The sequence below is a fragment of the Pygocentrus nattereri genome, chromosome 6 (assembly GCF_015220715.1).
Source record: "Pygocentrus nattereri isolate fPygNat1 chromosome 6, fPygNat1.pri, whole genome shotgun sequence".
NCBI lineage: Eukaryota > Metazoa > Chordata > Actinopteri > Characiformes > Serrasalmidae > Pygocentrus > Pygocentrus nattereri.
This window is the reverse complement of record NC_051216.1, coordinates 11,996,334-12,057,281: the sequence shown is the minus strand read 5'-3', so window position 1 is coordinate 12,057,281 and position 60,948 is coordinate 11,996,334. Positions and strand designations below refer to the sequence as shown.

The 60,948-nt window shown below is 39.2% G+C and overlaps 2 protein-coding genes across 6 annotated transcripts; one reads left to right on the top strand and one right to left on the bottom strand.

Annotated features, from left to right (window-relative positions):
- The first annotated feature begins 8,842 nt into the window (after positions 1–8,842).
- On the top strand, positions 8,843–28,149 carry mfsd6b (major facilitator superfamily domain containing 6b). 5 transcript variants are annotated; one of them, XM_017713488.2, is made up of 9 exons: positions 8,843–9,147; positions 11,368–12,680; positions 13,147–13,370; positions 19,856–19,953; positions 23,763–23,924; positions 24,261–24,359; positions 25,396–25,670; positions 25,933–25,936; positions 27,163–27,306. In XM_017713488.2, exons 2-9 carry the CDS (start codon positions 11,370–11,372, stop codon positions 27,171–27,173), a joined length of 2,184 nt encoding a protein of 727 aa, XP_017568977.1. In that variant the 5' UTR covers positions 8,843–9,147; positions 11,368–11,369; the 3' UTR covers positions 27,174–27,306. The 5 variants fall into 5 exon arrangements, with proteins under 5 accessions (XP_017568977.1, XP_017568976.1, XP_017568975.1 ...); XM_017713487.2 differs by having other exon boundaries at positions 25,930–25,936; XM_017713486.2 differs by lacking the exon at positions 25,933–25,936 and having other exon boundaries at positions 8,843–9,112; positions 27,163–28,149.
- Positions 28,150–28,191: 42 nt separating this feature from the next.
- nemp2 (nuclear envelope integral membrane protein 2) lies at positions 28,192–40,658 on the bottom strand. The gene is made up of 9 exons (XM_017713489.2): positions 40,460–40,658; positions 38,388–38,494; positions 37,921–38,155; positions 37,083–37,155; positions 35,795–35,888; positions 35,403–35,517; positions 31,404–31,629; positions 30,102–30,290; positions 28,192–29,367 (listed from the first exon to the last, which is right to left on the bottom strand). Exons 1-9 carry the CDS (start codon positions 40,563–40,565, stop codon positions 29,034–29,036), a joined length of 1,479 nt encoding a protein of 492 aa, XP_017568978.1. The 5' UTR covers positions 40,566–40,658; the 3' UTR covers positions 28,192–29,033.
- Between the last annotated feature and the right edge of the window lie 20,290 nt (positions 40,659–60,948).

Below are 60,948 nucleotides of genomic sequence, written 5' to 3'. Positions count from 1 at the left end.
TCATGTGACAACACAGAAACCCTGGATTTGAAATAGGCTCATTTTTAAGCTTACTATACATGTATGGACTGTATAGACTGAGGAGTAAATGGTTTTAAAACTTTTTTTTTTAATAAGTTGAGGAAAAATCAGTTTTCCATGATTTGGGCCCTTTAACTGGAACTCTTTACAGACAAACTTGAATAAACTTCTTACTTTACGATAATTTTAGCTCTAGTCTTACAGTTTTGAGAAGGGAGGGAATATCGGTTGTGAATGGGGGCTCTTAAACTGATTAGAGTCAAATCTGGTGCTTAAGCCATGAGCTATAAATGCAGACTCATATCATAGGTGTGATCAGTATCCTAAAAAACATCAAACCTCCAAACAAAAGTGCATAGCAGCCAACTGAGTACACCTTACAACCTAGGCGTTCCTAATAAAGTGTCTGCTAAATGTGTACATGTCCTAGTGGCCAAAGTGTAATGAAGCACAATATTCAGATGTCATGTTCTCAGAAAGAAATAATAGGCTATTCTCACCCTCTGAGACGTGACTATCTAGCTCCCTTTCTTGGGTTTGCAGTGCATAATTACATATAATCACTTATGCTTAATTACAAATGTCAGTAAGGGGCTTTATAATAACGCTTCCATGCTGTCTAAGCCTAATTAGTCATTTGATGGATACACAGCACTGTACAAGAGTCTTAGACAGCCAAGAAAATTGTTTAAAACTATACATGAACAGTAATTTAGTTTCATTTTGTCTAAATTATACTTAATTATACATTATATATTATACATTATGTACTGTATACTATACTAAAATACAAATGAAGCTAAATACAGTAAAAAGCACCAAGACGTCTCATTTTAAAAAGCTACAGGAACATTAAGGAACAGTTGAAAGATCACAGGTTTGGTTCCTGACCTCTCACTGTGCTCCAGTTATCGCAACTGTGTCAGCAGCACAACTGATCTAATCTAACGATTCATTAGATAAAATAAGTTGGCAACTATAAATACTTGGCAACTTTAAATACTACGATTACACACTGACACACATCAGATCACAATGAATTGCTCATTTGTTTGTTTGTTTTTATTTTAATGTTCATGTTTTTGGGATCAATGAGGCTTTTCCACGACACTGTATCTGGATCGTTCTACTGAACTGGCTCACAGTCAGAGTTTGAAACACATTTCAGACTTTTAACTGACTTGGACTTTAGACTAAAGCCCATTAGCTTGGTGTGACTCTTTACCTTAATTATGTTTACTGTTTTTCAAATGAATGATTGATCATTCCATTTAGTCTCTACCAAAACAGTCATAACTCTACCAAAAATGTACCAAATGGTTCAGTATTAGTGTTTCGGTAGCGACAATTTTAGCGCGTTTTTAAAAACACTGGCCAGTGCATGACTAACAAACACATATATATATATATAGTTGTACATACATAAAGTCCTAATATCTTTATTTAAACACAAAAGAGTACGTAATTGCAGAAAATATATATTTCGGTAGTGAGTATTCTTAATGTTACATACTGATTTTTTTTAAAAAGATGAAAAAAGTTTTTTTTATTTAAAAATTAAACTCTTGATGAATCTAAATCTTTCAACTTCACTTTAAAGAAATAAAAAAAGATCTTTAAAAGAATAAATAAAAATACAAAACAACATTAAAGTATTATTTTCACATAGTAAAGTAAAGGGTTGGGGTTTGGGACAGACACTGTCCAATAGAAAGTGCCTTATAAATACATACATATACATGCATATATATAAATATGTAAGTACACACATTAAATACGCCTACACACATACAAACACACACTTCTGGACACAGTTCTAAGCATCAGTAGACTTCTGTGTGCCTAGTTTATTCTGCATTTATTGTTTATTGTCTATTTATTGTTTATAGTGTTAGGATTTTATTTGTAAACATACTGTCTCCTGCTAGTACATGTGCACTCGTGTATTAAGACAATAAAGTTGAATGGTATTGAACTGAATTGAATGTATGATGATTCAGTGTATATTTAACTTATTATTATCAATGCCTGCAGTGGGTTTAGACATAGCATCACATGATCCTTGTAAACATCTTTTTTAAGACTTGTAAACAAGTTCTTTTTTAATAGGTAGAATTGTCCACATATTCAAACAGTTTAATTGTCAAGCATTGTACCTTCATTGTAACTGTACACAGATGTGCAAAAATAAACAAAATGTTTAGTAGAAATTCTGAGAATCTTTTTTTTCTCTCTGTGGTAACAATTTATGTGGATGATCCACTGTAGATGCTTATCTTGCATTTAAGTTAATATCTATTAATATCTACTTAAACCATTAACCTGGCCTTGACCCTTATTTAAACTCTAACCATCAACTTAACCTAACCTCCACCCTGGTCCCTAACCTAACTCCTGTTGAACATCATCTGATGGAGTTCATCACCAGGTAGCTATCTGATAGAGTTCTCTGTGATGTCACAGAACAAGGACATGTCTCTGTGCACAGGTCAGCAGTGGCTGCAGTGAAAGGTAAAAGGATGAGGGTCTGATAACATACTGGTCTAAAAAAGGTTGTGAACTGCTGATCTCGATGTCTAGTGTTGAGTGTGTGTTGCAATGCAGGGTAAAGCCACTAGAGCCCTGTTTCAACATGATTATATACTCATGTGGACAGGAAAGATGAACACTCCAGCAAACCCCACCTAAAGGTCTCAAAATATCTTTTTCTGTTGTTGAAACAAAACCTTGCATCTCCAAAATGAGAACTTTCCAGGAGAAGGAAAAAAAAAAGACTTTTAATGTAAGTTAATGGGATCAGACTTTTTTCCAAGTCATTTGGGGCCATTTCTTTTGGTCCGTTCAGCATGAAATTTACACACAATTTAAAGGACAGCAGTCATTTTCAAATTATGTCAAAAACTGAAAAACGACAGAAATGGAGATACAAGGTTTTTTCCCGACAGCAACAATTTGGAAGTTTACCAGTGACATCGCTGGTGACATCCCGTGTAAATAAAAACAATGCATGGCCATGCCACACTAATGCATGGGAATGAGATACTAATATGTGGCCACAACTTAGGAAGGCGTGGAAAAGAGAGGTGTTTTAAGCTGTGGTTAAAGCTTAATTATCTAGTTTCCCCGCCTTGCTAAGTCATGGCTACAACTTAATATTCTCGTTCCCATGCCTTACTAAGTCATGGCCAGGACTTAATTATCTTGTTCCCATGCTTTACTAAGTCATGGCCAGGACTTAATTATCTCATTCCCATGCCTTACTAAGTCATGGCCAGCACTTAATTATCTCGTTTCCATGCCTCACTAAGTCATGGCCAGGGCTTAATTATCTTGTTCCCATGCCTTACTAAGTCATGTCCAGGACTTAATTATCTCATTTCCATGCCTTACTAAGTCATCGCTACAATTTAATTATCTCATTTCCATGCCTTACTAAGTCATTGCTACAATTTAATTATCTTGTTCCCATGCCTTACTAAGTCATGGCCAGGACTTAATTATCTCGTTCCCATGCCTTACTAAGTCATTGCTACAATTTAATTATCTCGTTCCCATGCCTTACTAAGTCATTGCTACAATTTAATTATCTCGTTCCCATGCCTTACTAAGTCATTGCTACAATTTAATTATCTCGTTCCCATGCCTTACTAAGTCGTGGACTACAACTTAATTATCTCGTTCCCATGCCTTACTAAGTCATGGCCAGGACTTAATTATCTTGTTCCCATGCCTTACTAAGTCATCGCTACAACTTAATTATCTCGTTCCCATGCCTTACTAAGTCATTGCTACAATTTAATTATCTCGTTCCCATGCCTTACTAAGTACTTATGAAATATGGCGTGGCCGTGCTTTATTTTGTATTAACACTGGACGTAACCAGGGTGGTGCGGTGGTGCAGTGGGTGGTTTCCCCACAGCTGGGCAACCAGGGTTCTTTCTGGGAGGAGTTTGCATGTTCTCCCAGTGTCTGCGTCAGTTTTCTCCCCCAGTCTAAAGACATGCAGTGAGGACAATTTGACAAGCACACTTACACTTACCAGTGAGTGCTGCAACCTTACTGACATAAATCCGGGACAAAGTTGTGGAGCCCTGCTGGTAACACCCTGTTTAAATAAAAAAAAATAATGCAAGATCCTAATGCGTGGCCACAACTTAGTAAGCCTCACATGATTATTATTTATACAGGACGTCAGAATATTCCACATTCACTACATGCATTATATCTTCAAAAGTTTGTAGACACCAGCACATCCAACGTTTCCCCTGATATCAAGGGGATTAATTAGGAGTTTGTCCCCTTTGCTGCAGTAACAGACTTTACTCATACAAGGACTACACACTAATGATGAAAACCGACTCATCAGTGCCATCTACAGGCCACAACTGTCTCTGCAGCAGCCTTTTAAGGTGGACCGGAACATTCGAATAATTTCAGTCTCGTCTTTTTGCGGGGAACTGAGTAGGTGGACATGACGACCTTTGGCTCCAGAGCGGTCCATTCTATTGGTCAATGCTTTTGAATGGAGATTATACAAGCTGTGAGCAAATGAACACCTGTGTCAGCAGCAGGTGACCTTAAAGCACCCAGAGGGCCGGTGTCCAACTCAGCAGTAGCCCTACTCATTTAAAATGATGGTTCTTCATGGGTTCTTTAGTAAGGAAAATGGTTCTATAAAGAACCATGAACACTCAAAAAACCCTTAGCCTGATTAAAAAGTTCTTTGCATTGTGAAAGGGTTCTTCAGATTGATGGAGAATGTGTTGTCGATGGTTCTATATGGAACCCTTTTGAAAATTGTTCACCCCAAGTGTGTGAAGGAGCGCTATCGCAGGTCCTTCCTTCCTGCTGCTGTGAGACTGTTCAACCAGCACTGCTCCCAGTAGACCACACACACACACACACACACACACACACACACACACACACACACACACACAATAGACACACATTATACACACATACAATACACACACATACAATATACACACATACAATAAACACACATACAACATACACACACAATACACACACATACAATACACACACACACACTATACACATACAATATACACACCCATACAATACACACACACACACACACACACACACATACAATATACACACATACAATACACACACACATACTGGTATGGGTGGTTTATGAGGTCATTTCCAAATTCCAGGACTGGAATTTGGAGGACAACCTGAGCACCAAACACATACATGGTAATAATCAGTTTTAGCAGGCCAAACCGGAATAACGAGGACAACCTGAGCTGCACTGCATTGTATAAACACTATTTTATTTCATGGGCAGTGTAAAACTAGAGTAAGTATTCACTTGTGTAATGTATATTAAGTTTTACTATTTTTGAAACATAGTTTACATAATTTGCTGTTACCAGTGATACACAACCTTGCAGTGGCATACATGGATTTATATACCTACTGGCCACTTTGTTAAGTTCACCTCCTTGTTTATACACTCATCATCAAGTTTATCAGCTCCACTTACTGTATAGCTGCACTTTGTAGTTCTACAGTTACAGACTGTAGTCCATCTGTTTCTCTGATACTCTGTTACCCTGTTCTTCAGTGGTCAGGAACCCCATGGACCCTCACAGAGCAGGTACTGTTTGGGTGGTGGATCATTCTCAGCACTGCAGTAACACTGATGTGGTGGCAGTGTGTTAGTGTGTGTTGTGCTGGTCTGAGTGGATCAGACACAGCAGTGCTGCTGGAGATTTTAAACACTGTGTCCACTCTCTGTCCACTCTATTAGACAATCCTACCTTGTCAGTCCACCTTGTAGATGCAAAGTCAGAGATGACAGCTCATCTGCTGCTGCACAGTTTGTGTTGGTCATCTTCTAGTCCTTCATCAGTGGTCACAGGACGCTGTAACAGTCTGTAATTGTAGAAATACAAAGTGCTCCTATAGCTCTTTTCCACCGACATGGTGCTGGGGTCTAAATCTCGAACCGTTCTGCACTTTTGCACTGCAAAAGAAATTGTTCATATATATATATATATATATATATATATATACACATTACATGATTACAATATTACATGCATTAAAATAAAGTGTGCTGCTAGGAGTCACCCTGTAAAGCCTAGTAAATAGTAGTTTAAAGGTCAGTTTAAAGATTTAAAGTGAGTTACAGGCCATCATATCATACATCTTTACATCACATGAACAGGCTCAGTGCTCAATGTTTAGGTCTCAAATGCAAAATCAACATCATACTGATGAAGACATGATGGTAAGAGGACAGGGGTCCAAGGGCCAAATGTGACCCGCGGGCAGCTTTTAAATGGAAGTTTGAATACTTTTTCATCAAGAGCCACAGCAAATGCTGCATATGTCAAAAGACTGTAATGAATTTAATATCAATAGACATGAAACAAAACATGCATGTTACAGTAAATATTCAGGGTAGGCCAGGGAAGGGGTGCAGAGCACAACCCAGATTACAAAATATTCTTCTTCATGTTGTGAGCAATTTCCACCCTAGAGGTCCAAAAAAACATACAGTATAGCTTTAAGTAAGAGAACAATGACAAAAATAGTCATATTTTGAATATTTTACAATCTCTTACGCATTGCCAGACATGGGGCCTATAATTTTGATAGATAGCTATCTGTTAATATCATAAGACTTGTAGTCATTATGTTAAAAATTATACGGTTAATTCAGTTATATTTTATATCACTACTTAACTACATCAAAATTAATGAATGGTATTTTTTAATTGTATTTTAAAATGCAGGATGTTTAACCAGGTAAAGTAATTGAAACAGGCAAGCCTACTGTATTTTGACTGTAATCAATTATTAAGACTGCTTTTAAAATAATTGGAATATGAATTTAATACTCACTTGGACATCAGGTTTCTCTGTTGTGCAGTCAGATTTTTTTACTTATTTCATACAATACACACACATACAATAAACACACATACAACATACACACATACAATATACACACACACAATACACACACATACAATATACACACACACACATACAATATACACACATACAATAAACACACATACAACATACACACACACAATATACACACACACAATACACACACATACAATATACACACACACACATACAATATACACACATACAATAAACACACATACAACATACACACACACAATATACACACATACAATTTTCATTATTTATAATGTTTATAATGTTTATACTGTTTACCGTTTCTATTACTGAGTGCCTTACTTCTATTACTCTGCTTTCCCCGCTGTGGGACCAATAAAGGATTATCTTATCTTATCTTATCTTAAAACTATTAGTCAGAAGCTCCTGGACGCTCAGGTGTTTGAGATGGCAGGACTCGGCCGGCAGGTGTCGCTGTTGTCTCCTTTATTATTAAGAGTCTATCTAAAGATGGAAAACGCAAACAGGAAACAAAGACCTCCAAAAAGCAGCTCAGCTGTCGACGCACATGTCCTTTCTACCCTCTTACCACAGTTTAAATCATGAAATTCACCAGTGGGCTTTGAGTTTATCAACTATTACACTTTATAATCTTAACATTTCAAGTAATTTACAGGTATGTTTTATGAGTAATTATATAAACGTGCGAAGAAAGCAGCATCTCATTCTTGTATTAAAGAAAGAAAACGCTCTCCTGAAATCTAAACACTAAGACCAGATTATTTGCACCTATTTTTGAAATTGTTTAAATCAAATGTGACGAGTGTGAACCGTGATAAATATACGCGCGCAAAACTGAATACGTCCAGCCTCGGTGTTCAGCCTCACTCACTGTTTTCCTGGTTTTTTGAGCGTTTGAGCGCCCTGTTGCTGCCATCACTCACAGCGCGTTATTTTTTCATACCTGTATTGCGACAGGCTCCGCCCACCCACCGCTCCAATTGGCCAGGATTTTTTTTTCCCTGAACAAACAACAATATAATATAAAATTACAACTAATGTAAATAATGTTTAAAAAATAAGATTGGTCGAACCAGAAGCTGCTTTTAACTACATATAATACTGGGCTTCCTCGAGGAGAGGTTTAAAAATGGTTAAACAAAACACACCAACATCCAGAAAATCACTATTTATATATATGTATATATATATATATATATATATATATATGTATATATATATATATATATATATATATATATATATATATATATATATATATATGTATATATATATATGTATATATATATATATATATATATATATATATATATATATATATATATATATATATATAATTTTGGCTTTAACCAAAAACGCACATTAAACTTTCTATGTTTTTGTGCATTTTAGTTAAAAGTAACAAAAAATTGTGTGAAATTTTCAGTAATTTCCCCCATTTTTTTCACATTTAAGAAGTGCTTGAACAAAGTAAAAGAAATCGCCTTTAAATACAAAAAAAGTACGTTGGCACTTCAAATATAATGAGCAATAATGCAGAGCTCACATTCTTTTGTTATGCCAAAATTAATGTTGACATAATTCATTAATTACTAAACTATTGGAAATGAGCTAGTGGTGCTACTGCTGCAGTGGGCTACTGTACCAAAAACCACTCATCAAAAATCTATAATACAAGGTCTGCGAGGCAAACATCGCTGACAGTTTCGGAAAAGGTGGTGGCCACAAATGTTCCGGCTTCTAAACAGTGTGTTCCGGGACTTTGAACCACAAGCCAATCCTAGAGCAGAAATGGAAACAATAGTAGCCAATCACACAGCAGGAGGGACGGGACCTGCCTCAATACGGGTGGGAAAAGAAATAAAGCAGGTGAGTGATCGTCGTGACGTCACGTCGTGCCAGCCGGGTGGTGGTGAGCTGCTCCGTCAGCCGTGAGGGCGAAGCAGCTCCGTTACACTCTGTTCCTGTAGCTGAGGACTTCAGGCGTTCGGTCCGCGGCGGTGAACCGACCCTAGTGACTTACTGCAGGGCGGACTGTGAATGAACCTGCTGCTGAGTGATGGGTGGAGGAGGAGGAGGAGAAGTGGGCTGTTGCTGCTGCTGCTGCTGCCGCTTGGAGTGATCTGAGGAGGTCGTTTTCGTCTCAGGCGAGACGGTGAGGCAGCAAAGTTTGATCAGTATAATATCTGGGTAAGTTTGAGAGATGTATGTGTCTTTAATGTTGTTGTGAGGTTCCAGTGGTCAGGTGGAGGGTTCCAGATGGTCATCATCCACTCTTAGCTTGGGGCTAGGTGGTGTTTTTGGGGGGCTTTATCCTGTCCTGATGGCATGCTGGGCTCAGAAGATACTTCAGATGGAGAATAGTGTGACCTTGGAGGATGCATTGTGTTGCACTGGTGGTCACCTGTCTGAGAACCAGAGATAGGATAAAGAGTCAGTCACAAGCGAGAGCATGAACACTCCACAGTGTAAGTGCACTTTTTGCACATGTGTTAATGCTGTTTCACATTGACTACAACACCTCATGGCCCACACAGCACTGTATCTGAATAGTGCTGATGTTGTCTTGTTTACACTGTGTGTTTGTGTGAAATGTGTAATGAGGTGAATTCATTCATTCTGTGTGTATAATGTATTCTACATTATATAATGTAATGTATAATATGTGTAATGTATACATTATATTATGCATAATGTATAACGTGTTCTACAGCTACATTCATGCCCAGATCCCCAGATTTTGATCTTGGGGATCAATAAAGTACATCTGTCTGTCTGTCTGTCTGTCTGTCTGTCATTCTGCATGTGGCCTTTCTCCAGTCCAGTGAAGCCAGTGACAGGTTGTAGCTCATGCTTCATGATGGTGTTGGGTGTCAGTTTTTTCTGGTCCCTCATCATTTCCAGGAATGCACAATGATACTAGAATCATATTGATCTCAGTGAATAATTGTTTTAAAACACGTCTCGTCGTCTGACAGGTGTTTAGATATTTGATGCATTTACTGTAACCACGGAAGAGCAGAACGTTTTGTGCTACTGGGCTAAAATGTGTGCATTTTATTCATTTTTCTGCATTCGTGACCCCACAGAAAGTCAGTCGTATGGAAAATGCACTCGTGGTTAATTTGTATGTTTGTTGATTTTCTCCAAAAAATAAGTGAAAATAAGTTATCACAGCTTCAGCTGTACAGTTTAGTGCTGTTTATATGCTTAACATGTTGGGGTGAAAATAAAACCTAAAATGTGGCCTGTGCAAACATTAAGGCATGTTTTATGTTTCATGCTCTGTTTTAAATATGTTAAAGTCAATAACAGCAAATCAGTAGAAATTCTGCAGAAAAATGCTATATTTAAGTTTGTTCCGTGGAGAGGATATGTTAACTTATTTTCACTAGGAAATTTAATAAAACATGTAGATTGACTTAGGTACACATCTGTAAATGTTATATGTCTCTAATATGTTAATCCAGGTAGACATTGTATTATATACAGTACTGTGCGAAAGTTTTAGGCATCTAAGCAAATTTTTAAACAATTTAGCTCAGCAGTGAGTTTACCGCAAAATATACATTAGAATAAAGTCACATTGATAATTCAAATAAACATAAAAACAATAAAAAGTAACAAGAATTTCTTGGGTCCATATTTTTCCTTGGCACCTTCACAGCCACCACAGAGACTCTTTAATATCATCAATTACATAATGAGCACAATTTACTGAGCACTGATTGGTCAAACCAGGAGCTGCTTTTTAACTACATATAATACTGGACTTCCTCGAGGAGAGACTTGGAAATGGTTAAACAAACACACTGACATCCAGAAAATCACTATTTATAGTAATATATATATATATATATATATATATATATATATATATATATATATAATTATTAATTAATATTCTATAAATTTTGTTTATTCAAATATTAACACATTTCTTGGCAAATAAACACAAACTACACAAATAGATTTTGAAAATGTGTCATGGGTGCCTAAGAGTTTTGCACAGTACTGTAAATGTTTACGCATCAGGATCGAAAATCTGGTGCCGATACATAAAAAAGTGACAAATTTTATGATACTGACGCCAAAATATAAGACTTCAGCCCACGATTTCTGTATCAATGTGTTCCTAATTATTTGCTAAAGTTACAGTTCTTTAAACACAGTAAAACCATAAAATATTCAGATTTATAGAATTATGTTAAACTGCTATTAGAGTAACATTATTATTATTATTATTAGTAGTAGTAGTATTCATAAGGATATAATTGTGCATGCAGTTGAGCTGAAGTGTAATGAGCCTAGGATTGTAAATACTGCTCAATAATGCTTCTTGAAACCAAACCTTTAAGTCCACCTAAAATACAGTAATAACTTGCAGGTGTTTTTCTCTGTTTTCCTCAGAGATGGCGAGTGACCGTGTGGCCATCCTGACCGACGATGAGGAGGATCAGAAGAGGAGGTATGTCCTGGCTGAGCCATTTAATACCCTGTCTTTAGGGCAAGAAGCAAACAGTTCTCCACCTAGTCAAACACCGCCACCCGCCTCATCTGAATCACCGCCTGCCTCTCAGCAATCAGACTGCCTGGAGCGGACCTGCATGAGAATAGACAGCCGCCTCTTAATCTCCAAGGTGTTCTACTTCTTCTTCTATGCTGCCTATGGCTCCTTGCATCCCCTTCTGGCTGTTTACTATAAGCAGCTGGGCATGACCCCCAGCCAGAGCGGCCTGCTGGTTGGGATCCGCTACTTCATAGAGTTCTGTAGCGCCCCCTTCTGGGGAGTGGTAGCTGATCGCTTCAATAAGGGCAAGGCAGTGCTACTCTTCTCCGTGTTTTGCTGGGTGGTGTTCAACTGCGGCATTGGCTTCGTTAAGCCGGCAGCTATGACTTGTGTAGAAAAGGGACCAGATGCTGCTACGCCGGCAAACATGTCACAGTCTGGTTCCCCTGGAAACCACACCAGACACCGCAGACACTTGACTGGGGAATCATTCTCCCTGCCACTACTTCAGGACTACTCCGGGTTTTATAGTCCTCAAAATAGGTACAGAAGAAGTGATAACGTGAGCGTCTTGGATGTAAATGCTGCACAGAACTTTACCACAATACTGTCCACTGACCTGATGACAACAGCGTCCACCACATCCACCACAACAAAAACTACTTCCACCAAGTCAACCTCCTCTACTGCCAAGTCCAAAGAATACATCATCATTTACAGTAAAGACCAGGTGGAGACCATCTTCCTTGTGATCCTGTTGGTCATCATCATAGGAGAATTCTTCAGTGCTCCAGCTGTGACCATTGTAGACACAGTGACACTGCAGTACTTGGGGAAGCACCGTGATCGCTACGGCCTGCAGAGAATGTGGGGCTCTCTGGGTTGGGGCATAGCGATGCTGTCGGTGGGCATCTGGATCGACCACACGCACATCACCCTCATCATCCAGGGCGCTGGCTGTATCTTACCAGACTACAAGAACTACCAGATCGCCTTTATTGCCTTTGGGGTGCTGATGGCAATAGCCCTCATTGTTTCCACGCAGTTCCGCTTTGACGGCGGGGAATACCAGCCAGATCGTGAGGAGACTGTGGAGCAGGAGAAGGTGGACGAGGTGGAGATCCCACAGGTGATCCAGAATGTGTCTGAGTCTGGCTCAGAAGAGGTTCCGGGGTGCCCCGAGTCCAGCAGCCGGCCACCATTCCCCTATAAGGTATTGTTATTTAAGGGCGTGACTGCACTGATTTAGCACTAAATATGTGCTAAACATGCCAAAAATCTTCATTATTTTTATTGTCAGTGTTCTATTATTGTGTAAATAATTCTTCCAGTCACATATGAGTGTTATGTGTGTTTTTCAAGTTCAGCCGTAACAAAATAATCAAACTGAATCGAATTGTGGTGAAATTTGAGCTTTCATGATGCATGAAATTGTTTCCTGAAGAATTGTGAATGAAATCAAATCGTGAAGTCAGAAATGTACCAACTTGTGTTTTTCCATCTTTATTATAGTGGATTGAGCTTAGTTTGGCACTGTTATATATTGTATTGTAATATAGAGTATTTAATTGCATTTCCCAGTTCAATTGTACTATATCTATCTTATGAATACCATTTAGTAAACTCAGGCTCTGTCTGATGATGAGATGACACCGAAGTCTTTCTTGATTCTTGGTTAGGACCTGATCCGGCTGCTGTGCGGCGTCCGTTATGGCTCCGTGCTCTTCGTGGCCTGGTTCATGGGCTTCGGTTATGGCTTTGTCTTCACATTTCTCTACTGGCACCTGGAGGACCTGAAGGGGACCACTACACTCTTCGGGGTCTGTGCTGTGCTCAGCCACATCTCTGAGCTCACCGCCTACTTCATCAGCCACAAACTCATCGAGCTCGTCGGCCACATCAGGTATGAGCTGCTTGAGGAGCAGAGAAACCAGATGCACATGTGAGCGGAGTTCACACTGTGTAATAAAGGTACAATGTGGCAAAAATCTACACAGTTTCTCCTTTTCACCATTGTAATTGATCTGCCAAGACATTTAGCATTGTGCAAACTGCACGGCTTAATTTAAAGACTAGAACCAAGTTAAAAGCAAACAGTAACTTGAAAAATGTAACTACTGCCACATCTGTTGAAAACATGCTTCCCTGCATCAGTGCAGCAGCAGACAGAGTGGGATTGTTCAGTTTAATATACTAATACTAATTAATAATATTAATAATTAATTAATACTAATAATACTAAGATGGTAGTTTGAATGAATTTGGAGGAATAGTCCATATACCAGGTTTTAAATGATAGAAGAAATATTTAATCATGCGTAGAACCATTTATACATTCATATGGTTCTTTGACTTACAATAGTTCTACATATAACCATTACCTTTACCAAAGAACCCATGAAGAACAACTTTCTTTGAGATTGCAGCTCTGGTGTCTATTTTGTGATGAATACAGGTAGACTCAAGAGTTCTTTAGTGAAGAAAATGGTTCAATACAGAACCATGAGCACTCAAAGACAGTAGAAAGCCCTTTTTGGTGCTATATAGAAGCCTTTTTGAAAAAAGGTGCTATACATGCCATACATACGTTCATTATACAAAGAACCGTTTAATCATGCAAAGGGGTCTTTAAATGTTCATGTTTCTACGTAAAACCATTTTCTTTAAACTCCTCAAAGAACCATATGAATGTATAAATGGTACCGTTGGAGAACCATCTGTTTTGAGTGTGTAGAATCTTTGTGGCCTGTATGGTTTTGTTCTACAACCGTGGTAAGAGCTACAGTCATTCTGGTTTGGTTATATATGTTAGCTTATCGTCAGGACTGGTTGACACCACAGGGATTCCCGGTGGTTATTTGCGTAATGCATGCTGGGTACTGTAGCGAGAAAATATTACTGTACAAAAAAAACATTAAACTCTAGTTTTAGGCCGTAATGCCAGATTAAGTGTTTTCAAATAGACTTGCTGTTTGTGTGGTTTCTGACACTGTGTGACATACTGTTATCTATTTCATTTTTTTTAACGTTCTGTTATTCTTTTGTGATATTAAACCTTAACAACATAGTACAGTATAAACTAATATAAGACAACTCTTTGTTCGGTTTTCCTACACCCTAGATCCGTCCTTGTCTCTCTGCTCCACTCAAAGCAATACAATAAAACAGTAAAAATAAAAACAAGTACAAACACAAAAAAATACCTTGGTGAATAGAAAATAAAATTGACACATGTACATACCCGTACATACACAAACATATATACATTTGTACACATACACCTACATATACATACATACACCAACATATTCATACACCTGCATATACATACACACACGGTACCACACCATATTAATAATAATGTTAGTAATTACCTCCTTTATAGTATAATTGAAACACCATTTCTAGATCAGTTACGTTTCCATTATTATTATTATTATTTTTTTATTTTATTTTTTTTACCCCATTCCCTTTAAATAGTCACCCCATAGGAGCCTAAGCTAGTTCAGTCTCAACCCTCAAATTTATAGCCCTAAAACTAGGGCAGTAGCTGGAGTTCAGCATCGCATAGAAGTCATATGATGTATTATAAAGAAACAGGTCGAGGGTCTCCTCAATCAGATGTGTGTAAACCCTCAAAGTGTGTTATAAAAGATAACCAAGTGTCAAAAAACTTATCTTTTGAGCCTTTTATAGTGAACTTAATCTTTTCCATTTGAATGTGGGCCATAACTTCATTAATCCATCTGTTATGTGTGTGTGTGTGTGTGGGGGGGGGGGGGTTAGCCCCCTTCCAGTTAAAAGAATTAGGCATCTTGCTCTGTTTTCTATTTATGGCTAAAAACAGTAGAAGCGTCCAGCTTGCCTCTTTTTCTAGAGAACTGTGTGTTAGACAGTTTCAGAAACCACATACACAAGCAAGATTACTTAACAACTTGAAGCAGTTCGAGGAAAGGGTAGGATGATAAAAGCATACGGCTTGCACAATCCTAATTGGTGAGCTCCTTTTACTTGTGCACAGCATTAGCTTCTGCAGTGGAAAGCCAAAAAGTCTTCAGACACCACACATGTCCACCCTTTTTTTTGACTTGGAGTACATTAAGACAGTGCTGCATTTAGTGCGGCAGGTGGGGACGCTCCAACAGTGGGTCTTAATTTGGTTTAATCAGTACAGTCTGAGGGAGCAGAGTGTGGTATTAGATTTATAATCACCTTTTACTCTGTGAGGTGTAGCTCAAACGCAAAGTATGGCTTCCTGTTATTGGCTTGTACGTGGGTGCCTACACGTTTGCATTGGCCAGTGCAAGGAAGCTGCTCGAGTTGTGAGCAGTGGCATTTTTTTTTTCTGTTGTTCTTTTACAAAACACGAGAACAAAGAGCTGATAGGCAGATACCATTTTCAAAGTCATCGTCAGCTCACTGAGACTGTGCCACTCCATCCTTCCTCTTGCGAACCGTGTCTGCAGTTCAGAATGCATAAAAATCTATGAGCCCTGTGTGATGTATCCAACTCCAGGAATCCTCACTTGCATGTTAAGTCCTCGGTGTGCACTTGTTTTTGATCGGTTTCAGCCTTTGAGCTCAAAGGGCCTAAATCACGGAGAACTGAAATTTCCCCAGTTTTCAGAAAGTGCAAAAGTTTGATGCAGTGTTTTCAATGTTTGATGTGGTATATACAGTTATGCCCATAAGTATTTGGACAGCGATGTAATGTTTGTAATTTTGTCCCTGTACACCACCACCAAAGATTAGAAATGAAGCACTCAGCACTGATTGAAGTGAAGGCTTTCAGCTTTAATTCAAGGGGTTTAACAGAAATATTGCATTAACTGTTTATGAATTACAGCCATTTTTGATATAGTACATCCATTTGAACTCATAATTGGACGGTTGACTGATAAGCAGTTTCCTGTCCAGGTGTGGCCGGTTGCCTCATTATTTCATGACAAATTAAGGAGATAAAAGGCTTGGAGTTAATTCCATGTGTTGTGCATGCGTTGAGTAGCTGTTCCTGGGAACTCTCTCTATGTGGTCCAAAGAGGAGTCGATGCAAGAGAAGGGGGCCTTCATTAGACTAAAAAGACAAAACAAACCTATCAGAGAGACAGCAGAAACTTTAGGAATGGACAAATCAACAGTTTAGTACATTCTGTTCTGATAAAAGTTTCTTTGGACATATGGAACCAAGATTACCTTGTATCAGAACGATGAGAAGAAGAGTGGGGAGAAGGAAAGGAAGGGCTAATGATCTTTAGCGTACCACATTTATATGTCAAACCTGGTGGAGGCAGCTGGGCATGTATGGCTGCCAGTAGAACTGGGTCACCGGTGTTTACTGATGATATGACTGATGATAGGAGTAGCAGAATGAATTCTGGAGTTTGTGGAGCTACACTTCCTTCTCAGATTCAGTCAAGGGCTTTAGATATTGACCCAAAACGTGTAGTGAAGGTAGCCCAAGAGCTTCTTAAGGCAAAGAAACGTAATGTTCTTAAATGGCTGAGTCACTCGCCTGACCTCAACCCGGCTGAGCATGTTTCTCATTTACTGAAGACAAAACTGAAGGCAGAAAGACTCACAAACAAGCAGCAGCTGAAGGCAGGTTTTTGAACCAATGCTCAGAGGAAGGCGACTGCCAGATCTGCCATGACTAGAATCATGTTGGGTGATTGGGGGAAGATTGTGGGGAGTTGGGGCATCCTACCCACCCAGATAGCGAGGCCAATTGTGCTCTCTTAGCCTCCTGGCCACTGGATGATAGGGCCAACACTTAGACTGTTGCACCACTCGGAAGGCCACACTCCTTATAACTTGTGAAGGCGTGGGGCTGAACTGCTGCAGGCAGAAAGGGTGACATCACAGAAACAATGAATTCAAAACAGGCTGTTTTGCAGCTTAGTTTTCATGTGTTGTCTGTGTGGACTGGGTATTGAATGGTTCAGACTCCTTTATTTAAAAAAAAAGTGAGGGACATTCAGTTTCCCATGATGAGTTCTTTAACCTATTTTCACTTTTCACTCAGAAAATCAACAAAATATGTAATTTGGCCAGCAGTGTTAAACTTTTACATATCACACTTTGTGTTACATATGTCACCAGGTCTTCCCATCAAGGTACTCTTAAATATGGTTTAATGCTCAGCTGTGTTTCTGCCCGCAAAATCACAAGTGCTAGTATTGTGGTTTTCTGTGTTAAGGAGGCTTAAAGGTTTGTTTTATTCTACCTGCTGTACCTGCCCACTTGTTGACTTTAGCACTAAATCAGCACCGCTGGCAGTCTTTCCTTTACCAGCTGTTAAAAAAAGGGCACAGGCAAACAACGCCATGGCCAAACAGAGAGTGGGCAGGGAGCTCCAGGCACACTCTGAAACGTGCTCATCCTCCATCTGCTGCATGCTGTTTCACTAGTGAGTGTGTTTGCTAAAGCTTCCTGCCCTGCAGACAAAGTGGCAAATCACTGTGAGCAGGAAAGGTTCTACTTTTAGATTCTGTTAATTTTATTGACAAATCATTTTATGACACGTTTTAGAATTCATTTATTGTTGGGTTAAAGTAATGCTGGGCAGGATGATTTGATTGGTCTGCCTCCTCTTCAGCTGGTGGAGCAGAAACTACCAGCTCCCATAAATTCAGTAATGAATATGTGTGGAATAATATGTGTCTCGTTCAGTTGGACTGATTAGTGTAAAGAGGCCATAGTATTACCAGTGACAGGCCTTTGGATAACTGTTATTCTTCATTTAGTATAATCTCTTCAGCAGAATTGTTCTGGTGATGATTATTAGGGTTATTTTTAGACTTAAATTGCATTATGCATCATCTGGGTGATACTGTGTGGCAGTTGCTGTATATTCTGCTCTATAAACTGCACAGTAATATGACATTGGCTGTTTTTTAATTTACATGTTGTAATATTACCCTGTCAGTTTCTACATTCTGTCAGTGTAGCATTTCTAAGCTGGCCTTGAGCGCCGGTTTTCTGCTGTGAAGGTATAGGCTGATTTTAGCTTGGCTGTGGACACTTTCTTTGAGGTTCTTGCTCTCTTTAGTGGCCTAATTTCAGCTTTCAGTGTACTAAGGGAGCCCATGGGTCTGAGTAACTCTATCCTCCCATTAGCACGCCATGCTTTGTCCGTGCATTTAGCCATTGATCCAGTAGGCTTCCTGCTCTTGTGGATCAATTCAAAAGCTAACCAGCTGTGCTAAAAAAGCTGGTGACAGAGCCAAGGCCATGTGGAGAAGAAAGCCTTCATCCCCAATTTGCATGGATATCTCAGGCGCTTGTCACATCAGCGCTGTGTTTGCATGCTATAGCATTTGAGAGTCACAAGACCTTGTCGGCAAGGAGTAGGGACTTGGCTTTGTCATGATCTGTTTGAAGTGCTACAGAACGCTATGGTGCTTCTGATAACTTCATTACTGTCATCATCAGCCTCACATACTCCACACACAGAGTTAAATGGACTGTCTAATGTCTGTTGTACGCCAAGATGGCCACAACTTTTAGAATTTTTGTCAGTCACTTGCTGTCTGCCTGTCCTCAATTCTGTGGGTGTAATTTATCAGTTTTATTGGTTCACACACTGTATTATTTTATATGTATTATATGTACTGTACCAATGTACTGCTAATGGTAGTGTACTACTTTGTTATACTGTTTATTATGGAAGTATGCAGTTGTAGATGCAGCCAGTCTTTCATCCACGGCTCCTGGGGAGCAATTAGGTTAGGTGCCTTGCTCAAGGGCACTTCAGTCACGGATTGTCAGGTGAGGGGATCGAGGACTGAGGTCACAGGACTGGTTCCCTAACCTGCAACCCACGACTGCCCACTATCAAAGTATGAATTCTAACCTTTTCTGTTATATATATAATTGTATATATAGTATAATTGAGTATTATATTTGAGAAAACTTCAAACAGAAATGTACAAAACCTGTAAAACAGGGGGTGAAAACAGCAGCAGCGGTGATGGAACTCATGGAGTTAAAAGATGATATAATAACTCAAAAAGGCCAAATCTGCCCTGCAAAACAGGTTTTGATGGATGTGTTATAGACCCGGTGGATGCACTGGGGCTGTTAGGTCAGTCCTTTTACTGTCCGTCTCTCGGCCCCTCCCTAGGAGCGCATGACTCATTCTCTTACAGTGACAGAATGGAGCCTAACGTCATGATTGCCAAGCAGCACTGTGTCTAAACATGACAACACCTCTGTTAAAAGAAATGGGCTTGGCTTTCATTAGCTGCGCCCTGTGAAACATTATGTCCATTTTGTGTATTCTAGCATTGTCTTTTCAATGAGCTACAAAGGGTTGGGAGATGTTTTTGTGTTGTTCTAAGCGGGTTTTCATGTCTTTTGTCACTCAGTATTTTCTCTCCCACCCTGCAGAGTGCTGTATATCGGCCTGGCCTGCAACACTGCACGCTACCTGTACATTTCCTACCTGCAGAATGCTTGGATAGTTCTGCCCATGGAGGTCCTTCAAGGTGAGAGAAATGAGGCGTGCCTATGTTGACTTCTTAGCCAGGCAGTGTTTAAACTGGAGGCTTGACTAGAGCTTCAGGTTCAGCTGAATGCATGAATCAGCTTTTTGACTTCTCTCTCTTCTTTAATACCTAACGCCCTTTTATCTGTTGCAATAACAGTTCAGAATTGCATCTGACTGAGAATATGGATATGGAGCCTACTGCTACATTCTTAGTTAATGCTGAGCATTAACTAAGAAAGGACTCCTTTTCTTTAATTAATGTGATTTCTCAATGCTGTGATTTATTCTTGTTTATTCATGTTGGTATATAAATAACATAATCTAGCAAAAATTTAAAAACGTTTTATTTTGTGCTGGCATGTTACCAAGCAGCCATTTTTATTGAGTGTGTTTACATGCACTTAATAATCCGATAACTGCAGAAAATCTGATTTTGTCAGTAATTCGGTCAACATGTTTACATGCACTCGAATAATCAGATAACGGGGAAACTCCAGGTCTACATGAGTCAGTTAGTAACCAGATTTCTGCTTTACAACCAGCCTAAAAGCTCCCAGAAGACGTGATGGAAACGTAACGTAAAACTCAAACTTCATGCCACTTTTTTGAAACGCATCACACCACTTTACCTGAAAATATGAGCATACATCATCTAGAAGATGAAGAATATTTAAATCCTTAATTTTGTCAAGCATGTATTTGGTTTCAGTGTCGCTCCAAAAGTGTTTTGCTGCATCTCACAGCAACGCTGCCGGCTTATTTCTGGTACTGCCATTTGTTTTCGCACATGCGCAAACTGAGAAATCTGAAAGAAATCAGAGAAAGAGTGCCTACGCATTAGACAACGCAAGGATAGAGCAGTAGACGCAGACGCATGAATATCTTGTTCTAGAAGGCGTGTATATGGCTGGAGCAGGGCGGAGTTTGTACAGTTGAAAATCCAGTGAGAAAATTGAACCAGAAACAAAGAAATATGGGCGAAAGAAAAGTGTGGCAATGGCCATGTACAGAGCCAAGCAGACGACCACCACGAAGGCAATGGTTTTATTGGTTGACATGCCTCCACACCAGAGTCCATTGCGGCAAAAGTTGAAAGGGTTTGAACTTGTTTGACACTCAGTGCAGCGTCTTTTCATTGCATACATAGTTTCTAGTCGACAGAGCTGACGCAGCGTCCTAACTGAAACTCCTAAGAGCGTTGGACTGCGTTTCTGCCACTGCGTCAACTTCTAGTGTGTAGGTACCCTAAGAGTTTACATTCACTGAGAAATCTGATTACTGAGCTAAAATCCAGCTCTCTGCGTCAGATTTCTTAATCGGATTTCTAAGATAAGATAAGATAGACGTTTATTATCCCACTGGGGGAAATTTGATTTCTAGACCTCATCCCTAAGAAATCGGAGTGTGCTGTTTACATGACCATTTGAACAATCAGATATATGCGGAAATCAGATCATGATCGGATTATTGAGTTCATTTACATGCACTCATTGTTGCAAGCAAATCAATAGTACTCCTTTCCATAGCGGTGTGAATGTGTGCACACGCTCACAGTGCATCCAGCAATAAAGGCAGCATGAAGCTTCTTTTATACAGTGATATGTGACATGGCCATGCATGCAAACCCTAAAACCCCAAGCTAAGGCTTATTGTGCAGTAATTACATGGAAAATAATGCAAACAGACTGAGTTATTCCTAAGTTAGTTCAGTCCTTAGTTAGTTATTCCTTAGTTAGTCCTAAGTAAGGTCAGTTAAAGGACACAAAGTTAAAGTCACTAAATGTATCTCAGATGAGACGTTAGGGTAAGATAGGGTTCATATTCATTTACTGAATAGAAGGATGTTAGGACAATTAATCTTAGTCAAGCTGCACTAACATTCCTCCACAGTAGCCTTTCCTGTCCATCAGGCCTATACAGTATTAACCAAACCCTGATGAGCTTAGACAGGAGAAGCCAGTTTGGCTGCTTTTGCCTTTGTTGTTTTCTAAATATGTTGACTGTAAACTACCAGTTTTTTCTAGTTCTCACATCACCAGCCTGAAGGGGAGGCTGGGCTTGCTGGGCTTTTTAGTATCTGTTGGATGACCCAGATGAGATAGCGACCTCAAAAACTTTTCAGTTATACTTTCTGCCTCCACGCAAACCAAACCCTGTCGTTTTAAAACTGTTTTTAACTATTCTTTGCTCTCATATCAAAAACTAGCTTAGTTTTAGTTTTTAGTTCTTGAAACTATCTTGAAAATCACTTGAAGACACCAGCTTCCTTATACATTAAATATTTAATGATGAATGAGCCAGAGTTCCTAAAATCTTATAACACTGACCTATTAGAATTTAAATGTGTTTTTTCATGACAGTAACAAATTATTTTAATCTGAAAACTTAAATGAGCTCATAAATTTATTTTGCTTAGCAATTTATTGGTGCCTCTTGAGATGTTGGTTCTTTAATCAACATTTAAACAAAACTTTCCACATAAATTACCACCATTTCAAATATCAGGCTTGATGTTGACACACAGCACTGTAGTGTTAGTAATGCTGCTGATAATATGTCACAAAGTTAGCTTTGAAATGTTTGTTCTGAAGAAGTTCACGGTGATTATCAGTGATTACTGATTATATTGAGATTAGCCCCAAAGATTTTAAACTTTTCAGTAGGCAAGGTTTTCAGGTATAGCCAAACTCTCCAGCCCAAAGTTTACATAAAAGCTGCCCACCAGAAGCTGCGGCCTAATTTGGCAGGAAAACTGTGAACCTGGCAACGTAAGGCAAGGCAAGTTTATTTATATAGAATTTTTTTAGAAATTAGAACCATTTGCCAACTGTGTTTTGCACACTGTGGAATTAGACCTCCGCATTTAACCCATCCGTGCAGTGAAACACCCACATACACACTAGTGAACACACGCAGCCCTGTCCAGCACCTTTCTTACACAGCTGTCATTCAAAGTGCTTAAAATTGACAAAATACAGTCAGAAAATACAGATTTGTCACTAATGGGGCAGCTATACTAGGCACTCCATGGCCAGTAAAAAGCGTGTGATTCAACATGACCACATGTGTGCACTCTGCTCTGATCACCTGCATCCTTGAAAGGAAGCACTCCCATAGTAAACTTCACAAATGAAAGAAATTTAAAATGTTGATAATAGGAATATTAAGTGATGTCACATTAATCCAAATGGGATGGAAAAGTGGGATGGTCATTTTACAAGGGGGATTTTTTTTTCCCCCCACCTGTTCTTGGCTGGGAGGTTGGCATCCCCCCTCTCATCTGCCTACAAGTTGAGTCCTGCTTACACAGGTGCACTGTTGATCAGACATTGTTTATGGTAGTCTGTGCCAGCACTGCTGTGATACTAAGATGGCAGTGTTTGTGGTGCTGGTACAAGTGTAGCACATCGATTGTGTTGGGGTTTTATATACATCATTGTCACTGCTAGGTTGAGAGTGGTCCATCCAACAATATCCAGCCAAGAGTTCAGAAAATGACCACTGATGGAGGACTAGACCGTGTCTAACACAGACTGTGGATCTTCATCAGCACGGTGACTAGGGAGCATGTAAATAAAAAAAAAAAATATTCCCCAAACCATTTAAAACAGGAGTTGTCCTTTACATTGTGTGAATATTTGATAATGAAGGGACCGACAGAAACAGTCCAAAATACCATGATAACATAATGTTTCCTTCCTTCTATAAAGGTATTGTTTCAGATGAAGTTTTCTCATGACAGTGATGTTATGTAACCCGGTGATAAGGGCAGTACTGTGTCTTTCCTGACATTATTCTGTCTTGCAGGGCTGACGCACGCGTCTGTTTGGGCAGCATGTATTTCATACCTGAGTGCAGCGGTTCCTCCAGCTCTGCGGACCTCAGCGCAGGGCATCCTGCAGGGCCTGCACCTTGGCCTGGGGCGCGGCTGTGGCGCCATGGTGGGAGGAGTCTTTGTCAACTACTTTGGTATGGCCATGACAAAGGCAGAAAATGCAAACCCGAACCACACCTGTGTCTGTCACAGTCAGTATGAATGTAGAAGGTCACATGGCTCACGTCACTGTGAGATCATTCAGACCCTGTTAACAGACATTCGATACCACTGAAACCTTTACACTTATGTAAAAGTCCTGCAGATGACGTTCAGAGAAGAATTGCAGCATGTAATAATAAAAATAGAATACCTAAAAAAGTATGCATGAATACATTGACACACAGTTAACTATAGACTTATTGATAGATGGTCTTATGGACTTATACACTGTTTCTTTTCTTCCTGTGTTTCCTTTTGGTCTTGTATAGGAGCGGCTGAAACCTTCAGGGGTTTAGGAATGGCCTCTCTTATCATCCTACTCATCTTCGCCCTCATTCAGAGTCTTATTGGGGAGAATGGTGATAAACGTAAGTTTTCAGGGAATATTATTTTAAAAGAGAAAGCAGTAACACTTTATCTGGAGTGGTCCTTTATAGATGATTGATAAACTCTTAACAGATGATCAGTAACACATCAGCGACATATCAGTGAAGTAGCAGTAGTGAAGCGTCTGAATACACTGAAGTAAATATCTTGTAGATGAGCTGTTGGATATATTACTAATTTATTAAGGAGATGTGGGGTTAATATGCTACTTCCTTTACACACAACCTAACCTTGCCAACCTTACACAACACCTAACCCTCACCCTGGATTTTCTCCCCAATTTAGTCGTTTCTAACTCCACCCGCTAGTTAAGACTCCCCCAATCACACGATACTACCAATGCTAAGAGGTTGAAGGCAGCACAGGCTTCCTCCAAACCTGTGAAACCAGTCTCTGCTTCTTTTCGAACTGCCGCTCACACAACGTCACGGGACAGCCGAACGCGCTCGGAGGAACGTGCCAACCGCCAGATCTGTTACATCAGCTAACAGACGTCTGCGCTGAAAAGCATCGTGTTGAGTGATGGGGGGCCACCCACCCAGCGAGAGCGAGGCCAATTGTGCTTCTTGGACTCCCGGCTATGGACGGCTGTAGGATCACCAGGGATCGAACTTGCGGTTTCCTGATGATAGGGCCAACGCTTAGATGGTTGCGCCACTTGGGAGCCCCCTGAGTGGTCCTTTTTAAATGAAACAAAGTGTCACCCAACTTTCAATACAAAGCACTTAAGTACAGAAGCCCTAGATCATCTAAGATCACTTAACATTCAAGAAATCCTGTTACTTTTTATTGTGCTTATGTATTCTTGTATTTATTTTAAGTTACATAGTACATACAGAATCTGTTGATACCAAATGTAAATTGAAATTGTAATTTTATATGAAAGGTACAACTATAACAGTTATTTTTCTAATGGTTAAAAAATTCAATGTGAAAAGACGATTGCACAGTACAGTTATCATAACGCACAGTTTCACAGAATGCACACTGATCTAAATGACTCGTTTGTCCACACAGGGGATTCCATGTTGGCCGAAAACATTCCAGTGCCTTCCAGTCCGGTGCCAATCGCCACCATAGACTTGGTGCAGAACCCCACGGAATCGGCACCAAGGCTGGAGTGCAAAGCTCCTGCCAAGAAGAGCAAGGCTCAGGAAGAGCAGGAGGATGTGAATAAGCCGGCATGGGTGGTGTCCACTTCCCCTTGGGTCACCGTTGCCTTCGCCCTCTATCAGATCAGAGATAAGGTTGCCATGGCGAAGAACAACACCTCGACCCAAGAGACCCCACAGGTAGGCTGGTACCCACTGTAACGAGCAGCGCATCTGAGGCCATCCGTCACCATACATCAGACGTTTCTCTTAAAAAAGCTCTTAAAAACACTGTTTAATTTGTTCTTTCTCTTTTTTGCTTATTCTTTACTTTATTAACTGTTCTTTACTTATTAAGTGGCTGTCTCTTAAGGTTTTTGTGTTTGTTAACCAGTTTCAAGAATTGTGGGACTGACTTTTCAACCCTTTCTTTTCACATTCATGCTTTCTCTGTGCTCAGAAGAAAGGTGAGAAAACCTTGTTTTATGTTCTTTGGGTGTTTGTTCTCTAGTCTGTAACAGTGCAGCCTCCTTTACTATGTTGAGTAGCGCTGCATTGCTCTGTCTACACATTTCCTATTCTGATTTTCACCGTAGCACAAGTGAATATAACAGCTTATTGGAGCATTTCAATAACACTGTGTCTGTCTTACTGGCGAAAATAAACTCTAGATGCTATATTTGTTCCTCTCATGTCTTATCATGGAAACTCTTTGATAAAGTGTCTTGAAGTCTGGCCTCCTTCCCCTCTCATGTTCTGTTTGTTCTGTGCTTCATTTTCCTGCTCAAGCTTTTTTTGTTTCAAACTCCAACTTGTCTTGTAATTTTGGGACGAAGGAGAGCCAAGGAGCGACCAGCGTTCACCTCATTCCATCAGCTCAATATGCAACAAGCCAGGTTTATAGCAGAAGTGATCCTCATTTTAAACAGTAACATGCACTGTATTGTTTTTGTATTATTAAGTCCACTGATGTTGTAGATATAGTTGAGTAGAAATCGGTGTCAACTCCAGAGCAGCGAGACAGCCTTAGCACTAAATGTAGGTTACAAAACGGATCCATTAGTCAGCCACACAAGAGTCATAAGTGCATAATAATTATCAGCAGTTTATCAAAAGCCAAAAGCACCAGCACACAAATAATTCACAGCTTCTGCTCACAGAACTAGAAGCCTATCTAATAGTTCATTTCCATTGAACTATCCTCATTTACTCAGTCACTCAGAGTGGTGTCATGTGAAATGCTCTGTTCTAGAGAAACTCTTCAAGTCAGAATTGTTCACACTGCTGGTGATAGGAACTGAACGCCTCTTTGGAGTTCAATGCCTCTTCAAGCTTCCTCACAGAAAGTTATGTTAAATAGTTATTGATGCACTGCCTGATGCGTGAGACTTTGCTTTGTGATAGTTTTGAGAGATTTTGGCCTGTATTTTTCTCATTCATTCATGATTGGAGTGGTACATTATACTGTTATCAACATTGAAAATTCATAAGATATGTATGTTCACTGGTTTTGGATAGTAAACAGAATATCCGCATCATATTGTGACTCCTGGTTCTTATCACTGCCATTATAAGGAATCTGAGGCAGCAAGTTGCTGTAGAACGGTGTAGTAGTTATTCTTTGTTTTTAAATTGGTGTAATTCCCCTTTAAGTAGTTAAAGCCTGACTTTCTGATGTATCCTTTGCTTGTAGGAGAGCAGTAAGCAGGAGTCCACAGCGCCATCTGCTGGAGAGGCTCCATCCCAAGCCAGCGAGCCTCCCACTGCACCAGAGCAAGCCTCTGTAAATGAGGATCCCGATCAGCCAGCTTCTGATCAGAGTGATCAGAGGGCTTCACATCATACAGATGGTGGCGAATCAACAGAAGACCCAGAAGCTGTCCCTAAAAATGAGGAGGCTGTAGAAACCCCCAGTACTGAACCAGAAAAGCCTCTCCAACAGCTACCCCAAACAAATGAAGAGTGAACTCTCAAATTGAGGGTCAAATCTGTTTGTCCACAATGGAAATGGATCTAAATGTAAACACTGAGTACAGTACAAAAACATGAACTTTGGACCAAAGAACAGATGTCAGGAGTATTTATCTGTTGCAAGGGCTGCTTTATCCATTTATTCTGCCCTTTAAATATGCTTTGCACTGCCGCCTGTGGGTGTTTGTAGCATTGGTCCCTACTTTGCAGCCCTGTACTGACTGTATAAGTATCAAACCTCGTGGCAATGCTGGGAATGTATTCAAAGATGAAATGAAGTGATTAAGCTCAAAGCACACTGACCAAACAGACACAAAGACTGGAAAGGTGTCCTTAAGGATGAAAGAGAGCTTCTGTGTATGTACTGTGATCACATTTGTGCAGTCAAACTGTCCACATGCAGCTAAAATGTATCCTAGAAACACTTAAATAGAAACGTACCAAATTCTGGCAGTGACAATGTATAGCTTTTCATTGTAAGTGTAATTCAGCTAAAAGATTGACTGATGAGCTCAGTCTGTCCTTACAAGCCCAGCTGGGGTTTAAAACGTCATGTGTGTTATATACAAATACAGCACCTTAATTTATCTCCCAAAACAAGATGTTTACATGTAATGCAACGGTAATAATACACTTTGACATCTGAAATTACAATGCCATTTGTATTTATTAAATACAGAAAAAAATAAAAAAATAACTTGCTTTAAAATGAATCTTCTCATAAAATATATGTAAAATTGATATGTAAGGAGAGATTACAGTTTATGGTAAGAAGCATATATAACTAAACAAAGGAGGGCAGACAATTTGTTTACACTAGAGCTGAACAATTAATAATTGTCATATCAAAATTGCAACTTGAAAAAATGCAGAGTAATAACTGCAGTTTTAATTATATACAACATTATTTACACTTATTTTAAGTTTTATGTGGAGAAATTGAGCCTAATAAACTAATCTAATAACGAAGTCTGTGAACTAGAAGTCTGGCTCATAACATTCAGCATTCAAAGTCTGAAAAATGAATATGCTGGTCATTTTGGCAAAAAAGGCCCAGAGCTTAATATATATAGACAGTAATCAGATTTAAACTGCAATGAGAATATTGGTTAGAAAAAATCACAACTTGATATTTTCCCCAAATCGTTCAATCTAGTCCACAATGCACTGTTGATGGGAGTGTGGCTTCGTTTGAGTGGTTATTCCACAGGCAGACACTGGAGGGCAGTATTTCCCTGAATAATAAAAAACGGCCTCATGATTCTGACGCTCTCCAGACAAGTACAGTAAACATTCGAGCCGTTATTAACATTTATACAAAACAGCAGTGTTTCCAACCCAATTGAGACCTTATGTCTATACATCTCAGGGCTAAAAGTAAGAAATCAAGCATGAAGTCGCTGCTGAAAAGCCAAAATCCCAGAGAGTCTCTTGATGAAAAGGGAAAAACACTGCCTGACAGTACATTCCTAATATACAATAGCTGTTCTTCTGAGAGAAACACTCTTCTCATGTGTTTTATCCTACAGAGTGATCCAGTAATCACTTCAATGAAAAAGTGTAAAAGGATTTTGTGTTCAAGTCTGTTTTCTGTCAGAAGGGCTCGTCGTCATCTTCTGTGAAAGGAAGTTGTGGTAGTGGGGTGAAGGGAGTAGGGGGGTACGGGCAGATTGGCCCTCCATAGACAGGTGGGCTGGGCAGGGCAGGAAGGGAATTGAAGGGGCTAGGAGTTGGAGGACTGTGTGAGTATGAATGTAGCGCATTCTCGCTGAGGTCTTCCAATGTGGGCGATGGCTTGGCCGAGTTCAAGAGTGCGTCTTCGTCATACTCCTCTACCAAACCGAAGTGCTGCTCATGGCTCTGCTGCTCATAGCTTTGCTGCTCAGTGGCAGTGACATGGGATCCACTGCGCAAGAACTCAGCAAACCTGTATGTGTGTGTAGACAATGTAAAGAACAGCTGGTCAAAAGAGCTGAAAGAGTGCTGGAAGGATTTGATTGATGTTCAGTGAAATTGCATTAGATGGCATAAGTAATAGAACATCCATTTACCACAATGCACATTATCAGTTTTGCACTGCGCCATCACGAGGTCACTAATGTATCGTTTCACCCCTAGATCAGAATTCATTTTTCCCCCTATCACACTTCATTGCGCCTGTGTGTATCACTGTAGTTATCATCCAGTGTGGGCAGCATGTCAGCAGTGGCTAATTTGATGACAAATTGTGAGCGTACAGGTCTTTTTAGGGCATAGCTAGATGCGTTCACACTAATGACATATATGGGTCACTTACAAACGCAATAGTGGGCTGCCAAAGCAGTAAGACTGAATCTGGTCTATAAAAACTAAAAAATAAATTCAAGCTTGTAATATGAATGTAGTCTTAAAATGTATCAGAATCAAAACCACACAAGTGCTGTAGTCTGCTTAGTAAACCTCAAGGTCAAGTCAAGTTGAGTCTAAGTACAAGTCATTAGTAGTTGAGTCCAATTCTAGTCACGAGTCACCAAAAAAAAATGACTCTAGTCCAAGTCCTGGACTGAACCCTGCCACGCTTCCTTGCACAACCGTTCATGCGCAGGTAAAGACTGCACGCTGTTACTTCCATCTGAACTTACAACTGCAGTAATGTAAATATATCTTTAAATAGTCTGTTACCCTTGTGGAGACCGGAGTTTTAGTACGGTGTCCCATGCAGGGAAGCCAGGATTGTTGCAGTATTTCCTCAATTCCTCTAAAGCAGCTTTAGTGTGTCTCTCCCCTTGCTCCCTATACTCCTCCTCCGTCAGCAGCCTGGTTTTCAGGTGCCTCCTGCCCCGGAAGAGACCCAGCAGCCAACATATCTGTCTGGGGATAGAAAAGCAAATGCTTAATTAACAGACACTAAGCAGGATATTGGGATTATATTTAAATTTTCACCTAGATTAAATGAATTAATTAGCTTGGAAATGGAAACCTTATAGATTTTCTTATGTGACTTTGTAATTCATTTTCATAACACTGATAACTGTCATAAACATGTCATGGCAGATACACATTGTCAGGACTTATGACAGATTATATCCAGTGATATAACAGCATCATGTGACCATTGCCATTAATTGTCATGACATTATGACAATGTTTGATGCCAAGATAGCTACCTCTCTGCATGTGACATGCTGTTATAAAACTATACAATATGGCATCTGTCATAATAATTACCATTAATACTGTAGTAATATTACTGAGCAAATCTGTCATAACAATTTATGACAGCATGGGACACGTACCATGACTCGTTTATGGCACAATGGTCCATGTTATGTAACAGGGTTCACATGAAGTGTTACCTTCATTTTTTGTTAATTCTGCTCATAGGGATCTTGCCTCAAAGTTAAATTTACTCCATAATTCAGAGTAGACATCCTCAAATCTAGACCTTTAATGACAACATTAAAAGGTCCAGTCCTCTGACAAAGTGGTTTCCAATCATAGTCCTCAGGGTCACTGCACGCTCTGTTTTTGCTCTATTTCTGGTGGCAAAACACCTTTGCCAAGTACTCTGCGTTCTTCACTGTAGACTTACTATACTTAGCCAAGAAAATAGGCATCTGCTCAGCGGTACCCATTTCTGCTGAAGTCTCTGCCTTGTTCAAATCCATTTTTATAGTTAAAAACTGCCATTTGCAGCAATTATGATCTACTGTAACCAACAGCCACTGAAGCACAGCTGCTGCAGGCATGTTGGACGTTGGGCCCATACTTATAAATCCAGTTGTTCTAGGGCTACAAGAAAACGGTTAAGTGTCTGCTTAAGTTCCTACCTATGAGTCAGGAAAATGAGGAAAACACTTCTTTTGTGAGTTTCCTCAAACAAATTCTGCCTCTGGGTGTGATGACAATTGGAATAAAGCAAGACCAGTAACCACTGACAATGTAGAGGACATTTTTTTCATAATGGACTCAAAATCTCAGTACCTCCATATCCCCAGCAGTATGGCCCACACCAGAGGCACAATCTTATAGCACAGCAGCACGGTTAGTAGCATCCAGGAAAGAGGGGCATAGGTGATCCCGTGGCAGGCCACCACCATGGCTACAGCCTGCAGACCCCAGGTCATCAGGTTTAGTGTGCGCCTGTTGGTAATTGGACCATGTCTGTAGCAGAAAATAAAACTGACAAGGCCTGACACAAGCAGGTACCCTGTGGGAAAGTAGAGCACATGTAGGGTCAGACTGATGCCTAGTATTTATAACAGTATGAATGCACACAGAGTTCTCATTCATTCTCCACTGTTGTAACTAAAAACTGAAAATGATTTTTTGTTAGATTCAGCATTATATACACATACATACAGTTTTAAGAAAAATATTAAATATTCAGGCTTTACAAAGGTTCGTGTAGCTGAAAAAAATGTAGTCAACAATTTATGTCCAGTCAAAACAGCCATTAAGTACAATGTATTCTTTTTTTTCAGCTTCGCAAAAAAAAAAAAAAAACAACCCACAATTATACAGAAAGCTCAACAACTAAATATAAAATCAAATTTTCAGTATTTACTGTGCACACTTTGCCTTCCTTACAGCTTACATTCTTTTCAGGACATGTTCATTCAGTTTTTCAAAATCTAAAAGAAATCTGCAGGGATATTTTTCACACTTCCAAAGTTCAGTCTTAGAAGTTGTTTGCATTTTGTGCTCTTAAAGTGATGCTGAGGTCTGGACTCGGAAGCTACTTTGTTTTTCTTTCACAGTGAGGTTTCTTGACAGCTACACATCTTTTCAGACTCATAGTGTTGAATTGTCTTCTCACAGTGGAAAGATGGACAGAAACACCTGAGGATTTTTTTTTAGATCTGAAGCCAGAATGGAATTTGATTTTATTCTGTCTCTTTAAGATGAAAGGTTTAAGTTTGTTTATCTGATGGCGAGTTTTTGAGGTCTACTAGGTCTTTACGGTTCTTAGGAGTCCATTTTTTTCTACATTCTCTCTAACTACATTATTTATATCTGACCTCCTCAGAAATATATTCTCAAAAATGATTCACTTTTGATCATTTTTGACTGGAAATCAAATAAATGAAGGGTAGTTTCTGATTTTTGCAAAGGTAAAAAAAAATAACAAAGCTATAACGTTTCCATGTGTAATGAGACAGGATTCTCTGTACTTTATCTTGGAATAGTGTTTTTCATAGGCACAGGCATCTCAGAGGATTAACAGTAGCAAGCACCAGAATGATTAGGACAGTCTGTGTAGATATGCTTCTCTCGCGTTGAAACAAACAAATAATCAAATGTTTTCTCTTCATGCAGTAGCTAACACACAGAGGAAGACTAGAGAGCATTTGCTGTGTTCCAGTAGTAGAAATGAAGAAGAAAAGGAAAAAGAGACATTTATGCTGTAATCCTCCCAGAGCCTTTTTGTTCCAAGCATAGAAATCAATGTTCCGCAGCACTGCTCTGTGTCTCTCTCTTAATCCTAATATGCCTGTGGTTCTCACCATTTACATACTGATGCGAACCCAGTGAGAGCTTTAAAAACAGGCAAATTGATTTGGCGGAGAATAGAGTCTATTGAGCAGTCAAGAGGCAGTCACTCCAGTATTCAAACACTTGGCCTCGTATTATGACACTAACTAAGCCAGGATGTAGAACAGAAAAGGTAAATGCCAAAAGGCTCCAGCTTGTTACTGTGTAATGTTGATTTGGGAAATTCTGCCTGACCAATTATGCAATAATTTACTGTGGATAAGACTTGTTTAAATAGTGTATTAGAAATCTTTACATACAATTACTTAATCATTTGTAGGTAAAATGGCATTATGTACCGAGAGAGAAAGCAAATGTATAACATTTGATTTTATTTGAACCCTGCTGATTTTAGATGTCTGAACTCTAAAGGAATGAATTTTGATCCATAAATCCACTGAGTGACCTTAACAACCACTGTCCTCTTTATCTATGTTTGTTCATGCGATTTTATTTTTTATTTCTGTGATATTAGAAATAATTCTGTGATTTCTGTGAGTTTTTTTTACACAGTCCCACCTATATACTGTAGCAAACAATGGCTGTTGGCGCAAAGGTTTAGCGTTTCCTCTTTGTATCAGACAATGATACCTGAGACATGTACCAGCTGTTACTGCGGTACAGAGAGCTTCAGTCCTCAGGCTGTGGAAAACTGCTGCTTAGGCAAGAGGCGTGGCGCACCTTTTCACCTGAAACTAGTTCACCAACTATTCACCTCAATGTTTCAAGTGAAACTGTCTGATGATCCTTATGGATTCATAACTAAGACAAACAGTAATTATAGCCCTGCACATGTTTTAGGAGTTGGCCCTGTGTTCAACAGGTTTTCATCAAACACTGAACAGAGGTCTGAGACCATGAGCATTCATATCATGGCTTCACCCACCTTTTTCTTTTCAGTAATCTTTGGTTCTACACTGCTCTCGTTTTCTTAACAGCAACCAAGAAGCCAGTTTTGCAGCATGTATAATGCTGTGAAAACACTCTTTACTTACTTTATGTACAGTTAAAACAGCCATCAATTACAACTTTTTCTCCTTTTTCCAGGTGTTTTTGAGGAACTTATAAGATAATCTACTTGTAAAAGAAGGGAAAACTCAAAGGAAAGAAAGTGAACATCTGGAGCTCTTATTTAGGAGTTTCCAAAACAAGAGTTCCAATTTTTTTGAAAAATTACAAAGAAAATGCAACTCCTAACATCAGATAAACAGCACTTAAAAGCCTTCATTTTTGAACGAGAGGAGAAAATCAAGCTCCACTCTTGTTTCAAATCTGAAAAAATCCACAAGTGTGTCTGTCCATCCTTCCACTGTGAGAAGACAATTCAACACTATGGCTCTGAAAGAATGTGTGGCTGTCAAGAAGAACCTCACTGAGAAAAGAAAATATGCAAAAAAAATGCAAATAAAACAAAGCAGCTGCTGAGATTGTAAGAAGGGGAAATTATAAACAACTCCTGAGACTGAATTTTGGAGGTGTGGAAAAATATCCCTGCAGATTTCTTTGAAAAACCAAAAGCAAGTCTTACAAAAAGAATGGAAGCTGTAATAAAGGCAAATACTAGACACACTAAGTGCTGAAAAAATGATATATTTAGTTCTTGAGGCTTCTGTGTAATTTTCTATTAAATATATGCTTCCTACTTTTTCCTGACACTGAGAAAATGAATAACTTGAACTTTTTCCATTTTGGCTGGAAATTAAGCAAATGAAGGGTGGTCTCTGACTTTTGCAACAGTACTGTAGGATACAGTCCTAATCTGTTCCTATAATGAATGCATGTATTTACTGACTGCCACTTTTCATATGAGACCATCTATCAGGAAGCAGGAAGCAAAATAGTCAAAACTGACAAACATCTGATTTAATCTTAATTTTCTCCAAAAAAATAAATGAAATGGAAAGACTTCTTCATAAAGCAAACTGAACATTACATAAATGTGCATTTGCAAACAACAGCACTTTGCAGATGGTTAAAATGTATGTACAAGGCCCACATAAAGGAAGCAGACTTTTCTTGGTTTTTGAATCAAAAAGGTTGGCATGTTAAAGTTTTTAAATGTACCCCTTGCTCCTCAGTCTCTATATCGAAACTAAGGTTAAAAAATAACCAGCTCATTGTTTCTGTAATATAACAAAAACAACTATTATAGTCTACAGCAGTTTAGCCCTGCCTATTCACATTGAAGCTACAAAGAGTGTTTCAGCCCAGACTGCTGTCTGAATGAGGCACAATACAGGGAACAGGGAACAGAGCTCTTTTACATTTACCAGTCTTACTGGCACAGTGAGGGACATGTAAAATAAATCTTTAATCTTTTTTAGTGCATAAATCCCCACAAATGTAATAAACGGACCTCGGGGGATAAGAAAAAGATAAAGGCACATCGTTTTATGTGTGGCTAAAAAGGAAAGCATGAAGAAAGAACATGATGAAAGTGTCAAATACCTAGGACTTCTCTCCAATACACCCTCATGATGTCATCCCCTTCATTCAACATCTTCTGGATGCCCAGGTAGGAAAGGCCAGATCCAGCGCCGAACAACACCAAGAAAAGTCCTCGCTGTAATGAGCAAAAGTGGAAAAATGAAACCAACTCAACAAAAGATCAACACCAAGTGGCTACAAAATTCTATACAACTTTATTATAAACAGACTGCATTTGATATAATAATATAGTTAGTTGGTGCAGCATAGTCATTTTAGAACAACTGTATTCAGACGTTAGCTGACTGACGACAGCATGAATGGCACAAGTTTGTAAACAATCATGTGTCTGATCTTTCTGTAAATTTGACTTGAGATTACTAAAATCAATACAAAATATACATATTTCTCACCTTTGGAATAAAGCTTTTCAGGACCAAAAGCAGAAAAACTAAAACGGAGACCATCCCCAGTGAAATCCCTGAGACGTAGAAAAATAAAGAGCTCCTAGAAGGGGAAAAAAGTAAGATGGCAAATGACAGGTCAGAACATGAGACTTTGCACCAACCACAAACAAGCTTAATATCTCAAGGAAATACATAAAATAAAAAAAAAAAAACATTTAGATGAAACCTTGGGATCTATGATGAAAAAAATCCTAAATGCAGTGGACAGTAACGTAAAGTAAATGTAATTTGTTACTGTACTTAAGTAGTTTTTTTTATGCATCTGTACTGAAGTATTCCCATTTTGGGCAACTTTTTACTTTCACTCCATTTCAAAGTGAAATATCTTACTTTTTTACTCCACTACATTATGAAAAGTCAGTCGTTCCTTTTGGTTTATGTGTGTATAAAAATGTAACAAATTAAAACGAAAGAAGGGCAAAGCCAGAGCACCAATCAGGGCACAGCGGTCACTTTGTTTAGAGCTTGTTTTGACCTGTTGGTCATACCGACCCAGTGAAAGCACACGGTTTAACGTCGTGTAAAATTTTGGGAGAGTCTATTCAACATAAATGATGAACTAACCTAATTTTGTGTAAATAGAGCACAATATAGAAATATGTCCACATATGCAGTCGTGACTGTGTGTCTATTTCTTTTTCATTTTATAGCAAATTTGTTTTTGCTAGTTTATGAACAAAGACCTACCGATCAATATAAGGATACTCATTTGTGATCCTGAGTTTAAAGCCAGTTTTTATTAAACTTAAACTCGTAAATAAGTTGCAAATAAATCTTAAACTGAAACATTGTTTGCTTGCAAAAAGTTTTCAGAGCAACCTGATTATGCCCAATGGCAATTGTTTGCCTTCAATGTTTTGTGCTTATGATTTTAATAGACAGTGTCACTAATTAATGACATTCTAGTAAAAGACTGTTTTATCAAGAGTGACACTGGAGTATTTTCATCTAAAATGAAGCAAAGGTCTTGTTACAAAAATGATAACAGGACATTATAGTCATAATTAATCTTTTAGTCTTTTAGTTTCAATACTACATTTGTACATTTGAAGGCAAATACTTTTGTACATTTATTGAAGTGGAGGTCTAAAGGGAGGAACTTCTACTTTTACTGGAGTAATATTTTACCTTGAGTATTTGTACTTTAACTCAAGTACATGATTTGTGTACTTCGTCCACCACTGTCTAAATGTGGAAAAAAAACAAAAAAAAACAAATGTCAGATTCTGCTTACCTACACACAGCTCCAGCAAAAAAGAAAAGCATGAGTCCACTTGCAAAGAGGAAAAAGCGCATCCAGTTAAACCCTGAAATTTAAAACAGATGAATATGAATTACTGTTTGAATTCAGTCACACAAAATGGTGTCAGCTGGTGTGTATCACATTTAACAAGCTTCATGCTGAGAGAACTTTGCACTGGAGTTGTTAGTGTGAATCTTTTGTTATTGTCCAGAGGCCGTATTACAGAAACTAAGTCTGAAACGTCATCTTATCTGCTTAGTCACCATTACAACTTCAGTTAGGACTGAAAGATCTGCTTCTGTAATACATATCTGTGAAAAATCTTTTCTTGACCCGTCAAATCTTAAGACAAAAAGGCAGATATTTTCTGTAATACGGCCTAATTTTTCGTCTTCCTTTTGTGTCGTTTTCCCATCAGCTCTCAAGCAGAATTTAATCTCTCCCAAAAGGAGTGAGACAGAGCCGAGGGGTTCCTTTTCCTTGAATGATACCGTTTAATTAGCTGAAGCGCAAAGAGATCCTTAAAACAAATTACTCCAATACACTCGCATTTCAATCTGATGGCTTTCCAGCTAAAGTGAAACTAAATGCAGTTTTGTTTTTTCCCCATGGAACAAAGGTCTGCCTCTTCAGTTAATGAAAAAGAATGATTAGCACTCATACACTCATGCACAGCCTGACCTCGATGTTACTGTAGTAAAATGCTAACAGCAAAAGATACGAGCACTAAACACCAGAAATGAAATGTGCGTGCACAAACACACACATCACATATGATACAAAACAGAACACAAGGGGCAGATGTGAACGATAATGGTCAGTTGCTCACTTTGTCCTTCTACTTGAAGGGTGTACTCTGCACTGGCCCTGGGAGACTTTGTCATGAAGAAAACTTCCTCTTCAGCAAGTGGAATGTCCAGCATCTTTTCCTTGTGTATCCTGGAGGGCCAGTAGGGTTCAATCATACATGTTGCCAGTGTTAAAATATTCTTAAAGGGATCATGGCAGTTTCTGGCCTCCATGGGGTACACAACGTAGACATCCTCAGAACTTGTCACACTGACCTACACATTGGAAAAAACATACAGCATTGGACATACGTTCATCTAAGGCAAGTGCAGCAATGTACAATGAAATGCTACATGCAAGTCATGTAGCAATGCATTTATAAACAACTACAGTGGGAGTAATAATGATCGTACTTATAGTTTAGCTAACAGACTGACTATTTAACGTTTGGGTACAGATAAGAACATAAGGCTGTATGTTCTGGCTGGTAAAACTGTGTGTAGGTACCTGGAATGTGGACCAAATGTCTTTCCATTTGATTCCTGTAGCAGTGTAACAAAAACATCGACTTCCATAATACTTAGAGGTGTAGTGTCCCTTCACATAGGTGCAATCTGTGAGAAGAAGAATCATTAGGACAGCTGAAGCACAAACTCCTGAAAGTGTGTAGATACCGATGTATCTGCTCATAGAAAACGTTAAAACACTTTAGTTAACAAATTTTATACTCATGATCTACAGTGCTAAGTCAAAGTGTCATTGAATATAAGAACTATTTAACTCTTTTTCTTTGTTCCACCTTTACCCCAGTCCTCAACTTGTTCTGCACAGGTTCATGTTTTCCCACTCTAGGACACCTGATTCTGCTCCAGAAGGCCTTTACCATTAGCTAGGGTTGCCACCTGTCCAGGATTTTCCTGGACTGTACTAGATTTTGGTTGTCTGTCCAAAGTATCCAAGAATTTTCAAATGTTGGCATTTCTTTCTATCCAATCAGTCCATTCGTATGCAAGCCACAGAATAGATTAATTCAAATTACCTTTAACTTGGGGACAATTGTTCCAGACAGGTGCACTACTGGTGACACTAGGCAGCCTAAGAAAATCTGGGCCCATATTCACAAAGCTTCTATTAGGAGTGTTGATTTAGGATCAAATTCATGTCTTCTTTACTTTGACTTTACTGACTGGAACAGAGTCTTGATCAACACTCCTGCAACACGTTCTGTTGCTGAACTATCTACCTAATATTGAATAATGAGCATAGCTACACATAAAGCTGGGCAATATGAAAATATTGCATTATCATGAAAAATTATATCACAATATGCTTTTCTAAGTATAAGTGAACATTGTCACTTCCCAATGACATTTAATTAAAAAGAGAGCAGAATTACTCCAGGAAAATGTAAGAAATGTTCAATACAAGTAACTGTATTCATTGTTTTTGATTGAATTGTAGTGTATACCACTATTAAGAGGCACAGCTTTTACTAGAGTATTTTGAAAATGTAGCACTAAGTATCTGTTCTACTTCATCAGATGTCAGAAGAAATAAATACTGTGAGAAATGGTGCATCATAAAAACTTCCCTACGTATTGTGACATTACATTTTGCCATATTGCCCATCTCTGGCTACACCACTGAATTTAGTATGAATCAATCAATCAGTTAATTAAGCCAGTCACCAAGAATTGTACAAGGCTGAGGTGGTAACTACCACAAGCTTATTAGCTATAAACTCATGTGCAGAAAACAACACTGTGCAGCGCTGGTGGCATAGAGGACTGGATTTGGGAAGCACTGGTTTAAGGAATTTTAGCTACCTTTATTTGAAATGTCACTTAACCTAACCTATATATCGGTTTCCACACATCAACAGTCAGTAACTGCTTATCCTATTCATAGCCAACCTGGCCAAGCTTAATAGCTTCTGAACACACTTGAAAGAACAAGAAATCAATCAAATCAGGATTCCTTCCCTCCAACACTGACAGCTGCTGATGGTTTTGGACATGAGTAACGTAACCTAGGTTAGGTGAATCTCTAGAATTGCCTTTACAAAAAAAAGTTTACTTTATTTTACAATCTTCTGACTTAGCTGCCCACTTGTAAAGTAGGTCATACTGTTTAGTCTATAACTTTCCTTGGGTTTGAAAGATGCAGGAACTGCATTATTTTTAGCATTAGCTAGATAGCTAACAACACTCGTACAAGAGCTTATGTAATTTAATGTAGCAAATATGACGGCTAGCTAGTTAACAAATGTGTTTATCACTGTTAACAGGCCCTAGTTACTTCTTTGTGGTTACTAGTAATCCGTAAATATTGCTTTTTGTATATACATGTTGATGCTGTTGTTGGCTACGAAGCTGAAATCAGCTTCCTGTTCGAATTTTCCCGTTCCACCTTAAATGGTGCCGCGGTTACACGCTGGCTCTTCAGTGATATTTATTCTGACTCGTACGCCACGCCGTACCTGCGGTACCATTTAAGGTGGAACGGGAAACTTTGAATAAGAAGCTGGCGAATAGCAATCCATTAGCTTTACGGCTATCTGGTACGGATATTTTATTTACCTGCGTACGAATATCGACTGTTTCCTTCAACGAGTGAGATGAGAACGATAATAATTATGGACAGAAGTGACAGTGATAGACGGATAGACAGAAGTGCCTTCTTCATGTTAGATAATGTTAGTTTACATGAGAAAAGCAGCAGCAGCAGCACATTGAGTGTTATCCTAAGCTAAGCTGGGCTAGGCTAGGCTAAGCTAACGCAAGCTTCCACTTTCAAATTCAGTGCGTTGCCATGTTACAGACGCGACCAACACAGTCGGAGGGATCGTTCAGCAAAACAGTAAATACTAGTCATTAAAGTGACACATTTGCTACGTAATGATAAATTTAAGTCACTCCACACCAACGCGCCTTTAAAAATATAATTTAGCAAATTCCGTGAAGCTGTGCCAATACCGCCACCAAAAGAAGCGGTTGAGCTTCGGTGGAATCGATTAGTTGGGTCTGTACGAGTGGTTTAACGGACAGGGACCATGAAGTTTTTAAAAATAAACAACGTTTTCTCCCACATTACAAACGTTAAATATAGCCTGTATCTCACATTCTCAAGCCTGTGTGTGACACTGTTAAACTGCAGTACTGCCAAAGCCTGTAAAACATCCAAAATATCTTTCATTGTGTAAATAACGGTAAGCAAATATAGGTAACAGTATATCGCCGAAGTGAATACTTGCTGTTGTCTGAAGAAAACCTCGTAACTTTACAGGAGAAGGAAAAAACACACTTTACTTTTAATGTAAGTCAATGGAACCAGACATCTTTCTAAGTCCTTTTGGGCCGTTTCTTTTGGTCCCTTCGTCATGAAATTTACACACAACGTGAAGGGTAACAGGCATTTTCAAATGATGTCAAAAACTGAAAAACGACAAAAATGGAGATACGAGGTCGAGGTTTCTTCTGACAACAGCGAGAAATATATATATATATATATATATATATATATATATATATGTGTGTGTGTGTGTGTGTGTGTGTGTGTGTGTGTGTGTGTGTTCACAATTGTTCACAGTTGTACCATTCATTTCTACTAAGAGGCACAGCCTTAGCTCAAGTCATAGCGCTTAATAAGCAGAGTGGTCTCTGACTATCTTCGCTCTTTAAAGAGGGACAAAAATTATATTAATACCCTTCTAGAAGAAATGTTTGATGAGCAGATGCCTTCAAACTTTTACATATGCTTGTATATACTAGTTTCTCGATTACACTTCTTTCCCTACCTGCTTGTCTAGTCTTGCTGCCTGAATGATCTCAGATTTCCAGATTTAGGCTCATTTTGTCAATGTGAGTCCATTAATCAATGCTCTCCAATTGTCTCCTATTGTTTTTTTTCCAGTGTGTGCAGTGGTAACACATCAAAGGAAGTCTAGCATAAGGCTTTGTACTCAACATTTTTGATCTCGTCATGAAACCTCTATGATTGTCTGTCTGACTCTCTCTCTCTTTCTCTGTCTGTCTCTCTCTTCCTCTCTTCCTGTCTCTCACTCGCTCGCTCACCGAACACTCTGAGGCACAGACGCAGTCAATCTGGGGGAAAATGTAAAACCAAAAACTTCGCAAAGGCCTGATGAAAATGTCATCTCACTGTAGCGCTCGCCCTTTGAAATGGAAGGGGGATTTTTGTGGTGGGCGTATGCACAGCAGGCGGCTGCTTTCTCATTTCTCTAGGATGCTGAGACGACAGCAGCTTTTTCCTGACAGGCACACCCACGCCAGGCTGAGGCCTAGTGTCACAGACGCTCTCTTGCATACTGCAGAGCACACAGTACTGCAGATGCTGCTGTTTAAGTTTTAAACATTCGTGCTTCATCGGCTTGGAGTGGTGAAGCTCTGCTCTACTTTAAATTGGGAATGCATCGTTCAGCGTTTCATGAAAAGACTGACATGAGATGACACTTCTTAGTAGCACCTTCTGGCCTATTTGTTGTTTCTGTTGCAGTCAGGACGTCTTGATTCATCAAATGAGTACACGAACACATACAGGGTTGGGATGAAACAGAATACACATATTCAGATTATGTATTTAGAATTAAGTGTCTGTATTCAGATCATGTTACATTTTGTAAAGATAGTGTTCAAAATACTTTTACCTTTGAATTTTTTAGGAGATTACATTTACAACATTTAATGAATAATTTAAACAATGTTCACTGTCTTTAAAAGAAACACCATCAGAGCTTGTTAACAATTTTGAAATCCACACATGGCATGAAATGATGTACTTTAATAACGAACTCAAAATACACCTTCTTTACAAACACTGAAGTTCCTGCTAAAGCCTGAGTCGACTGATAAATCAATGTGATCAGTTATTAATCTCAGTGTTACTGAGCTGTGCTAAAGCCTGAGTAGACTGATAAATCAATGTGATGATCAGTTATTAATCTCAGTGTTACTGAGCTGTGCTAAAGCCTGAGTAGACTGATAAATCAATGTGATGATCAGTTATTAATCTCAGTGTTACTGAGCTCTGCTAAAGCCTGAGTCGACTGATAAATCAATGTGATGATCAGTTATTAATCTCAGTGTTACTGAGCTCTGCTAAAGCCTGAGTAGACTGATAAATCAATGTGATGATCAGTTATTAATCTCAGTGTTACTGAGCTCTGCTAAAGCCTGAGTCGACTGATAAATCAATGTGATGATCTGTTATTAATCTCAGTGTTACTGAGCTCTGCTAAAGCCTGAGTCGACTGATAAATCAATGTGATGATCAGTTATTAATCTCAGTGTTACTGAGCTCTGCTAAAGCCTGAGTAGACTGATAAATCAATGTGATGATCAGTTATTAATCTCAGTGTTACTGAGCTCTGCTAAAGCCTGAGTCGACTGATAAATCAATGTGATGATCTGTTATTAATCTCAGTGTTACTGAGCTCTGCTAAAGCCTGAGTAGACTGATAAATCAATGTGCCAGTTATTCATATCTGCATTACTAAACTCTTTTGAGGGATGATTAAACAAAACAGTCTCCTTAGCAGTGGACATATTCACAAGTGAATAAGCTTAGCATCAGTGTTGTACTGAACTTGTGCATGTGTTTTGTGGCAAGTTACATACATGTCATTAACCAAAAATCACCTGGCTACCCACTTCGTAATCAAATTAGCAAAATTCTGTTATTGGGAAATGGCTAATTGTTTTCTTAGTTTATGATATAAGAGAGCACCAAAAAGGCAATGGGCCTCATTCACCAATCATTCTTAAGAAGAAACCTCTTCTTAAAACCCACGCTGTCATGGTTGGCCCCTCCCAGTCCTGTCCATGTGTTTGTGTTGTTTTGGTTTAGCCCATGTGCGTTAGTTTTGGTCCAGCCCCCTTGTTTCATGAGTCCCCTGATTGTCTCCACCTGTTTCCCGGCTGTCCCTCGTTTACCCTGTGTATTTAAGCCCTGTGTTTGCTCCTTGTGTTTGCTGGTCTTTGTTGTATGTATTGTTGTTCTTTGTTCTGGTTGTATGTTTGCTTCTGGTTTCTGTCATGTCTATCCCCTGATCAATCCGTGTTGGATCTATGACCCTGGACCGTTTAGACAATGACTCTGGATTTGCCCATAATAATAGTCGCTTATCCCCGCATATGTGTCCGCCTCCTCGCTCCCAACCGTTACACACAGTTTTCACAAAGATTCTGACATTCACCAGTGTTTTCTTATTTGGGATTTGTTTTTAGGTAAGAAGAGAATCTATGCTCAATTACACATATTAACAGAAGAATTACATCAAGAAAACTGCCAACCAGTAACCATGGTTTTAACTTTCACTGGTATGCTGATGACATTCAAATTTATATCAGCACTCCTTCCCTCTCTCTCTCCGCCCAGGCTTTCAGTTCTTGTGTCAGAGATTTGAAAATTTGGTTGCAAAACCATGACCTAAAACTTAACGCGGATAAAACTGAGCTTCTGTTAGTTGGAGCTAAAATCTCACTTTCCCAGATAATAAACTTTTCAGTCAACAGTCTTGTTGATTCATCTCTCACTTTTGAATCTCCCATTAAGCTGGTCACTAAAACTGCATTTTATCATCTCTGTAACATTGCACATTTACACCCTATGCTGAGTGAAACTGATGCTACAATGTTGATTAATGCTTTCATCTTCTCTCGCATCGATTACTGTAAATCACTTTTCTATGGACTTCCAGCTAAACTAATCAATCTTCAGTACATCCAAAACTCAGCAGCCAGGGTTCTTACCTCCACCATGCACACAGCTCATATTACTCCTGTTCTTCTACAGTTGCTTTGGCTTCCTATTACTTCTAGGATTAAGTACAAAATCCTTCTTTTTACCTCAAAGGCTTTACATGGTCTGGCTCCGACATACCTTTCCGATCTCATTTCATTATATTGTTCCGCTCATGCTCTCCGATCTTCTAATTCTGGACTCCTCACAGTTCCCTCAACTAGACTTTCTCTTATGGGTGGCAGATCTTTCAGCATTGCTGCCCCCAAACTCTGGAATTCTCAACCTTCCACTTCGTAATTGCTCTTCTGTGTCTTCCTTCAAATCTCTGCTAAAAACCTTCCTTTTTTCTTCTCTTTAGTCTTCTAGATTTTTTTGACACGATGTAAAGCGTCCATGGGTTTGTGAAAGGTGCTATATGAGTTGAACTTACAGGGTTACAGGGTGTCCCAAAAAATTGACATCATTTCATATTCAATATCAGCCAATTCTCCCTCAAATTATCTCAAATTTAATGAAACGTGTAAGAACTAACCAAGTTTAATTTTTAAGTTTTTTTTTTCAGGTTTAAAAATGGCATTCACTAGAAAAGAAAAGGCATTTTGTGTGTTAGAATATGCTCGAACACAGTCAAACAAGAGTGTGCAGGTGTGCTACAGCATGTTTGGCAGGAGCTTGTCTACTGACTTGACGTGTGCCGTGTCAAAGGTGGTGCACATATTGAACATATGTGAAGCTGTGAAATCGGTTATAAATCTACATCCCTCTGAATTTCTTGTTTGAATTTTGATAAATAAATCTTGTATTGTTCAACGTGAAGCCTATTTAATTTCGTTTACCTCAGACATTTAGTTACTCAGATATTCACATCTCAAATGATGTCAATTTTTTTGGGACTCCTTCTATTATAGTTCAGCTGAGGGACCTCCAAATCACGTTTTACGGCTACTGCGATTAAAAATAAAATCAAGCATCATTTTATCACTTCACCAAGATGTTCTGAAGGCAGGCGTTGTGTACAGCTGAAGTGTCTGACATGATCTTATCAGCTATATGTTAACACTTCTTTAGCTGACGTTCACAGCACTGTATATGTGTAAGCCTGATAAGTGCTTTCAACAGAATTTGCCATCAATAAAACAAACTTCTTAAACCACATAATTAACTATCTGGAAATGGATTGAATCTTTTTGAAAAATAGCAAATCAAACATGTTGACATTTGCACATCCGTTGATTGTTTTGTTTTGACAGTGAGTGGATGCATGGTGCTGCACATACAGTGGAGCATTTAGAAAAACAAAAAACAAGCATACAACGGTTAGAGGAAGGCTTTGTGGTTTCGTTTTGGGCACAAAAAGTCCCATTAATCTAAAAGTGACAATTCTATGCCCCTGTTTGCCCTGCTGCATGAGTGTTACAGTAGAGCTTCAACTGGAACGTCACTTCTTAACAGACTTTAAAGAAAAGTGGTGGTTAAAGAGGTTAAAGAAGTGGTGGAAGTTCCGAAATCCGGTGTTATTGTTGATAATGCAAGTAAAGGGCCTTGTAGGCGGAGGTTCGAGCCTGCACGATCACAATCTTTCCCATTTGGGCTGCACGCTTGTGGTGTTTGTAGCAAAAACCACTACCACAATCATTACTTTTTGAGGGATTAAGCAGAAGAGCAAGCCAGATGAGACTTTTGAAAGGCTGATTTTTAAACGGGTTTTGCGGTCACATATTCATTTAGAAGTGCTTTGCTGAGCTTTTTGGTAGAATCATCAAGGGCTGCTTTCCCAGACTAAGCCTAAGCCTAGACTATATGGAATTTTTAATGGTGAAACACCATTGATATTGTCAAGATTAAGACTAAGATTAAGCTCTGTCTGTGTGGAATTTAACCCAGTAAACAGATTATTATTCAGTTATTAACCAGTTATTAACCTTAAAGCTTATTATCCAGTAACTATTATTAACCTATTAGTCCAGTTAATACTATTACACTTCTGTGTAAGTTATGTCATTATTAGAGTAATGAATTGAAGTGTGGACCCACATACAGGTCCTTAGGGATTAAAGGGGAATTCCAGTGAATTTTGAGGAAATTCTGCATAATTCAGTCATGCAAATGTAAACAGAGACATTAGAGAGGTTTGATGTGTCTTTGTACTGAAACATACCAACTTAGAATTCTTTACAGTGGTGGTGATGGGAACCACTGGTCACAATATCTCCAACACAAATACAGCCATTCGATTTACTTTCCAAAACCTCCAGTGGATCTACATGTCTTCTGAGTTTCATATGTTATGTTGATAATGGTAAAATAGTGGAAAATTTGGGGAAAAAAGTTTTCTTTTAGGGCTATTTTGCCTCATGGCACCCTGCATGTACCCATCCACCATATATGGATTTTTAACAATATGCTTTAGGCTCAAAACCTTAAATGAAATCTATCTTAAAACAATGTGTCAGACATCAGATGTCGATTCACAACAATCTATATAATAACATTCTGTGAGGGAGCTTTTAGGGGCATTGAATTCTTCAGATGTCTGGTTCCTATCACCACAACTGTAAATAGTTTTGAATCTATACGTTTCTCTAGAATGGAGAATTTTTGTTTGCATCTAAACAATTAAATTGTACAGATATTTGAAGAATCTGTGGAATTTCCCTTTAAGGGGTTCGATTGCAAGCTTATTATTCAATTATTAATCACAAGACTTATTATTCAGCCATTACTATGAATTATTCAGTAACTACGACAAAACTAACATAAGCTGTGTAATTATGAAAGTGAGGAAGTGAAGTGTAGGCCAACATATCGGCCCTTAGTGTTTAAATATGTTAAACTTCATATGTTGGTTTGTTAAGAACTGAGCTAACTGATATATTTTCACTCAAACTTTTTAATCAAAACCTTTTTTTCCCAGTAAAAACTTCACTACACCATATATTTTTTTCTGCTTAGAACTTCACACAAATCCTTTCCCTCCATAAACCAGCAGTGAGTTCCAAGCCTGCATTATAGTAACCCCTGCAAGTCAAAGACAAGAAACAGCGCTTTAGATGTGGGACTTAGAGCATTGCAGAGTTGGCTCTGTGGACACAGACGCCTCTCCAGAAGAGAGAGGGACTTTTGTGCTTTTGTGATCAGTGGGCTCAAATCTGACGCCCACACAGGCGCTCCTCTAAAGCCCATCCCACACCCAGAGCACTCGCACAGGCTCAGTGGGAAGCCAGGCATCAGGGCCTTTTAGCATTTCAGTGCTGCTTTAGTGATCTACTGCTGGGTTCTGACCTCCACATGTGGGCCGGAGGTCCAGCCCCCTCTTTCCCCTCGGCCTAGGCCACCATGGATAACTGTCCATACTATCAGTGTTTTAGATTAGAGAACAACTATACATATTTCACTACTGTCCAGATCACCTTTCATTGATGTTCTGATCAAAATGGCCAAAATGGCGAGTTATTCATTCGTCAACTTCAAGAAAAAAAAGTAAAAAACAGTAAATCGAAAACTTCACAGATAAATACAATATTGTAACATCAAAGAAATGTTGTTGACATATGTTAATTTTAAGGTTATTTGTTCCAGAGCATTTAATCACTGGGTTATTCTGATATGGGCTCTTATTGTGAAGTCGAGGCCACCAGGCTGTGTTTATGTGTAGAACAGGAGGAGTCAGTCTCGCACTCACAACTGAGAAAGTAAGACTTAGGCTACGTTCACATTACCAGGTTGAAGTGGCACAAATCAGATTTTTTGCCCTAATGTCACTCAGATCTGATGTTTTCAGGGCTGTGTGGACACGGAAATCTGATCTTTTGAAATCCAACCTGAGTCACTTTCATATGTGGTCCTAGATCGGATACGTATCCGATTCGTGGCCATGCGACCTTAATGTGAACGTTCAGATCGGAACTCATGCTTTTTTTCCACTGCGCATGTACCATCATTCAGTGTTACCATGGCAACAGCGCCGAACAGAAGTTAAAGCCTATAAACAGTGGAAAAGCAACACATCTCACCTTTTTCACCTTCATCTCGCTCTAATAATGAAGCGGAGAGCTCATCAGAGTTAATTATCTTCTCAGCAAAGCTTGTTCTGACCATAAGTCTGTTTACTGATGATGCGTGGGATTCATTCACTTGACATTACTGAGTACGATATGCGCATGTGGGTCAATTCAGGACGCCAGTTCGTTCACAATAATGACAGATTTCAATCACTTATCTAAGAGAGTGTGAACCTTTGTGTCAGAGAGATCAGATTTGAGCAAAAATCGGATTTGAGAAATGAGGCTTGTAATGTGAACGTAGCTATAGTGAGGCTAGAACGAACTGTTAGAGAAAATTCTTCATATGTGTGGCATGGCTGTGATCAACAACAGCTGGTTAATAAAGCACTGTGACTTGTAGTAGAAGCTGTGTCTCCTTCAGTAGCGAAAACGCTACAATATGACACATAGTTTTGTCCACCGTCTGCTTTTACTGCAGCTTCCATTCTTTTTGGTTCCCTTTTTAAAAAAAAAAACCAGCAGTGATATTTTTATACACACTTCCAAAATTCATCCTTTCAGACCCATAGCACTGAGCTATCTTCTCACAGTGGAAGGATGGACAGAAGCACATGTGGATGTTTCCAGATCTGAAGTAGCTTGATTTTCCCCTCTCTTTAAAAGATGAAAGCTTTAAGTGCTGTTTCTCTGATCAGGGTGGTTTTGTGGTCTACCAGGTCTTGCGTGGTTGTTTTGAGTCCTATTTTTATTTTATATTTCAAAAAAAATGTTTAACTCCATTTTTGGAAATTCCTGTTTTTTTCCCCCACTTAACATTCATTTATATATCTTACCTCCTCAAACATATTTCCTGAAAAATGAGTCACTTGTATTTAATGAATATATATATATTTTAAATTTTCTGTGCAAGCTGGAAAGTGTCCGTTTTTTGCAGTTTTCTCTTTTTTCCAGGGTTGTTTATGAAGTTTGTTCCGTTCTTGTTTCCGAAAGGGGGGTTGCTGCTGCTGCAAGAGAGAGAGAGAGAGAGAGAGAGAGAAGCAGGCTAGTGATTGACATGAGCAGTGAGCTAAAAAAAAAAAAACACATGAGTTGAGGCAGAGTCTCTGTGTAGGTAGGCGGATGAGTGGGGGGACCAATCCTCAGCAGAGCCTGTTTATAATTGCCGTCTGGTAAACATCAAACATGAAAAGGCTCGATTCTTTCTTATGATACTGAGCATTTCGGGAGAAAAAAAATCAATCTGTGTGTGATTTTATATCTCTCCTCATGCTGAGTTATATGCTCGAGTTGTTCATGCTCTAAGGTCATGCAGTCGCAGCGCTCTCGTCTCTTTCTGTGTCCCACCTTTTTTTCCCACTCAAAGAATCTGTTCACACCTTCGTCGTGACTAGTTTTAGCCGAAGGAGCCTGTGGAAGAGTAAATCAGGCTGGAGAATAAGTCGGTTTTTGCCTGGTCTTTGTCATAAAATCTGGGCACTTTTATTTTTCAGCTTAAAGACCATCAGTACTTTGCCTTTTGTTTTGTCTGAACCACGTCTAGACAAAACATCACGAGCCATGTTTGCACATAAGTCACTGAAAAAGTGCTGAATGTATATCAAATGTCCTTAATTTTACTTACTTTTGACCATAAACATGTCGATATAATATACTCTTTTCAAGTGGAAATGATCTTCAAACTTCAGTCAAGTAAAATTCAAAGCAAGAAACAGTAACACGCTGACAAGTCTGAGCACTTATTGATGGGAAAGTGGAAAAGGACCTGGTGAATGATGAAAACATGCCATCCAAAGTCAGCTAATGATGGTCATGCTGATTAGGTCAGAAGAGATGGGCTTCAGAAGTGAATGGCTCTTAATTAATCCCTTCAAACATTGCTGAAACTGTGGATCCGTGCTGATTGGTGGGCTGATGGCTCCTCATTAGCCTCGGCGTGCAGGAAATGGAGGGTGGGCGGCAATCAGACTCTGCCAGTGGTGGGAGACCCACCCACATGGCCAGCTCCACCAGAGGCCCGGAGATGTGATTACAGCTCATTACCGTGGTGCGTGCGCAGGAGGTGGGAGGGACACTGGTCATTATGGCGCTCAAATGTAGGCGGTGCCCCGAAACACACAGGAAGCTGTGGGCAGCACATACGCCTAAGCTGCAACCCTGGAGTCCTTCAGGAGGAATATTGGATGTGGAGCTCCACTCCAGGGAGCTGGCAGTGCATAATTACTTGGACTGGCAACACAGAGCTTTGTGCACAGAGCAGTGGCACTTCGCCTTTGACTGGGTTATTAGAGGACTCTGCTTCTAATATCAGCCACAGCCTCTGAGCACCTGCACATTAAACCGTGGTCTAATCACACTCACTCTGCCAAGATTAGAACACTGCTTTTAATATGGCAGCATATAATATACAAACAAACAAGAGGAAGGTTTTAAGCTTTTAAAGCTCTCGTGGAGTCTTATAAAAAAATGAATGTTCCCTTGTTTTGTTTGTTTGAGTATGCATTGATATGTAGACATTGTTGACGTTTCAAAATGGCCCATGCATTACCCAGCCCATACAGTCCACATATGGAAACTATGACCTATTCACCCTACACTCTCAGAAATAAAGGTTCTCAACAGTAGGGGCAGGACCCTCAAGGGTACATCTCAGTGTCGTTAGTCAGGGAACATAATTGTACCAGAATCCATTGACATAATATTTTCTAAGCTGTACTGACTCCACACACCCCATCTCAGGCTTTTACTTTTTTGTTTGGTTTTAAAACATTAGATTATGAAAAGGTACAAATATGTACTTTTTACGTGGGAAAAATCCACTGTTGTACGTATGAGGGCACATTTATATTGTTTGCATCTTAAAGAATGTACCTGCACAGAACAACTGAATAGTGGTTCAGTTGTGAGTGCTTTTTGAATGAGATACAATGCAAGGCCAATCAGAACAGAGGTCATTTACATGAGTCGGCACAGCAAAAGTGTTTATATCTAAGGCGTAAAGAGAAGTTGGGGAATGACGCTATAAAATGAATTATGACCGCTTTTGGTACATAAAACCACACAAGTGTTACAAAAGAACCTCAGAGGAATCGATATAATACAAGAAAACATGTAAGATATGCATCCTTTAAGTCACAAAATGAAGACTAAGTGACATCATCAAGTTTTCAAGCCATTTTTCTTGTTTATTTTCCCTGAGATCCGCTTATAACATATGTGTGCTTTTATGTTCCTTTAAAAAATGATTACATAGTACCTTAAACTACTTCGAAAATGCAATGGAAATTTGTTTTTCCATAGGGGCCTTTTAAAGATAACAGTATGTCATACAGCATTAGATAAGCAGGTCCAGTGCACAACTAAAAAAGCCTTAGTCTTAGCTGTCTATGTTTGGGATATGTTTATATAAATGATATTTTTTTGCTGAACTATTCCTATAACTAATCCTGGGTGCATGCTAACAAATCTGGCAGTGAGAAAATGTGCATAGCTGCCAGGTTTAAAGTAGGCCAATGTGTCATACAACCAAGCATCACCCAGGTGAGAGATGCCACATATAATCCACTGGTGCAAGTCGACACTATTGAGTGTTTCCATCATCCTGTTGGAAAAGGACCAACTGTTTTCTATTTTAAAAGAATAGTTCATTAAAAAAGTCGAGGTTTTCTAATTTCCCTCTTACCCTGAATGTAATCAGTCAGAGAAGGCGTGTTTTTGTTATGTTTGTTTTGTTTTTCAGTTTTGCACCGGGGCTACGAGGTTAATATAGCTAACAAATAATGGGAGATTAAAGCCGAGTGATTACCATCATGCGAATTTGCCTCAAACCACATCAGTTTGTTAAGTGATCTCAGACTTGCTTATGTGGTTTCTCACACTGTATGACATGCCGTTATCTATAAACAAGTGTGGGTACAAGAGTATGTACAAAGTTCAGGCTTGGAGATGGTTAATACCACCGTTTTTGGTTAAGTGACGTACTTTTGTCCATGTCTATACAGAATTGGGTGACAAGTACCATTCATAATGCCACATGACACCTACACAAGCATTTGTATGATAACTGACATATACCTACATTAACATTTATAAAGCCTTACAGAAAGGCTGGTTCAGTCAATTCCGATGTCATTTCAGAATGTGTTTTGACAACTGCAGCTTGTTGGAATAGGCTTGTATGAATGTTTATATAGCTGCACTACAGTAAACACAACACTCAGGTGATCATATACAGTGGCAGGCAAAAGTTAGGGCACAGGTCAAATTGCATGCTTTGCTAAAACAAAAATATGGCCAGTGCAAAATTTATGGGACATTGTATATTTAATTTTTTTTGCCAGATATGTTAAACTCATCAAATAACCAGAAATTGAGCATTTTAAATTTGTTCTCAGTAGATGATGTGTTCACCTGTTTGCACAAATATGAAAACATATACAGTTATATATAAGTTTATCTCTATGACCGTGTCGGAAAAGGATGTTAAGTCTATGGTGATATTTAAACACTAGTCCTGATGTGTTTTTGGAGGCAGCCCCTTCACAGGCGTGTGGCTCATCTGGCCTATCTCTTTAACCCTCTGATTATTGCTTTATCCCCTAGTGGCGAGTGTAGTCGGTGAGTCTGAGCCAGTTTATCTACTCCCGCTAGCCTACAGAGGCTGCACTAGGGAGCTGTCATATGGGCAAAGCCACCTTGATGTGCGACATGAGCACCCTGAGGCTCAGCGCACTGAGAATCCACTGACTTGAAGCCGCAGGGATTACACCGCTCAATCTCCATAGCAAATAAGGGAATTAGGATGAAATTTAATCATCCACCGCCCAGCACTGAATGACACGCTAACACAGGCCCCTGAGAGGCCTAGGTGAATGTGGCTCATGCTGATTGGCTTAATCTGATTGCTCAATCTAATCTGTACAAATTTCCCTCTTGGCATCTGTCTACATGTTTCAGGGTCTTGAGTGTTTACGGTTACTTCATTGCGATGAATTGCGGTGATTATGAGAATGGCAGCGGCTTCATATCCAGGCATTAACAGGTAAGATTATGTGTGTGGGCTGAGGTGCCTTTGTGTGCCACGCCGTCCTCCTTCGCCTGTTATTATGCACAGTGAGGTGTCAAGCGTGCCATTGAACCCGTCTGATGTGAGATATTGATCGTACAGACAACTTTGCAGCGCTCACCCTGAGCTTTTTTCAGTTCCTATCTGTGAAACAGAGGACCCCCCCCCCCCCCATCCCGCCTCCAAGGCTGAAAAGGAGGTAATTTGGAGAAAATATTTGGCTGTGAAACGGGCCAGGCTGTGATCAGGGAGCAAAATATCAATTTGGTGGAACATTGCAATGTTAGTGCTCAAGGCACAAATAACGTTAACCATCCTGTGATGAACTGTTTCCTCCTTTGTAGCCATGTAGGAGCTATAAAAACATTTTGTGCTAATGTCATTCTACCTCTCAGTGTTGTGCTATGAAAAAAAAACTAGTACTTGAATTACAGGGAATTCGGTGGTGGTGTTGGTGGTGGGGGTTAAGTTTCTGCAAGAGAGACTTCAGTTTCCTTGAAAACAATGAAATCTGTATTTTGTGAGGTTGGTTTGTGTAAAAGTGATAAACATCAAATCAAACTCCAAACTTCCCTGATACCTGTATAACATTTCTACCACTAAAATGAATATTAAACATTGTTTCTACAAGAGACACATAAACGAAACGTCAAATTGGTCAATTTTTTATTTTATGACTTGCCAAATGTTTTCAATGGGTAATGCTGTCGGACTGCAGGCCGGTCACCATAGCACCCAAACACTTTTACTGTGGAGCCATACTGTTGTAACGTGCAGAATGTGGTCTGGCATCAAATTCAAAATGGGCATATATTTAAATAAAAATGAAATTACTCAGTTTCAGCACTTGACATGATGCACTTGACATGATATTTTCAGTTAAATATAGGGTTAAATGATTTGCACATAATTGCATTTTGCTTTTATCAACATTCTGGGCCATTGGATATACAGTACATAAACATGTACGATTCAAAGCAACACATTAAAATGTGAGGCTCTGTGCAGGTATCTTAGACTAAATCTGGGCATGTATGGATGAGACCCCAACCGTTCCATCCCCCCAATCCACTTCCAACACTGCAAAAAATTCTGCATTTAACTAATCTCTCTTTTTTTTTTCTGCTACTAAACATTTACATACTGCAAAGGCAATTTTGTCATCCAACATACACTTATTTTGTGACTGGAATACCTTGGTAAGTAATAGAGACCTAACAGTTATCCCCACATAATAACCATTTTTTTTTAAATGCTAAATATATATTTCTGTGTTTAGGTACTTAACAAATATGTACAGTATTTCTTTTCATTTTTATCTATTTTAAAAAAAATATATTTTTTTAAAAGATGTGTTTCACTGATTTTTTGTTCGCATAGTTAGCTGTGAACAAAGTCATTCAGAGTCTTTTAATGGGAAATTTTAAAGACACTTAAAGAGTTAGAATTGTTTACAGTGGTGCTGATAGGAACCAGATGAGTTTATTGCTTCTAAATTAAAATCTAAATTACAGAAATCTGTTACATGAAAAGGTTACAAGTATGCTGTCTGTTGCCTGAGGCATGTATTATGATGGTTTTAAGATAAGCTTTTGGTCTAAAATGTTGTTGTAAGACAAAATAGTCCCCAAAGAAACATATTGTTCAGATTTATGGCTATTTTACTATTATCAACATAACATAAAAGCTAAGAAGACACGTTTGGGTGCACTGGTGGTTTTGGATAGTAAATAATATATTTGTATTGTAGACATTGTGACGTCTGGTTCCCATCACCACCACTGTAAAGAAATTTGAGTTGACCTTGGCCGTAGTGATACTAAATGTTTACTATATAGCACTAGCCGTCGTACCCACTGACAATTAAATACCTTGGAAGCTATTTGCTGCTACGCTGTTGTACGCTCCTGTTCACAATATTGTTACTGTTATTTTTGCACATCTGTTCTTTTGTACTCTGACTTTGCACATCTGTGTGGTTCTTTTTCATGTTGAGGCATGTTGAACGTATAGAATGCAGATGACAGTTTAGCACATCCTCAGCTCTAACATGCTGGAATGAGCTCATCAGGAGTGCTAGAGAAGTGTTTCACACTTAACTCTCCACTGCTGTGTCAAAAATATCCAGCCAAGAGCAGCTCTGAGGTCAGAAGCTGACCACTGATGAACGACTAGAGGATGGCTAGCACAATATGTGCATCAACAGATGGGCTACGGTCTCTAACTGTATACCAGCGAAGTGGAGTTACAAAAGATGGGTTTCTAATAAAGTGGCAAGCGAGTGTCTGGTCATATATATCTATTTATTTTGTTTGTATTGATTTTGCTGACTGAGTGAGCATCTGACTGTATGAGCCAAATAAAGTGTGTAACCCCTACAGAAAGCATATCATGTTTAGTATCCAATCTGAAATATTCAAACTATGAGAAATGCTTTTTCTGCACCGTCCTTCAGTTTGCTAACATTAGCTCTCACTAGCAAACAGCCTGACTTTCTTTTTTTTCTTTCTTGTCATCAATATTATGAAATAAAACACTTTCCATTCCATGTGTGAGTTAATAATGAAGTGAATTGAGTCTGTATTTGCATTATCGTGCTCATGGATATTTTTAGGATATTTTAACTGATCGTCCTAAATGTGGAAATATACATCTGATATTGGACCATTTATGACTACTGGCCAGTGGCATAATGTGGTTGTAATTTGAACTGCTTTATACTAGATGATTCATATTTATTATTACAGTCACCGCCACTTTACTATATTCATAAGTACTTAAATCTCATGTACTTATTGCAATTTTTCTCTTTATCTTTGTTTTAAATTATTAAAGTGTTTATTCTTTTACATAAATGGTTGCAACTATAACAACTGCAATTTCCCTCTGGGATCAACAAAGGAATCTGATTCTGATTATTTATTGGTTTGTTTATTTCTGTTTGTGGTATTAACCACCCAAAACCTGGTCGTGTAACTGCGTAATGCTTTACGGCACCAGGTCTCACACATGTCTGCCTTCTACACTGTAGACTGGGGTTTAATCCCTACCTGGGCAAACACCCTACACTATACCAATAAGAGTCCTTGGGCAAGACTCCTAACACTGCCTTGGTCTACCTATGTAAAATGATGAAATTGCAAGTCGCTCTGGACAAGAGCGTCAGCCAAATGCCATAAATGTATAAATAAACGTAAATGTAAATCTCACTATCAAGAGAAGCTAGTTCAGTATTCTCAGCACGGACATCACAGCAGAGGCTATAAAGAAACTGAAGAAGACGAGAAAAAGAGAGAGTGACCAAACAAGAGAGCGGGCAAGAGTAAATCTCTGACTTTCATTTGTTGCCGATACTGTTCTGGTGTTAGCTGTAGTGATCTGTCTCACGGCCAATGGGAAAACGATGAAAATCTGAGAGTGCACATTCTTGCCATGTGTTAACCTGTTGCCCATAAACACACTGCTCACTTTTGGATACCGAAGTGTCCCTGTGCACGTGTGACCTTACTGCGAGTGAAGTGTTGAAAAACTGAGATTCTGTGTTATCAGTGGATTTGTCTGACAATTGCTTTTTCGATTCTGACCTACTGTGTCTACCACCAGGACCGTAACTAGGAGCAAAATTTTAGTGAGGTCCATTTTGCAGAAATGTGACCTACATCTCATAGTGAATAAGCTAACTGCCAAGTATTTCACCAGCCGTAAGTTTCTCCTCTAGGTGTTTTTGTAACCAAATCATTGCTCCTTTTTACCCATCTATAACTGTTATACACCTTTCATTTGTTCCTTCCCCATCCTTCCATTCTTCTATAACCTGCTATTTCTTTTCCATAAACTGATTTAACTCCAGTCCCCGGCTGGGCGACCACGGCCCTTTCTGTGTGCATGTTCTCCCCGTGTCTGCGTGGGTTTCTTCAGGGTTCTCCAGTCTCCTCCCACAGTCCAAAGTCATGCAGTTAGGCCAATTGGACATGCTAAATTGCCCCTAGGTGTGAGTGAATGTGTATGTCTGTCTGTCTGTCTGCCCTGCGATGGACTGGCGACCTGTCTCAGAATCAGTCACGGCTCACAGGGTAGTCATGTCGCTTTTTTCTCACACTTAGTCTAATAAAACTCTTAAGTAACTTCAGAGGACTTTGGTGTCCTAACGCTAGTTATGAACATTATGCTAGTTGTGAACAGGCCTCTGATAATGTACTGAACTAATTGTGGATAGCAGTGGTTGCTAAGCAGGGATTGGAGGGTTGAAGAAAATAAGGCAGATTTGATTGGACATAATAGTGAGAGCGCTCACAGGAAACAAATTCATTTTTATCATAAAAAATGCGGCAAAATAAATATTCCGTCCCCATTTGGGTGGGACTGTGACTGCGGCCTTGAGTAGACGACTACATTATCACAAGGGCGCTGTTTCTACAATTAATCTCATGAACAGATAGAAGTGGGAAAGAAACTACCGAGGTCCAGACCTTGGTTCCTCATAGCTGGTTACATCCCTGAAGGCAGATTTTACCATTGGTCTAAATGATCACAAATGTTAAGCCAGTTAAAGCTAACAGCAATGCCTGTTCATGCTGTGTCAGGTTTTTGTTTGAATGTTTCCTCTGGCATGCAACACTCTATTTATCTTCACCCTCCACTGATTTTATATAGATCTTAGGTTACCAGTCACAGCATCTGGTAGATAAAGCTAGTCTACTCATCAGATGTAAGTATTTAGCCATGGAAAAAGGAAGAAAAAAATTTGCTGGCTGAATCTAAGAATAGTCTGTAAATATGAGATGAATAAAGTGGGCTTGCAGGCTGGATGTGGCCGGTAGTTTGAGACCCCTATTTTAAGGCATTTGTCACAGAATGGTGAGCAGTGACTTTTTCACTGTGATTTTTCAAATATGAAAAATCTTTATTGTCACTGATTCGAGAAATCCTATGCCTAGAATACAAAGGGATCAGCGTTCTGGTACTTTGTCTTTTGGCCTGCGATTACAGAAGCTTTTCTTTAGCATGAGTGGCAATTCTAATGATTCAAGACTGTTTTTCCTGTCTATTTTTGAGGTTTTATGCATTAAAGTTCCTTCAGTTTATCAGATCTAATCCTTAGCTCAATGGAGATTAATCACTTCAAGCTCATAGAAATGTTTTTTTGACTTTTCCTTTTCCAGTTTGTGTCTGTGTCTGTGTGTGTGTGTGTGTAAGACTTCTGAAAGTTGCCAGCGAGTTGACACCACACATCCGTTCACACTCCCATTACCTCCTTACTGTATTTAAAACGAGAGCCAGTGACACTGTGGTGCCGACATTTATAGCACATGGGTGTTTGAGTGTGTGAGTGTGTGTGTGTGTCTGTAACTTTGTGTGTGTGAGTGGTGAGCTGGATAAATATCTCTCCACTCCACCACCCACGCTAGCCTTGGTTTTAGAACACCCCTCGTCCAGTTCTCACACACACAATAAACATTTACCCTCCAGCACAGGAAGTTAGTGTCCTGTTTATGCTTCTGGGTGCTTATTCAGTGGACATGTCCTTTAAAAAAATCCCCAAAACCTCACAAGACCAGCCTGGCCGTTACACAACCATCACAACCCACTGAATATCATGCTCGAGCTCCATTCTAATCACATTTTTGCAGAGTTCAGAGGGGCAGAATACACTGCCCAAATGTCTTCAGTAGCATATTTTATTACAATACATAAAAAGTAACATATTCCAAATATATTTAGACTCACCTTGATAAGGAACATGTGACGGCTCTTTTGTAACGCTGTTGTGATTTTTACTTTATTTACTCGTTGACGCCTTCCCCCAGTTCTCACTAGCTAACCAGCACCCCATCACATGATACTACCAGGTTTGGAGGGTGAAGGCTAGCACTACTTTCTCCAAGACACATGAAGTGCCACTGCATCTTTTCAAACTGCTGCTGATGCAACTTCATTCAACAGCTCAACACATTCAGAGGAGAACACTAACTGCAATTTGCATTAGCTAATGATCGCACATATCGGCTAGCGTGATGAGCGTGTTCGAGGGAAGGAGGGCCAGCCCAACACTCCAAGAGAGTGCGAGGCCAAAGTCCTCACTTTTGCCAGTTTTCGTCAAGTAATCCTTCCGTTAATATGGTTCAAGAAAAATTCACTTGAACATTTGAACCCAAATAAAAGCTTCAGACTCGTCTTTTGTGTTCTTCATTTTGATGCAGGATTTGATTCTGTCGATCATAACATTCTTTTGAACACACTGGTAAACTGAGTAGGACTTTCTGGAACAGCTGGTTCTGGTCTTATTTGAAAGATAGAAGCTATTTTACTGCCATCAACAGCCATGAATCTCAATGGGAAATAATGAGCTATGGTGTCCCACAGGGATCTATTCTTGGGCCCTAACTGTCTAATCTTTATATGCTACCACAGGGTCAAATCTTTAAAAATAATAAAATATCTTCCCGTAGCTATGGATCTTCTTAGCTTTCTTCCCAAAAGACTACAGTCCCAAAAAGCTTTCTCTAGTGAAATAAAGAAAAGACAGATGTAATTATATTTGATCATAAGTTCTGAGGGCTAAAGATCAAGTCAAAAGTCTTTGCATAACAACTGATAAATTGAATTTCAACTCAGTTTAAACTAAATTGCATCAACCATGTAAAAGGAATAATGAAAGCTGCCTGTTACCATCTCAAGAATTTCATGTCACAACACAACCTAGAAAAACGAATTCATACATTTATCTCCAGCAGGCTGGACTATTGCAGGGGTGTTTTTACTGGCCTTCCCGAGACGACAATCGGACAGCTACAGCTTATTCAAAAGGCAGCTGCTAGAAAGCTTACAAGAACTAAGAGATCTCAGCACATCATTCCAATCCTCAAGTCACTGCACTGGCTACCAATTAAGTACAGAACTGACTTTAAAGTGCTTCTAAGTTTATATAAATCTCTGAATGGCCTTGGGACAAAATGCATTACTGAAGCATACGAACCAAACAGGCCTGTCCGACCACTAGGGACCGGTCAGTTAGTTGTGCCCAGAATCAGAACCAAACAGGACGAGGCAGAAAGAATTCAGTCATTATGCTGCCAACTGCTGAAACAAACTCCCAGATGAGGTCAGATATGCTCCAAACGTAGCCGTCTTTAAGTCTAGTTTAAAGATGTTCTTGTTTTCTTGTGTCTTTGTTTAGTACCACAATTGATCTTAACACTATAATTCATTTTAATCCCTCATTTTATTTTCAATAACAGTC

Coding starts and splice junctions, on each gene's coding strand:
- nemp2 (XM_017713489.2), bottom strand. CDS start 40,565: ATGAAGAAGGCACTTCTGTCTATCCGTCTATCACTGTCACTTCTGTCC. Junction 38,495..40,459: donor CAGTCGATATTCGTACGCAG/GTAAATAAAATA, acceptor TTCTTCTCACAG/ATTGCACCTATGTGAAGGGA. Junction 35,518..35,794: donor TGAAAAGCTTTATTCCAAAG/GTGAGAAATATG, acceptor TGCTCATTACAG/CGAGGACTTTTCTTGGTGTT.
- mfsd6b (XM_017713486.2), top strand. CDS start 11,370: ATGGCGAGTGACCGTGTGGCCATCCTGACCGACGATGAGGAGGATCAG. Junction 23,925..24,260: donor AGTCTTTGTCAACTACTTTG/GTATGGCCATGA, acceptor GGTCTTGTATAG/GAGCGGCTGAAACCTTCAGG. Junction 25,671..27,162: donor CGACCCAAGAGACCCCACAG/GTAGGCTGGTAC, acceptor CTTTGCTTGTAG/GAGAGCAGTAAGCAGGAGTC.